Raw genomic sequence first — 72,089 nt, forward strand, 5'->3', positions numbered from 1 at the left:
ACAAGACCACAATATGCTTAAAAATTAATGAAAGAAAATAGAAAGAGATGTTGTTCTTATCTTTTTTTTTCCTTTAGCTATCTCTTAATTCTGAGTGTATACTTACCGGCTGTAATGAGTGACACAAATGAAGATACAAAAAATATATGCCAGATAGCTCTCCATTTCACTATACTCTCAGACAGTTCAGACAACAGCACAAGTTTCTCCTCTGCTCCCTCAAACACACTGAAGAAACTGGCTCCTGTCAGCCCCTAAGAGAGAGAGAGACTCACGCTGCCAATGGACACTCACTGTTACCTTATTAGACACAACAGAGGAAATCATCAAACACAATCAGGGACAAATCAGAAAGCTGCATTTTTTATTTTCTCCATATATATCAATAAAGTGTGAGCGCTGATGAGCGGGACTCCTCCTCCAGCGTGAGAGACACTTCACTGAGGACAGACTCGTGTCAGTCAGAAGTCAGTGTGGAGATAAAGTCACACTAAACTTAAAGCAGATTGATACAGAAACACTGCAGCTTATATTCAGCATCAAAACCTGAACCTGAACACAGCAGACACAAGCACTGATGACTGAATACTTCTTCAAACACTTACACAAACTTACTAGAACCAATTTCTCATGGCTAATTTTAATGAATGTACCATTTTAATCATACATTTTAATACATTTTAAAAGTTTCTGGATAAATTATGCGTAATATTTTGTAAGTGGTTTTTACAAATTTTGTTATTTTATTATAAAATATGATTACACCCATAGTGTAAACTATATTTTGCTGAATATATTCTGAGGTGTTTGTAATAAATGAAATAACTACTTTCATTAAGTAGGCTATAACTTGGAGAATAATAAAATAAAAGCAGTAATCATGTGTGTTTAATGCTGCAATTATGTTTTTTTCCAGAAGATGGCAGCAAACGTTTTTTATTGTGAAGAGGCGCAGACAAGATTTTTGTCAGTCAACTTCACTAGTTAACACTAGGTTAAAGTACTGTACAAGCAGCCTGTCTTATATGTATTGCCATTTTATAATTAAATTAAAAATGATAATAAAAAAATATATCATGCAAAGAAAAAGAAAGAATTAAAATATTCCTTATATAAATGTATTTTCCTACATTATTATTCTTTTTCATTTATTTATTTCCAGATTTAAATTATATGTATTTATGTAAAATGTAAATTTTTTTTTGAAATGTATAAATGTTGACATATATATTATATATATTATATTATATATATAATTATATATATATATATATATATATATACTATATATATATATATACTATATATATATATATTATATAATATATAAAAGTGGAAATTAATGTATAAATAAATGTAAAAAAAAATATTTGGGGGAAAAGTTGAATTATTCATACAAGGAATATAGAAATTTATATTTTGCTGTTTTAAATTATGCTGTAGATTTTTTTTCTAAGTATTTTTTTTTTCTTTTTCTTTATAGATTATGCATTTGATCAGTTTTCAGATCACGAGAGAACAGGAGGAAAACGAGGAAACATCATTATTGAAAAGCACCTTTATATGATGCAGTTATCTGATAACAACAATTTGTTCAGTCACTCAGATTTTGTTTTGGAATATCAGTTTATAGTATTCAGGGAAGAATGTTAAATAGTTTTTTTAAGTCCAATCTCTTTGAAAACAATAATAGCTCACTGTCTCCAGTGATTTCAGTTTGTTCCTCTTCTCTGAATACACTGGTTGGTTCTATTTGTTTCTCAATGCAAAAGTGTAATTAACAAGATTCTATTTTTGGACATTGGTTATATCTATTCCTTTTTTCAATTTGTTATTAGAATAATATTCAATCTGATATTAATTTGGCCACATGTGCGGTCACTCCCTCAAAAAAATTTTCCTAAATGAATAAAGTTAAAGAAATATTCTTACAAAATTATTCAACAGATTTAACCGCTTAAGCATTGCTTACAAAAAATGTTAAAATATACCATTGACACATCATGCTGTTTTTGTGAATATTTGACAGAAACTAGAAGTCATTTGTTAAGGGGATTGTCCCATGATGTCCCTAGAGTTCAACTCCAACCCTAATCAAACACAGCTGAACCTGTGTTTCTGTGTTTCTAATCTAATATATTTTATAGAAAAAGATGATATAATAACTGAACAGCACAGTCATCATCTCACACTGTGAACATCACAATGAACCTCTACTAAGCAGAGAAACTACTGCTACCTAGCAACTTCACTTTTCCTGTACAAGTAAATAGTGTTTTCATCAAGTCAATATATTTATAGGTAAATTAGGCTCTCCTCATCTTGAAAATAAAATTTCATGAAAACAGTCATTGTTACATGTCGGAATAGGTTATAATGTGTGTATTGTATTTTCTAACTGAGCAACATCTGTGTAAGATTCTTCAAGACTGAGCTACAGTTTCCATAGAGTCCACTAACGTGTTAGTGTAAGTAATTATTAACCAACATTTAAATCATTAACTGATTCAAAATGCATACTGTTAACAAAATCATTATTGAAAAATTGGCTGTTAACCTACTGTAATAATGAAAACAACTATATAAGCATAAGTAGTAATGCCATTTTTTATAAGCAGGGGAAATTCGCAACATTATACAAACATTTACAGGCTTAAGATGTTTGCATTGTAAGAATGTACAGTGAGACTTCAAATATAAAAATGCTGACTATAGTTAGGTGACATTTTCTAATTAAATTTACACGATTTCCTAATTACTTAGTATATAATATGTGGGAATTCTAGCAAAGCAATATGGCAGAGTTGTGAAGTGTCACTTTTATGAAGTGTCAAAAAAAAATTCTGTCAAAAATTTCAATTGTGTATTTCAACACAAAATGTAACGAAACACTGTTGGTGTAACAAAACAACTGAAACTTATAAGACCACTAAAACCTGAAAAGCTTTGAGGATTTGAGGCAGTGTGTGTGGTTTGAGTTATTCAGTTTCTTCTTGTTTTCCTGGTTCCTCCTCCACATCATCATAGTCTATTATTGGAAAACAAGAGCAAATTTATGTACCAATACATTCATTAAAATGCATTACATAAATATTAATATCAAGCAATGAATTTAAATGAGATTTTTATGATAACAGAAACTGATCATATAAAGTGATTATAAAGGCTAAACAAAGACGTTAATAACATACCACACATGTCGCTATAGAAAGTAGACTAACCTAACCACAATCAAACACACCTGAATCATTTGATCAAGGTCTTCAGCGTTAGAAACTTCCAGATAGGTGTTTTGGGACAAAATGGAGCTAAACACTGCTGGGCACGGGCCCGCAGGAGCAGGTTTGGTCATCACTGGACTACGTACTTTATATGGCATGAAAATGTGAAGAGAAATAAGGGGGAAAAAAAATTTAAATCCCACACCTGGTTTATCACTGGACGACTGTCATACAATGACAACATCACAGTTTTCTGGTAAATCATCTACAACAAAAACAATAAGAAATTAACTGCATACATCAATTAAAATACATAAATATTAAAATATGCATTATACCTGTCACAGTTTTACGCTGCCTGAAGGAATACGGAGTCAAGGATAAACAGAATAAGGCTTTTAATATATCCAACACAGGGGATATCCAACATGGAGCACAGAGGTAGACACACGTAAGTAGCAAGTGGGTCACAAGTGAGAAGACCCGACAAAACAGAACTGAAGGGACACGGCTTATGAACAACAGATAATTGGGGAAACACAGGTGGATGGAATCATTAAATTAACAGGGACATGGAACACATGAGGAAGATAATGGACACACCTGGGAACTAATCAAACACGGAAAGACAGAAACTGGGTCACGGGCAAAAACACATTAAATGAGTCCAGGTGTGTGACAGTACTCCCCCCTCCCGGTAGGTGCGTCCTCGCACCGTAGAAACAACAGGGGGAGGCGTAGGTGGGAACTTGGGAGGAGGTTCCGGTGGAGGGCGGACTCCCAGGAGGGGGCCAGCAGACAGGGACCACAGAAGGAGGAGCCAGGGAGGAGACGACGGAGGAAGGAGCCAGGGAGGAGACAGGAGCAGGAGGAGCCAGATGGTCCACCAGAGACCAGCCAGGACGGAGATCCAAGGTGGAGTCGACGGCGGGAGGAGCCATGGTGAAGGAAGGGTCGACGACACCAGGGGGCCGACAGGCGGAGACTGCACCGGTGGGTGAGGAGCCCAAGATGGAGCAGCACAGCCGCAGAGCCAGGGTGACGTCGAGGATCCGGAGGGCCTAGGTGGAGCTGAAGGCTCAGGCGACCAAGGCAGAGGCGGGGTCCTGGCAGACCGCTGTGGAGCCGGAGTGACCGAGGATGGAGGTGGAACTGGAGGGAAGGAGGAGCCTGACAGAGCCGGAGGGATGGAGTGACGAGGTGGAACCAGAGGAGTGGAGTCCCGAGGCGGCGGATGGTCGACGACTGACCAAGGTGGAGCCGGAGGGACGAGGGAGCCCGGTGGAGCAGGTGGGATGACAGGCCACGGTGGAGACGAGGGAGCTAAGAGCCAAGGCGGAGCCGCTGGGTCGAAGGACCGAGGAGGAGTCCAGGGCTCGGAGGCTGGAGGCGGAGACAGGGCCTTAACACGCCAAGGCGGAGCTGGAGACTGGCAGTCCAGCGGCGAACCACCGCGCCCCGATGGCGCGGACTGAGGGTGAGCTGCGGGACTGACTGGCACCAGCAGGGATGGCGAGGAACTGGCTGGTCTAGGAGGAGGAGAGAGGAGAAGGATGGGAGGAAGGACAGGAGGATCAGGACTGGACGGAACCAGCGAAAGAGGAGTAGAGGGACCAGCAGGTTTGGGAGGAGGCGGGAGAGGGAGGCTGGGAGGGAATACAGGAGACACAGAAGATTCAGGGCTGGGCGGAACCAGCGGTGAAACAGAAAAATCATGGCTGGGCGGAACCAGCGGAGACACAGAAGATTCAGAGCTGGGCGGAACCAGCGGAGACACAGAAGATTCAGAGCTGGGCGGAACCAGCGGAGACACAGAAGATTCAGAGCTGGGCGGAACCAGCGGAGACACAGAAGATTCAGAGCTGGGCGGAACCAGCGGAGACACAGAAGATTCAGAGCTGGGCGGAACCAGCGGAGAAACAGAAAACTCAGGGCTGGGCGGAACCAGCGGAGAAACAGAAGATTCAGAGCTGGGCGGAGCCAGCGGAGATACAGGAAACTCAGGGCTGGGCGGAACCAGCGAAGAAACAGAAAACTCAGGGCTGGGCGTAACCAGCGGAGAAACAGAAAACTCAGGGCTGGGCGTAACCAGCGGAGAAACAGAAAACTCAGGGCTGGGCGGAACCAGCAGAAATGGAGTAGAGGAAATGACTGGAGGAGGTAGGAGTGGGAGACTGAGAGGGTATACAGGGGAATCAGGGCTGGACGGAACCAGCAGGGAAACAGGAAAATTAGGGATTACCTCCGTAGACCAGTCCATCAGATCCAGAACTTGCTCCATATGATCTTCAGAGACTGCATACAGCTCACCCTCAGTCGCAGGAGTGTGGGCAGGGCTTTCCTCCACGCCCTCGATCTCCACGAGGACTCCCACGATGCACGGTGTTGCCGGCTCACACACCTGGTCAGTCGCGCTCTCGAGTTCCTGTTCCCTGTCAATGGATTGCTCGGGCTCTGCGGCTGCGGTGGGCTCTGGCTCCGTGTGGCGTGATGGTGGCTGGCTGGTCTCTGGGTCGGGAGTGGGGCTGGCGAGGTCCTCTATGGGGCAGATGGTGAGAGATGACCCATTTCTCGCCAGAGTCCACTCCACAAATGCGGCGAAATCCTCTCGAGGACCATCTTCGGACGACAACGCTCTGCATTTGGAGTTCAGGCTGGTGTTGTAGAAGGTGCAGAGCGCGCCGTCCGGGTAGCTGGTGGCATTAGCTAATAGGAAAAACTGTCTGGTATGGTCCTCGAGAGAACGTCCTTCCTGCTTCAGCAGGAGGATGAGGAATTCGGGACGATAGAGGGGATCCATAGACACTAAGAAAAGAAAAGACTGTGAAAAAACAAAAGCAAAACGGAGGGAAGAACACGCAGTTTTCTATTTTCTCTTTTGAGGTCGGGTCTTCTGTCACGGTTTTACGCTGCCTGAAGGAATACGGAGTCGAGGATAAACAGAATAAGGCTTTTAATATATCCAACACAGGGGATATCCAACATGGAGCACAGAGGTAGACACACGTAAGTAGCAAGTGGGTCACAAGTGAGACCAAGTGAGAAGACCCGACAAAACAGAACTGAAGGGACACGGCTTATGAACAACAGATAATTGGGGAAACACAGGTGGATGGAATCATTAAATTAACAGGGACATGGAACACATGAGGAAGATAATGGACACACCTGGGAACTAATCAAACACGGAAAGACAGAAACTGGGTCACGGGCAAAAACACATTAAATGAGTCCAGGTGTGTGACAATACCTTAAAAAGGTCTATAAACAAACAGTTTTACTGTTCAGATGCCCGAAATCTTAAAGAAAGACAACCACTCCACAGCTGCCATGTTGTCCATGCAAACGAGAACATGCTTGTGATGGACCTAAGTGTAGAAACACTTAAGAGACAGGTGAACTGCTCCGATCACCAGGCAGATCCAGGCAGGTCATCAGTTATTCTCTGTGTCTATCCAGCCACTGAATGCTGCATGAGCAATGCACAAGGCTGCTGTTGTTGTAAAAGGCTGTGCCCCTCCAGCACAGGCATTTGCGAGTCACCAAGATTTTGAGCTCAGGTGTGGATCCTGTGCAGGAACGTATACTTTTAATCATAGTTGAAGTGAAGTGAAGTGACATTCAGCCAAGTATGGTGACCCATACTCAGAATGTGTGCTCTGCATTTAACCCATCCGAAGTGCCCACACACAGAACAGTGAAAACACACACACACTGTGAGCACACACCCGGAGCAGTGGGCAGCCATTTTTGCTGCGGTGCCCGGGGAGCATTTGGGGCTTCAATGCCTTGCTCAAGGGCACCTCAGTCGTGGTATTGAGGGTGGAGAGAGCACTGTACATGCACTCCCCCCACCTATAATTCCTGCCGATTTAAAACCTTTCGATTGCCAGTCCGACTCTCTAACCATTAGGCCACGACTTCCCAAGTAGTTACATGTGAAGCAGTCCCAGCCTGCCAGATTATGATACAGTCTGTAAACACTGGGGCATTTTGAAGCCTGCACAGACTGTTTTATTGCTCAAAAGTATGTGGAAAGATGCCATGTGCAATGAAACAGACCCTGTGAAAGACAGACGCAGGCCTATAGAATGGACCTTTCCACCACATAAATTCATAGACAAACCTTTCTCTGAATTAACATATATTTCTATCTACTATTCACTTGAGAAATATGAAATCATGCATCCTTGCCTATATATTTAAAATTGAATGAATGTTTAATTATAACTTAACCATGATCGCACAAATGCCATGCTTATCTATGAGCTCCAAATTAAGTTACCTATATGATAATTCACATTATACTTGGCTAACTCTGTCACATTACCAGAATCTTCTCTTGATCACCCAATCCAGTTTCAAATGCAAAATACAATGCTAGAGACAAAGGATCGTAAAATTTTCCTCCAAAGGTACCATTCCTCATCTCCTCACACTATAAGATCATGATCACCAGATCAGGCCAGTTATTTTAGATACTGAGAAGATAAGGAAGCTGAGAAGTCTTCTAAGGACCCCTAAGTTTGTGCCAGGCTGTGGCCTTGTCTTTCCATTCAGCAAAGATCCTCAGATTTCAGCTGGTTCTCTCTCATCAAGACAACATCAAGATCAACTGGAGCCTCAACAAACTGCATCAGGACAGTTTTAATCAAATGGGCAAAACATGCAAGAATCAAACTTAGTCTCATTGTTTGATCCATTAAAAATCCCCACCCCTTATAAAGAAGGGAGTGTTACAACTAAGAAACTGATGGTTTGCTTAAGGCTGTTGATCTGCTGAATCTCAAACAATACTATAACTTATTGCATTCCTGTACTCTGCAGCTCCCTTTCCATTGCTTACATTTAGTTTGAGTCTGATTTCTTTATTTTTGTTCCACAGTCTGTACTCTTATCCTTTTAAGCATCTCTGAAAAGCTTGTTGTCTAGAGTAATCAAAAAATAATCTCACTTGTCACTGATGATAAAAATCCAGCATTAATAAAAAGCAATGCCACTGTGCCCTGCAGGTATCGCAGCATTACCAAGCAGTTTTTCTGTAAGGCATATGGTGTGGTGGTCATCTGTGACATCACAATGGAGGACAGTTTCAGATGAGTCTGCCCCTGGCTGATCAGCATACAGGAGGGCGTAGGCGACCCTATACCTCTCATGATCCTTGGCAACAAATCGGACATGAAGAATGAGAGAGAAGTGCAGACAAAGGAGGCTGAACAGAGGTGTGGACGTCTCTTATGATGTCCATCACACAGTATATCATAGTAAAATATTAATAATACCTATATGCTCTGTCTTTATCTAACATCGCCTTGTTCAATACAGTAAGCACAGATTAATAGTATTTGCTATATTTGACAGGAAGCAAACTTAAATTTTTTATGAGTGCAGTGCTTATAATGGAGCTAATGTGATACTTCTGGCCAGGTAAGAACTCAAAAACACACAACTGCAACATGTTGTTAAAGACTGACATATTTTGTTAAGCTGTGATGTTTGTAACACTTCAGCCAAGGCTGCAACCCACAAAAAAATTATATAACTGAGACAGCTACAGTAACCGACATAATCTCCAAAGTGCAATCAAAAATGTGACTTTGCTGATTGTGTGAACCTTATGTAGTTTATTTACTTTGAAAGGCCCAGTAAATGTGCCTGCTGGCAGCCAAGTTGAGATCACATGACCAGCCCAATGCTACTAAGTTTATCTCAGTATCTCCACTATAATCAGACACTTTCAGCTGTTGAATAAATTAGATATGAGATTACTGCACAATCAAAACATATTTCGTTTTATATATATATCTATATCTATATATATATCTATATCTATATCTATATATATATATATATATATATATATATATATATATATATATATATATATATATATATGTATGTATTAAGTATTTATTATTATTATTATTATTATTATTATTATCATCATCATTATCTTAAAAGTGTTTTAATGAACATTGATATGTAAATACAACTTGTTTATTTTTTTATTTTATTGTTGTTGTTTTATTTATTTTAATTCATGCTTTAAGGGTCCTGAGGGAGCAGGAAGACAGAGTATGGGTAAATACCAACGATATTAATTTGACTTCATATCAAATACATTTGTATATGTGTCCAGCAGATGGCAGCAAAGCTCTTATTATAAAGAGCAGCCGACAAGAGTCTTGTCCTTGTGTCGCCACAAGAGAAAAAATGTTCATTTATTTAATTCACACATTTTGGCTACAAATTTAATTTAAATCAGTGGGTTACACAAGTTTGTATAATCAATGTTGTAAACTTATTGCGTGCAAGAAAGAAAAGTAATAGGCCTATGAGCATTGAGGGACATGTGCCCTATTAGAGCTTTATATCTAGCAGCACCTCATATGTAATTGTTACTGTTACCCCCTTAAGGCTCAGATGAGGTTTCTGTCCTCCATGCAGTGCCTCTCTCAGGTTTGGGACGGATATCAAAATCAGAGAAAAATAGGTGTGGGTTGGCGGATGGATAATTTATTTCATGCAGCGACTTTCATATGATGTTTGAGCATCTCTACTCACAACTCTTCACAGTCATTTAGGACTCTTCTAACTCATTTAAAACTATGTTTATGAGGTCACTCATCAAAATGTTCATAAAGGAAACTGATTGGGACAGGAAACTTTCCAGTTCATTTACAAAAACAAAGCTCAGCAATTGCAGATATAGAAATACTAGTGCAGATAACAAATTACTTCATGCTTTGAGTTCATGTTAGTTAGCCTATTAAATCAACTGTAGGCTACATTTTTAAAGACTCAAAAGTATTGTTATTAAAAAGTATATTTTAGCAATGCTTGTCAAGAACACATTAGTTTACATATATTAATGCATATAGTATATTAGTAGGGTATTAAAAAAGACAAAATATATAAAAAGTTCATCATACAGAAAAAGTTTGCAGCTGCACTTGTATGTGTTTATACTGCAATACCGATCTATTCCTTTGGTGACAGTAAAGGACTGAGATGGTAAACTTGATGACCACTTAATTGTTAAATGAATAATAGAACTGAATCAATGGAGTTCACTTAGCAAAACTGTAACAAGATATTAACACCCCTTTCTAGGCACCTCCTTTTTTGGCATGGAGACAGAAATGACATACCCAAAATAAAAAGGTTTCTGCTCATGATTCTTTCTGACTAGATACATATTCAACATATGTTCACAAAGCTGACACTTTAAAGTTTACTGTTCAGGAATCAGAATCACTCAGACTGTTATGATAATAGAGATATATAAGCTCAAACATAAAAACAAAAATAAAAATATTAAAAACATATTTTTTAAATGTATTTAAAATGTGTTGATGTAAGATATGAGTTTAGAAATAGAGTGTAGCTAAAGCCACAAGTCTTTCAAAACTTCATTAGAAATTTCATAATCTAATCTGTAAAACTGCGAATTTTATGAAATATTTTCTAAGGCCATGTCATGTGTGTTTTTTAGAGAAGGCTAATCAGATTGATTTATGGCCCTTGTCATCTCTGTGAGATCTCACATGTAAACTCTCCAGTGTGTTTTGTGTGTGTTTGGCTGTGAAAACTGCCCGATTAATCCCTATCTGTTATTCCATTGTTCTCACCAAACGAGTCTTTCACACCTCCGCCAGGTATGACACATTATCCGCATTATTCTTTTATCATTATTCTTTTGTTTTTATTCCACCTTTATTAGCCTTGATTGTGGTTTTTCAGGCTTTACAAAGACACAAAGCAGCGATCTCACTTCAGTCTCTCTTTGCATTTAGCCCTTATTTATCAAAAGTCTTACTATAAAAATACAACAAAACATTTTCCTACGACCTTACGTGAATTATTGTGACAAAAATGCATTATGAAGAAGAAAAGCACCTGCTATTAGTAGCATCGGAGCTAACGTTAGCATCAAGCTACATCAGACAATTTATAAAATTATTAGTACACTTTTACTCAAAACTCACTTTAAACGCCGATCGAGTGTTTATAATAACTTCCTTTAGCGATCAGGGGTGGAATTTGGTCGTTTACTGTTGTAAAAATATGTTATCTGTAGCCTTTTTCATCGCTGCACAAGTTAGCATTTCCGATGTACATTTTCGATTTTTTTTATAAAAACGCCCCAGATCTCAATAAATTCTCATACCAAGCTTTACTATCGTAATCGCGGGTTTATTATTCGGATATTTCGTGTGTACAGAGGTGTTTCAGTGTTGTTTTGGCCAGATAACTACCAGGAAGTGTGCAGGAAGCATGTGACACGATGTGGCGGTGTCCATATATGACACTCTAAGATTGACACTTGCAAGGCCCAATCAGAGTCTGAGTCACACACCGCACGAGCTGTGACTACTGCACGCACACACAGATCGCTGGGAGAGGCTGTTTATCATCAGATCGCAAATCCATGGAAAATGAATATAAATGACGATTCTGTCTGAAGAAATATGAATTAAACATCTGTAAATATATCCATATATCTCCGCAGATATGCATCTTTTGTCTATAAATCCTTATTGACGCTGTTCAGTGAGTCTATGTGAACACAAATAAACCGCTACAGACGTGACTGAATATGAGTGAGTGGTGAATTTCTATTCAAAATAGGGCATAATACGGATTTATTATTTTGCACTTCTGACATAAATCACTAAATATCTGTCACTGCAACAATGTTTTATCAAAATATTGGTCAAATATCGAAGCTAGAGTCTTTAAACTTTCAATTGATGCACAGTTTGTCCAGATCAAGTAAGAGAGTGATGTTTAATGTGCTGTGAAAGTGAAACAATAATAAACTGGGGCCGTCGGCGATGTTTGCACGTAAAGGGGTTTTAACATCTAAATAAAATAAGTTTATCAAACCAGTTACAAGGCTTCAGTCCGTCTGAATTACTGGGTTCACTGCCAGATCTTCCACAGTTCAGCTCTTGACAGATCAGACTCGCTGTGTCTCTTTTCATCTTGTTCCAGCACACATTACCCCAGGATCCATTGTAGAAAACCTCCAGATTCCCTTCACAGCCCTCAGTTAACCTGATCTCTTTAAACTCTAGATGGAAAGGGGTGTGCATTAAAATATATGCAATTCAAGTAGTGCTTTATTTATCATTAAAAAAACTGGTTAATTCGAGGCTAAAGTTACCGTAATGCTATGTTACTGACATAATATGTTATCAGCATTTGCATTATACTTTTTTTGGACGAAAAACATTTATGGAGCATTTCCTTTAGTGTACTGTTTACCTGAGCACACGACTCCTACATCCTCCTTGTGTTCACAGTCATGTTTTCCCCAGCTTGGAGAAGAGCAGCTCCACAGGGACGTCTCATTCCCCTCACACTCCACCTCATCCAGCCATATGTGTCCAGAACCAGGACCAAACCAGGCTGGTACCTGCTGGTTCCTGAGGGCCACTCCACACTGCAGCTGTCTGCACACCACATGAGCATCTTTAATATCCCAGGAGTCATCACACACTGTCCCCCATGAGCCGTTGTGAAAAACCTCCAGCCTCCCTGCACAGTCTCCCCCAGAACCCACCAGCCTGATGGACCCCCGACCTGATATTCAGAGACAGAAAAACACATTATTGATCACAAACAACTGAAGAATCTGTCCAGATGTTGTTCTTCTCACCAAGGCAGGTGATTGACAGCTGTTGTGTGGAGCTGCAGCTGAGAGTTCGTGGAGATCTGCAGTTCCCCAGATGAGCTTCACTCCCAGAGCACTGGAAGCCCGTCACACACTCATGACTGTGTTCCGGACTGGATGAAGAGGAGCTGTAGAAGTTCAGCACAGAGCCACAGCCCAGCTGTCTGCAGACCACAGAGGATTCAGAGAGACTCCAGGAGTCCAGCAGAACTCTCCTCCAGACCTGATGGATGAAAACTTCCACCTCCCCCTCACACTGTCTCTCTCCAGACAACCGCACCAGACCATCATGAAGAGCCAGAGAGGAATCTGAGTGAAAGATCTGACATTTCACTAAAATACTGCAAATGTGTTAAAGACCACAGAGGAACACTTATATAATAAATTTGTTTTATATCAATATCACATTTATATAAGTAAATTCAAAACTTAAATGATACAAGCATGAATTTTCAATCTGAAATTTATAGGAAAGATATACAGCATTTCGTATAAGATTAAGTCTTCCAGTAGCATAATATCAGTAAATGCTACAGTAATATAGACTCACTAGAGCAGATGACTCCAACATCTCGACTATGAGAACATTCAGCTCGACTCCATGAAGAGATGGAACATTCTGAGAGTTTTGTTTCATTCCCGTCACAATCAAACACATCAGCCCAGATTTCACCACTTCCCTCTCCAAACCAGTCTGATCCCACAACAGACACAGCAATCCCACAATTCAGCTGTCTACAGAGAACGCTGGCATCTCTCATATCCCAGCATGCATCGCACACTGTGCCCCACTCATTGAGGAACTGAAGCTCCACTCTTCCAGAACAGATGCCAGGACCGTTTACCAGTCTGAGATCAGTGTAACCTGGAGAAAGAACACAGAGTTTACTGAGATTTTAAGTAAGAGAACAGAGATAATCTGAGTAATTCTCATGTTCTTAATTCTGTTTAATACAGTCACTCAGAGCTTATAATGATGTACTGATCAAACAATTACATTTGAGTAAATTGAACAATTGGATTTGTTAAATAAATAGGTTAAACAATTTACCAGAACATATCAGTCCGACATCATTTTCATGGGTGCAGTTTGTTTTATAGAGTTGGGGTACTCGAACTTGGACTCGGACTCGAGTCCGGACTCGAGTGCAATTTTGAATGAACTCGGACTTGTCACGCACTCGGGTGAATTTGTACTCGGACTTGACATGGACTTGAACATTTTGGACTCGGAAAATATTCCGAGTACAGTCGAGTCCACGTCATGTGTAACAATAAAACCAGCATAAAATTGAAATGATAAATTAATGAATGTCTCCCCTTCTGTCATTTTACTGCACCACACCGGCAGGCAGAAGTCTCATGCTTGCAGACGAAACACACGCACCACTCACTGGATATCAATGTGGATTAGTGATGGGAAGCTCGATTCTTTTCCGCGAACCGGTTCTTTCGGACGGTTTGATTCAATAAACCGGTTGAAAAAAAAAAAAACAGTTCACCGGATACATAATCCATTGCGATGTATTTGTTATTAAATGAACTTACGTTTCGTCAGATTGCCCTTCATTCAAGCCCTCGGTTTACCCGCACTCATTACATTAGCACAAAATCAGTTCAGAATCAATCACCAAAAGAATCAGTTCAGTTCAGACGCGCTGTGAGTCAGTCGGCTTCATGCTGAATCACGAATGCGCAGTATCATCAGCTCCTCGGTTCTCGAATCGGACGCGTCCGAAAGTAACGGTTTTCGGTTCAGTGTACTGATGATCTGAAAACTGATACAACCGGTTCTTGACTCGAGAACGAGAATCGCTCAAAACCCGGGTAGGACAATCTGACAGGGTAGGATAAAATGTCAGGACACCGGCACATGCGGCAGTTCAGTATCATCAGCTGCTCTACTCGTGTTCATGTTCTGTTTACTACAAACTCAGTTTGTGAATCTGTCATCATTAACTATAAATACAGTACAGATATTTCATAAATCATCTCTTATTCATATTAAACATGGAGTCTTTCTTAATCATTGTCCAACTTCCCTGAAAACCCCTTTGGCCCCATACATAATCTACAATATGCAGATTAGAAACATGTAGCCCCTATCTTAACAAAAAACGTATATATATATATATATATATATATATATATATATATATATATATATATATATATATTATATAGTTTTATCACACTTTCCGATGTTTAACAAAATATTTGAAAAATTCATCAGTTCATCAGTTCATCAGTTCATCAGTTCATCAGTATCATCAGTTCATCGGTTCTCAAATCGGACGCCTCCGAAAGAAACAGTTTTTGGTTCAGTGTACTGGTGATCCGAAAACCAATGCAACCGACTACCAAAGACAGCAGCAGCAACCAACAGATGCTGCACAGCTCAGCATTGCAGGATTTGCAAGACTAGATTTGACCAAACAAGCAGTGCTACTTTATGATGCAAGTTCTCCCAAGACAACAGGAAATTCATAATGTCATCATTAAGGATCTCCTCATTGGCTGCACTTTACCTCTGTCAAATGTGGGGGAGAGGCATTAAATAACTGAAATGTCATCTTTAACTGGAGGACAATATAGTGTGATACAATAATAAAACAGGTTCATTTGTATTTTCATGCACTTGTAATACAATAAAACCTTTGAAACCTTTTTTGATAGGAAACTAGTTCTGTTGACATAAAATAAAAATGTTCAATGGCAATGACTAGATGTAACAGTGGTATTTTTTTTATTACATTTTTATATTGCCATTGGTTTAATGTGTTGAAAGGTTAAAATATTAATAGAATGTAAAAATGTACAATACCAATTTATAATCTTTTTTAATTTAATTACTTTCTGGACTCGGGCGGACTCGACTCGGACTCGGCCTTTAAGAACTCGGACTTGAGTCCAACTCGGCCCCTTTTGGACTCGGACTCGGACTCGATGTTTGTGGACTTGGTCTTGACTCGTACTCGACAAAGGTGGACTCGGACCCAACTCTATTGTTTTATGTGAGTTTGATGATGGACATCCTCGAATGTGTGATTCATTTCCTCTGCACTGAATCTCTTGTGTCCACAGCTGAGCGTCTCCTTTGCCAAAAGCAGCTGCTCCCAGCACCTGTACAGGAGCCCCACAGTCCAGCTCTCTACACACAACCTTTGCATCCTGCTGGTCAAAGGCAGCGTCACACAATGAACCCCATCGTCCTCCAAAATACATCTCCAGTCTCCCAGAGCACAGATGAGACCCAGCTACAAGTCCTGGCCTTCCATAGTTTAAAGTTTCTAATTTATTTACACAACAGAGAAGATCATATGCCACTATGATTATGATACAGACATAAAACAAGATTTTTTTTAAAGGATGAAAATTAATAGTTTAGACCATAAAATATGCTCTGAAAACAAATTACACACAAAAGTCTGATCATTGATGCATTAACAGGCTGATGTATGGAGCAGCTCACCTGAGCATCTGACTCCAGCATCTTCATAATGACTACAGCCACCACTAACACCCCATCCTCTTGATCTACAGTCCTTCAGTGTTGATTCTGATCCACTACAGGCCACATCATCCATCCAGATTGGTCCTGATCCTGGTCCAAAAGGAGCATTACTCAGAGCCTCTACAGCTTTTCCACATCCCAGCTCTCTACACACCACTTCAGCATCAGCCAAATCCCAGTCATCATCACACACTGTTCCCCACTGACCATCATGATGAACCTCCACTCGACCAGCACAGGGACTGTTACCACCAACCAACCTAACAGTCTCCAAATCTGTACATGAAAGAAAGAGATTTAACCACATTAGTAGTAAAAAACAAAACAAAAAAACAAAAAAAAAAACAATCACCAGCAGTATATTGCAAAGCTGCAAAAAATGTAATATGAAGTTAGTTAATTCAAACTGGACAATTAAAGCTGGAGAAGAAAACATTACAAATAATCTTATCATTAAATTGATTGACTGTAAAAGCTCAAATTATTCATAAAATGCATTTATAATTAAATTGTCTAGTGTCACTAAATCTTGTTTTCTAAATATAACACAGGCATATATTCACTTTCTAATTTTATGAGCCATCACATCATAGATACACTCATATAATGTATAATTTCACCTCTTACTGTCTATTTTGTACTCACCAGCTGTGGCTAGAGTGATTATAGTGAAGAGTAAAACGAGTGTCAGACATCGCTCCATCATTTTCTGCTCGTCACACGTCTGTTTGACTGTCAGCACAAGTTTCTCCTCTGCTCCCTCAAACACACTGAAGAAACTGGCTCCTGTCAGCCCCCTAAAGAGAGAGAGAGACTCACAGCTGCCAATGACACTCACTGTTACCTTATTAGACACAACAGAGGAAATCATCAAACACAACCAGTGACAAATCAGAAAGCAGCATTTTTATTTTCTCCATATATATCAATAAAGTGTGAGCGCTGATGAGTGGGACTCCTCCTCCAGCGTGAAGAGACACTTCACTGAGGACAGACTCGTGTCAGTCAGAAGTCAGTGTGGAGATAAAGTCACACTAAACTTAAAGCAGATTGATACAGAAACACTGCAGCTTATATTCAGCATCAAAACCTGAACCTGAACACAGCAGACACAAGCACTGATGACTGACTGCTCACTTACTGAAACTTTATTTTAAAATGATTTTTATATAAATGTATAAATTAGAATAAACTGCACATTTTAATGTTTTTTAAGAAATAAATGTGCATAATATTAGGTGGATTTTACTTCACCATTATGATGTTCTAATCAAGAGCACAATAAACAGTATGTTAATATATTATCAAATGAACTGGACTGATTGTGTTTAACAGCAGAAGACTATTCTGACAAGATCTGTAAAGATGTTAATTGGACATTTTAAGTGCTTATCCTTGTAATGTGTAATTCTTCCAGCAGATGGCAGCAAAACACTTCTTATTGTAAAGTGCAGCAGACAAGAGTCTTGTCCTTGTGTCACCACATGAGGGAGCTTCTCACTTTTTCCAGACAGACTTTTTTTTTTTTTTTTGGAACAAGATCAAATTACATGTATATGACAAACACTATACATGATATAATCATTATACATGAAATAAAATATTTCACAGAGGGGCTGTATACAAATACAAATGTATATAAAAATATTAAAGCGTTTTCAAACTTTCAAGCTTTTTTTAACAGAAAATCGTATACCATCAATAAAGTTTGTTTTTCTTTTGCATGAGAACTTACATTTGTGAATATGAAATTTTGCCTTTAAAAAAATAAAGTTTATTATGTCAATGTGACTGTGTTTTTCTTTGCTGTTATCTAGTATACCAACAATACATAATTTCATAACCAAACAAAATGATTATCAATATTTTGCACAATAAAATCACATACATTTAGCCAAAATAGTTTTACAAAAGGGCAATGCCAAAACAAATGTATCACAGTCTCAGGGCAACTGGCACAAAAGGAGCAACTAAAATCAATATCAGATTTAAATAAAATAGTAAATCCTGATTTTGAATGATACTCCCTTAACCTTGTTTGTAATTTAATACTGATTAGGTATTAAACAAACCTTTTTCCAAACAATATTGTCTGTTAGTTTATTCCAATATGAATAAAGATAAGGCAAAGACACAATATCTCATTAAAATAAAGCTCTTATGGAACTGTTGTGTGATTTAAGAGAAAAACAGATGTTATATAATAACTTATTATATTAGGCAGAGACCACTGTTGGATGTTAATTCTTGTCTGATGTCTAAATAAAATACAAACTTTAGGAGAATTGGCAACAAAAACTTTGGCAAAGTCCCCTGATGTAACATGATTTTTCTAATGTGCCAAAAAATCCCATTACAGGGAAGGGGGGTCCCACAGGGGGCCCCAAACAGTTGCATGGTTTGTGTACCGCTGCTGTTGGTCATCAGAGCAGTCATGTAACTTTGTAAATATTTTGACCAACAGAGAGAGCTGCGAGCACCACTAAATATGTCAAATCAGTTCCTTTAACGCACACTAAACCTAAACACGATTCTGCTCCTAAGCAGTATTCAAGTGTATCCCATCATGCATCATGTTCAGGAACTTGTGCACCGAAATCGAGGAAAACATTCCACTGTAAGTTAAAATAATTAGATATTATAATCTTGTTGTAAAACAAAGCTTTTTTTTTTACGTTTTATTGAAACATAGATGCTCTGTATTATGTACATCATTTACAACTGTTTTTATTGCTTATAAAAACCAGAGTTTTAACATATCAATATCAATATCACTCAGACTTTGTTCAGATTTGTTGAACCGAGGCAGTGGATGATCACGGAGTCGAATGCCCCACTTCTTTGTTTGACTCCTCCTCCACATCATCATAATCTGTTATTAAATACTAAATATTAAATCATGTCAAATGTTGTCATTGGATGAATATTTTAAGTGTTAACATGAAAACTTTGACTAAATTAAAATAAAGATGTTATGTTAATATAATGAGAACAAAAGGGTTATAATAACTTACCCAACGTGTTTCTTACATCTTCACTGACACTCATCACATCATCATACTCCTCCTGAACTCTCTCTGATCAAGAATGACAGAAAAACATGTCATATCAGTTTATAAAACAATTCTCATTTGAGGGATCATTCTTACCTCCAGTGGCTTAATTACACAGAACACACATCTGAGGCCTAGTCCACAATACACTGGTATTTTTATAAACAGGAGTTTTCCTCAATTTAAAAAACAAAAAAAACTTGTTCATGTGAAAATTTAACTGGAGGAGAAGCTGATGATGTTGTGGCAGGAGTAGTGGATACTGACACATCTGACAAGTCTGTCAAAACACATTAATAATCATGTAAATGACATATTAATTACTCAACTAGCACTAAAATTATCAAACAATCTTGTTGTGACCTGGACAGTTGAGTCTAACAAGCTTCTTGTGGGAGCAGTCAGTGTGGTTATTCAGGGAGAGAGGACAGTCCCACAGATGAATCTCATTCCCTCTGCATTCGACTTTGTTCATCCACACAACACCTTCACCTGCACCAAAGGTTGAATTCCCATCAGCCCTCAGTGCTGCTCCACAACCCAGCTGCCTGCAGACCACCAGAGCATCGCTGATGTCCCACTGATCATCACAGACTGAGCCCCACACAGCGTTAAGATACACCTCCAGCCTCCCAGAGCACCGGCCGTCTCCTCCACTCAGTCTGAGAGGAACATGATCTAAAACACACACATCAACCAGAACAGCTTCAGCTATATTTGGAAAATAATATTTTAATATAAAAGGCTTACGTTAACTAACATAAAAATATATAATAATAATAATAATAATAATAATAATAATTCATTACATTTCTTTGGTGCTTTTCTGCTTTTCTAGGCACTTAAAGAGCTCTACATTGTGAGGGGTATCTCTTCGTCCCCCACCAGTGTGCAGCATCCACCTGAATGATGCGACGTCAGCCATAGTGCGAACACCCAACACACACCAGCTTATTGGTGAAGAGGAGACAGAGTGATGAAGATAATCAGTAGATATGGGGATTGTTAGGAGGCCATGATGGTCAGAAACCAATGGACGAACTTGGCCAGGATGTCGAGGTCACACCTCTACTCTTTTTAAAAGACATCATGGGATTTTTTTAATGACCACAGAGAGTCAGGACATTAGTTTAACGTCTCATCTGAACGATGGTGCTTTTTGAAAGCATTGTGTCCCCCTCACCATACTGGGGTTTTAGAACCACTGATGTATATATGACTGCATCGCTCATCGCGTTCTAAACTGCCAACAGGAATTGAAGCCACCGGAAGTGTTTGATCCATCATTTTACTAATCCCTACCAGCAGAGAGCACCATTGAGATACATTCAAACCGCACTGACGGCACAGGTAACTGATCCTACACAAAATATAGCCTATTTCTTTATGTACGTAATTATTCAGGAATTGTTAAACATGAACCTATTAGTATCAGAAATTGATTTGAATATACAATGAATAATACAGTAGCTTCTGTTATTATATTGCTGTATACTGAAATGTAAAGCTTAATTTACCATCTTGAAATAAAGTTTCATGTCCGTACTGTATTAGTTACTCAGTTATTTCTCTGAATAAATTATGATATGTATATTTTTAATGTCCTGATTGAGCATCATCTATTTCAGACTCTTCAAGATTGGGCAAATATGTTTACTAGCACTACCGTTTAGGCCTACATGTTGCATGATTAATTAATAATATATTTAACCACCATTTAAATCATTACCTGCTTCAAAATGAATGCTGTTAACGAGATTATTGTTTAAACATTTGAAGTTAGCGCCTATTGTACGAATAAAAACACTACAAAAAAATTATATAAACAATGAATAACTGAACAAGGATTTCAGAATGAGCACTTGTCATTTGTTATATATATGTTGAGGTCGTGTTTCTGTCTGATGTTTATCATGTTCATGATGTTCGCTACTGTAATCAACATTGCTTTTTAATAAGTAGGGAAAACTCCCGACATTAAAGAAAATAACCGTTGATATGCCTAGGGTGTTTGCATTGTAAGAATGAACATAGATACTTAAGATTTAAAAGCACTGACTTGTCAGGTTATATTTTCTCATTAAATTCATACGATTTGATATTACGTCAACATCACCTTGTTCAACACAGTAAGCACTGATTAATAGTATTTGCTATATTTGATAGGAAGCAAACTTGATGTTCTATGAGTGCAGAGCTGCATGGAGCTAATGTACTGGAGGCCATGATGCATCTGGCCAGGTAAGAACACAAAAAACACACAAATGCAACATCCAACACTGACATATTTTGTTAAGCTGTGATGTTTGTAAAACCTCAGCCACGGCTGCAACCCACAAAAAAATATAAAACTGAGACAGCTACTATTATACATATATATATCCAGCAACTTTAATATGTATTAATTATTATATATTATTATTATTATTATCATCATCTTATAAGTATTTTAATGAACACTAATGTGTAAATACAACTTGTTTATTTTTTTATATTATTGTTGTTGTTTTATTTATTTTAATTAATGATTTAAGGGTCCCGAAGGACCAGGAAAACAGAGTATGGGTAAATACTAAAGATATTAATTTGCCATCATATCAAAGACATTTTTACATGTGTCCAGCAGATGGCAGCAAAGCTCTTATTATAAAGAGCAGCAGGCGGGAGTCTTGTCCTTGTGTCGCCACATGAGCGAGCTTCTCACTTTTTTTCCAGACAAAAAAAATGTTCATTAATTTAATTCACAGCTACATTCCGGCTACAAATCAAATTTATTAAATGTAGAGCTTATTTTATAGCACATTTATTTGACTTTTTGCTGCTATAATATATTTTAACACTCAGAATGAAGTAAATACACTGTGGCAGTAATCTCATATTTTCATTCGTTTTTAAAATTATAATCTAAAAAGCAGGGGCGGATTTAACCAATAAGCTTAGGGCCGAATCAGATTTAAAAAGATAATCAGGAACACATCAGTTAGAAATACAGGATTCAGCAATTATGGCACACATTGGAACCAGCTTCCAGAAGAGATCAGATGTGCTCCACTAGTTTAGCCACATTCAGATCCGGACTCAAAACACTTCTGTGCTCGTAGTCCATTTGCTGAATGAGCACCGTGTTATATATGACTGATTCCACTGCAACTATCCTCTTTTTTATTCTAAACCTAAGTAGTCTATTAGTAGTACATTTTTGAATAATTTTTATTGTAATTATTTAGATTTTTTTCCCCGTTCATAAAACACTTTGAAATGCAATTATTTATTAAATGTGTTATATCAATATCCTTGCCAAGCCTATACTTAATTTGCTAACTCTTTATTATTAGCAGGACATTAACCATGTTTTCATGTATGACTGAAGCATTTAAATTACTGTGACGTCAGACAACAGTCAACTGTACTTGTTTTATATTGATGGAGAAAACATGATCTGCACTGGGTCCTAATGTTCTGTTGAGCATAATATAAGTCATAATATGTTGTACAAGTTATTATGAAGTGAATAATATGGATTATAGTGAAGATGTATTTTAAACATCTTACAGGTTGTTGAACTGCACATAACGCAACACTTATACAGATGGATGATGCATATAAAAGTAAAATGCCCAGCAGACAAGCAATATGCATATTTATTTACTGGTTAAAAACACACTTTATAACATATTAACAATTTAAATAACAATAACTATTAATTTAATAATTATTTTTTAATTAGACGATTTTTTTGTTCAGCATTTATCTACTTTCAAATCTCTAGGTGCTTGCTGCAGTGATGCTGAAGACTGTTAAATCACTCACGCTCATTTGGTCATATGTTTAAGATGTCTTCAACTATCACTGTGGTTGTTGTGCTTTATAAGGTAGGATCTCAAGTTTGAGATTTCAGGTTTTGTGTAATGTCTTATTATAATACTCATTAGAAGTCTAAAAAGTTTTCTTTTTTTTTTATATCAACAAGGCCCAAAAAATACAAAACTCTCAAAGGCTTAAAAGTTTTAATACAAAAAGGGATGGGTGGGGGAGGGGGGTATAAAAACCAGAGTTTTAATATATCAATATCAATATCACTCAAACTTTGTTCAGATTTGTTGAACCGATGCAGTGGATGATCACTAAACTGAATGCCCGACAACTTTGTTTGACTCCTCCTCCACATCATCATAATCTGTTATTAAATACAAAATATTAAATCAGGTCAAATGTTTTTATTGGATGAATATTTTAAAAGTCTTAACATGAAAACATTGACTAAATTAAAATAAAGATGTTAATATAATGAGAACAAAAGGGTTATAATAACTTACCCATCAGGTTTCTCACATCTTCACTGACACTCATCACATCATCATACTCCTCCTGAACTCTCTCTGATCAAGAATGACAGAAAAACATGTCACATCAGTTTATAAAACACTTCTCATTTCCCTCGAGTGACTTTTTACACAGAACACACGTCTGAGGCCTAGTCCACAATACACTGGTATTTTTATAAACAGAAGTTTTTCCTCCTTTGTTTAAAAAAAAATAAAAAAATAAAAAAAACTTGTTGAAAATGTTGCCAAACCATCAGGTGGTGATATAACCATGATAATAAAGCCTTGTTGACTAATTAGAAGCCACGACAACACTGCAATCAGAGTTTCTGAAAATCTTCACCCTGGCAGGAGTTTTTAAAAAGGTTCGTGTTCAGTGACCTGATACTGTGTTTGTGTGTGTACAAACGACCAAACCACACAGAAACAGCTGCAGTTTTGAAAATACCCATGTTCCTGTGGACAGGGCCTGATACTTGTTACATGTTTCCTGTGTGTTTTCTGTCCTTGTCTGTTGTGTGCCTTGTTTGTCTTTATTGTTAACCTCATTAGTTGCCATAGCCACTCATTTAACCACACCCATCTGCTTGTTAGTTCCCATAGTAACTCATTGGTCTCTTTTGTTCTCCAGTGTATCCACCACTGATTTTTCCTGTGTGCATGTTTGTAAATTTTATGTGTCTGTCTTCTGGTCTCATCCGCTTCTAGCTATTTTTAGCTGTACAAAACAGCTTGTTTTTCTGCTTGATATTGCAAACTGGAGTGTCTTACCTTATTATTTTAATGTATAATCTTAATTATGAACATACTGGTTTGCAGTGCATAAAATGATACTGTTTACTGCATGTTGTTATTCCTCTCGTTATTTCCTTACAGCAGCTAATGAACCAGAAGTCTCACACATTAACAGAAAACGGCTTGAATGTATTGCTGCTTGATTTGCCTGTGTTTCTCTTCCGTGTGTTACTTCTAAGTTCTATTAAACTGCAGTTAGATCTGATCTCAGCCAGCTTTGTCCAGCACATCACAATACTCATGTAAATATGTGAAGGGTGATTAAAAATGTAGTTCTGTGCATCTCACCTGTTAAACCTCGAGAGCTCGGTCTTTTAATGATGACATCATCATAATTCTCTGGGGTGTTCACTACACATGCAAATATGAGTCAATTTAAGTGTAAACCAAAAACCCATTAAAGCTGTGGTAGGGAACTTTTGACGCTCTAGCGGTTAATAAACAGAACTGCTTGCGTCTTGCGGAAGAACATCGTAGCCGGAACTACTTCTCTCTGTTTATGTCTATGAAGAATCACAAAGGTACTGGGTTACTCCGCCGCGGTACCCCCGAAGCAATCTAAAATAGTCCGAATATAAACACTTATTATAGGAGCACCCTAGTGATTCAGGACAAGCCAAAAACACGGTTTGGAAAATGGATTCAGGGTGTACTCGCTTATTATATACATTTTTCTACATTTTGAACACAAACAAAGTTACGGACCGCAGCTCTGATTGGTTGATTTCTTACCGGGAGCGGTCTGTAACTGCAAATGTCAATAGGACCACTGGGAGGAGCCAGAGGAGCTTGATTTTTTTCACAGATTATCTGTCTCATATTCTACTGTCAGGACATAATGACAGGTTTAATAAATATGTAAAAAATATTTTTTTACAAAAGTTCCTTACTGCACCTTTAAGGCAGGATTTTTTAAATATTATCTGTAATGATCTTGATTGTAGAGTGATATTATTTAAAAAAAATGTATAAAGTAAAACACCTTTTTTGATATCAGAGTTGTGTTCGCTCGTCATGACATCATCATAGCTCTCAGGTGTGTCTTCTACAAATTCACACAGGTATTACATTCAGAACAAATTTGAAATATCTATCTTAAATATAATGTAATATTTAGATTTAAAAGTATATTATTTGCTGTTGTAGAATAAGGGAGTGACACCTGTCTCACGAGCTGGTTTCAGTCCGTCAGTGATGACATCATCATAGTATCCCGGTGTGATTTCCTTCATCATCTCTTCTGCATCAACACACAATATATTTGGATACAAAAGCCTAAATATGTTGTTGCTGCAGATCAAACCGAAAATGTGTTATATGTCATCTGATAATGAATCATGTGATAAATTTAAAAGGTCACTGACCATTGGTGACATCATCATAATATGCAGCATTAAACTCTTTTGCTAAAAAAGGAGAGCAGACTGTTAATATACAAGTAAACATCAGCATTTGAATAGTGTTGAGTCATTTATCAAATATAATATGGAATTACTAGTTAAAGTTAATTATTATAAAAGTTTTTTTTTTTGATGTGGATTGATTATGTGCTTCAGCTCTCTAACCTGAGAGAAGCTCATCAGCATCTTCATACCCAGAATGCAGTTCTTCAGAGATGAGACTCCCTGTTAAAGGAGAGCACAACAGTCAGAACCATTTTCATTACAAACAGACTGAATAATTTTCGATTATAAAACACTGTGTTAGTGACAACACAACAAATTACTTTATTACTTAACACAATTACTTTATTATTTAAAGTATTCAAGAAATAAATCCCATGCTGTTTAGGCCTATTAGCAAACATATGAACCCATTTCTTACTGCCTTCCAGAAATATACACAGGAAGAGACAAACACACACAAACACACACAAACACTCACACCTGCATCTACTGTACATGTACAAACATATAAGTCCCTGCTTATGACCCTCTAAAAATACACACAGGAAGAGACGCTGACTGGCACACACTCCCTCTCTCTCTCTCTCTCTCTCTCTCTCTCTCTCTCTCTCTCTCTCTCACACACACACACACACACACACATAAACATGCACCTGCAGCTCTGTGGTTTTCTGTCAGGAATTCTGTGGTTTGAAGCAGGAGGTTTAACAGGACTAATAATAGATGAACATCAACTGTCTGACATACTCTTATTAATGGTATTAAATGAGATTAGTGGCTCATGTCTCACCCCTCTGAGTGAAGTGATTATGTCTGTGCTGAATCTCCTCATAAACGGTCTCAGACATCATCCTGTGTCTCCTCTTAGAGAGAGCTGTGAGTGTAGACACACAAACCTGCATCAGTTCACAACACATGACTGATCACACACTGAATAAAACACAATATGACAGTCTCTGGATCTCTCCTACCTCTCCTCATCACTCTGTTCTGCTGAATCAGTATAAGCAGTGGCACTAAGAGCAGTAAGAGCACAACTCCCAGAACAATCACAAGCACTGGGGGAGACTCTGGTGTAGGAGTTTGTGAAGGAGAGACTGATGTTGAGCGCACTGAAGGAGAAACTGGAAGAGAAGCTGATGATGTTGTGGCAGGAGTAGTGGAGACTGACACATCTGACAAGCCTGTCAAAACATAATAAAAAACATACAAATGACTGATTAATTACTCAACTATTATTTGCACTAAAAATATCAAACAATCTTGCTGTGACCTTCACAGGTGAGTGTAACAAGCTTCTTGCGGGAGCAGTCAGTGTGTTTATTCAGGGAGAGAGGACAGTCCCACAGGTGAATCTCATTCCCTCTGCACTCAACTTTGTTCATCCACACAGCATTTTCACCAGCACCAAAGACTGAATTCCCATCAGTCCTCAGTGCTGCTCCACAACCCAGCTGCCTGCAGACCACCTGAGCATCGCTGATATCCCACTGATCATCACAGACTGAGCCCCACACAGCGTTATGATACACCTCCAGCCTCCCAGAGCACCGGCCGTCCCCTCCGATCAGTCTGAGAGGAACATGATCTAAAACACACACATCATCACTGACCAGCTTCAGCACACTGTTTACAAAATAATAATGATAATAATAAAATCATAATAACCTTACTTGAACACTGTCTCTTGTATGGATATGGTGAGGTAGAACATGTCAGAAAACTCTGAGGCGACACACGAATCTGATCCTCTGAGATTATAATGTTAAAATGTAATTTACCATTGAATAGAATAAAATAATTAAAAGACAAAAAATATATTCAGTTATATAGCATCTTACCTGAGCAGGTGATTTTGGCCACTTCTTCATTATCACAGTCATTATTTCCCCAGGGTGAAGATGGACACTGCCATAAAGTGGAGTCATGTCGTCGACATTTAAGATTATCAAGCCAGTTACGAGGCTTCAGTCCCTCTGAATAACTGGGTTCACTGCCAGATCTTCCACAGTTCAGCTCTTGACAGATCAGACTCGCTGTGTCTCTGTCCATCTGGTTGTAACACACATTACCCCAGGATCCATTGTAGAAAACCTCCAGATTCCCTTCACAGCCCTCAGTTAACCTGATCTCTTTAAACTCTAGATGGGAAAGAATGAGAAAAAACCTTGACACTCATGTAATGACAATGTTTTAATCATAAAGAATTTAAATTTTCTTATTCTGATTCAACCTAACAATAATGTTTTCTTAATGGTTCCATTAATAATTATTTTATGTATAAAAAACACAAAAAGCCCTTCACTTCTTAATATAAATAAAATACTAATATTGACTAAATGCACAATGCATATCTTTAGCTACACGTTGTCATATGAACATGCAGTCTGTAAAACTAAATTGATTTTAGTCTCAAAGTTAGCTGTAAACTGTATGTTTGATTCACTAAAAATAACCGATTGATTAAAGATTAGTTTGAGAATCCAGTTACTGGACAGGCTGTGTGTTTTGTGCTGATTCAGTAGTGTTATATTGCATTGTGGACAAGGGAGTAGTTTAGAAAACTTCAAAAGTAAAAAAAAAAAAAAGATTAATAACATTATTTTTTACCTGAGCACACAACTCCTACATCCTCCTTGTGTTGACAGTCATGTTTTCCCCAGCCTGGAGAAGAGCAGCTCCACAGAGACGTCTCATTCCCCTCACACTCCACCTCATCCAGCCATATGTGTCCAGAACCAGGACCAAACCAGGCTGGTACCTGCTGGTTACTGAGGGCCACTCCACACTGCAGCTGTCTGCACACCACATGAGCATCTTTAATATCCCAGGAGTCATCACACACTGTCCCCCATGAGCCGTTGTGAAAAACCTCCAGCCTCCCTGCACAGTCTCCCCCAGAACCCACCAGCCTGATGGACCCCCGACCTGATATTCAGAGACAGAAAAACACATTATTGATCACGAACAACTGAAGAATCTGCCCAGATGTTGTTCTTCTCACCAAAGTTTCTGATTGACAGCTGTTGTGTGGAGCTGCAGTTGAGAGCTTGTGGAGAGCTGCAGTTCCACAGATGAGCTTTACTGTCTGGAGAGAGTATTTATCTGTCATTCAATATTTATCTAAAATATCCTATATTTGTTAAAATGTGTAGTTTTATTCTGAAACCCATGACTTCAGTGTGGTGTGAATTTGCCCACCAGAGCAGATGACTCCAACATCTTGTCTATGAGAACATTCAGCTCGACTCCATGAAGAGATGGAACATTCTGAGAGTTTTGTTTCATTCCCGTCACAATCAAACACATCAGCCCGGATTTCACCACTTCCCACTCCAAACCTATCTGATCCCACAACAGACACAGCAATCCCACAATTCAGCTGTCTACAGAGGACATTGGCGGCTCTCATATCCCAGCATGCATCACACACTGTGCTTGAATCATTGAGGAACAGAAGCTCCACTCTTCCAGAACAAGAGTCTGAACCGTTTACCAGCCTGAGATCAGTGTAACCTGGACAAACAAGTGACAGCTTATTTAAACAGTGTAAAACTATAGTCAAGATTACTGAGCAATACACCAGCATTATAGTATAATGCATTAAAACTATAATTCATCAAGATAGTGACCAAATGTTTATACTCAACCAGAACAGATCACTCCCACATCATTGTCATGGGAACAGCTCTGCATCTGGGAAGTCAATCGTTGACAGATGTGTATTTGTGATTCACTTCCTCTGCACTGAATATCCCCTGACCAAACACGGCCTTTCCCTTTACCAAAAGCAGCTGCTCCCAGCACCTTTACAGGAGCCCCACAGTCCAGCTCTCTACACACAACCTCTGCATCCTTCTGGTCAAAGGCAGCGTCACACACTGAACCCCATCCTTCTGTATGGAGCATCTCCACTCTTCCGGAGCACAGGTGAGACCCGTCCACAAGTCGAAGTCCATTTTCTGAGTATTTGAATTATAAGGACAGTAAAAAAAATATATTTAGAATTAACTAATAACTATTCAAGATAAAATAATTAAACATGGTTAAAAATGTGAATTATTTGTTCATTATTTTTTATTTGTTACCATAATTTATTGTTCCAGCCAACACACCCTCAGAAGTTTCTAAATTCGCACAGTACATACTAAAATAGTTTACTTTTTAAAAAAGTCTTACAGATGTTTTTATTATTATTATTATTCATATGCAGTGATGTATGAAACAGCTTACCTGAGCAGATGACTCCAGCATCTTCACGATGTCCACAGTCGCTAATACCCCATCCTCTTGATGTACAGTTCTTCAGTGTTGACTCTGATCCACTACAGTCCACATCATCCATCAAGATTTGACCTGATCCTTGTCCAAACTGAGCTACATATGTTGCTTTAACAGCCTTCCCACAGTCCATCTCTCTACACACCACTTCAGCATCAGTCAGATCCCAGCCATCATCACATACTGTTCCCCACTGACCATCATGAAGAACCTCCACTCGACCAGCACAGCGACTGTTACCATCAACCAACCTTACATTCACATGGTCTGTTAAAGAGATCATAAATGTGGTAAATAAATTAAATTAATTAATAAAAAATCTGAATACAAAATAGAGATTTTTTTTATCTCTCTCTATCTCTTTCTTTTTCTTTTCTTTCCTTTCCTTTTTTTTTAGATGGCTCTTAATTCTGAGTGTATACTTACCGGCTGTAATGAGTGACACAAAAGATGGAACAAAAATATATGCCAGATAGCTCTCCATTTCACTATACTCTCAGACAGTTCAGAACACAGCACAAGTTTCTCCTGTGCTCCCTCAAACACACTGAAGAAACTGGCTCCTGTCAGCCCCCTAAAGAGAGAGAGAGAGAGAGACTCACAGCTGCCAATGACACTCACTGTTACCTTATTAGACACAACAGAGGAAATCATCAAACACAATCAGTGACAAATCAGAAAGCAGCATTTTTATTTTCTCCATATATATCAATAAAGTATGAGCGCTGATGAGCGGGACTCCTCCTCCAGTGTGAGAGACACTTCACTGAGGAAAGACTTGTGTCTGTAAGAAGTCAGTGTGGAGATAAAGTCACACTAAACTTAAAGCAGATTGATACAGAAACACTGCAGCTTATATTCAGCATCAAAACCTGAACTTGAACACAGCAGATAAAAGCACTGATGACTTCTGTAACACTTCAAGCACTTACACAAACTTACTAGAACCACTTTCTTATGACTAATTTTAATTAATAGAACATTTTAATCTCACTGTTTCTGGATAAATTATGCATAATATTACTGTAAGTGGATTTTACTAATTGTGTTATTTCATTCTAACCAAGGAAATAATAAAATATGATTACACCATAGTAAAAACTATATTATGATACACTTTAATACATTAAATATTGTCTACTTTCATTAGGTATAACTTGGAGAATAAGAAAATGTCATCAATAGTCATATGCGTTTAATATTGTAATAATCCATTTTCCCAGAAGATGGCAGCAAAACTTTTTTTATTGTAAAGAGGCGCAGACAAGAGCCTGATGAGGAGTGTATAATACTGTATTACAAGACAACCTCTCTGATATGGAATGCAAAATTTGCCAAAATAATAAATAAATAATTATACAAAGAAAAAGAAAGAATTCAACTAGTATTTCCTTATTTATGCATAATTGTATTTTTCAATATTTATTTATTTTTTATTTATTTAAACATTTATTTGCTATTTTTTTATTATTTTTATAAGTATTTATGTCAGATTTGAATAAATGTGAAAATGTATAAAAATGTTGAAATAAATACATTTATAAATAAAATGGAAATAAGTATATAAATAAATGGGGGGACTTTTTTTATTTAATTCTATATAGAAATACTTATCTTTTATTGTTTTACGTTTCTCTGTAGATTTATTTACGTATCTTTATAGAATTATGTATATTATGTAGAATTTATTTATTTGATCAGTTTCCAAGTCACAGACTAAAGAATGGAGGTGTGAGGTAACAAGGAAGCACCAGTTTGAGTATCGAGAAGCACCTTATCTGAAGCAGTTATTTGATAACAACAATTTATTTAATCAGTAACTCAGATTTTGTTTTGAAATATCAATTTACAGTATTCAGGGAAAAATTTAATATAGTTTTTTTTTTTTAGTTCATCTCTTTAGAAACAATTAATAGCTCACTGGCTCAATGATTTCAGTTTGTTACCCAGCTCTGAATACACTGCAGTATAAAAACTAAAGGTGCCTTAAAAATGTATTTTAAGTGTGTCAAAGCTCTTTTTCTCATAATAGTTGACACCTGTTAGTCGAAAGGCGTCAATCAAGAGAGTCGCAAAAAACAATATTTTTAAAATGGCGTTATTGCACCGCATGTCGGGGGAGTGCATCGAGTCCGAGTTGGACCTATTTACGGTCCCGCTGACGCAGACCGTTATTGAGAAAAACGGCTATCTAGAAGTAGCCCCATTATCGGCCATATCGGACTCTGCACCATTGGAGTTTTTTTATCGTCGGCAATGGGGATGATTATTTGGATCTCAATAACACGGTGCTCTATCTACGGGTGAAAATCACGGGGCCTGACGGAGCTGTTATTGCCCACCCGGCAAAGGTGGGGCCAATAAATTACCTGGCAGCTACCATGTTTTCACAGGTCGACCCCATCGATAGGGTCTGTCTAAAATCGTTCTCCATACCCACCGGCTCTCGCGTTTCCAATCAAGAAAATCTGTTTTTAGGAACGCTGCCAAAGTCTATCATTATTGGTATGGTCGATAAGGACACATTCATCTATTCCTACGCCAAAAATCCATTCGCGTTTGTAATACAGTTTATGTTCTCTTTGTGGGTGAAGGAAGGAGACCAGGGTCGGCATACTGAGGCTCGAGGAAGATTTATTCTTTCTTAAACAAACACAAAAATCATAAAACAAAAGTTTTATGCGCCCAGCCCCTGTCCGACGTGTCAGTCTGCAAAACAAAGGGGAGAGAAAAGTTAGGAGAGTGCAGGAGCGGCCCGCCATACAGGGCAGCCTTAACCCAGGTGAAGGCCTGTTGGCACTGCTCCGTCCACTGGACCGTATCTGGTACCCCCTTTTTAGTGAGGTCAGTCAGCAGGCTGGTGAGGTCCGAATAGTCAGGGATAAACCTCCTGTAATATCCCGCCAGACCCAGGAACTGCCTCACCTCCTTTTTGGTCTTGGGCCTGGGGCAGGCTGCAATCGCTGCCGTCTTATCAATTTGGGGACGCACCTGCCCGTGACCCAAGTGGAAGCCCAGATACCTTACCTCCACCCGCCCAACTGTGCACTTCTTCGGGTTGGCCATTAGCCCCGCCCATCTCAGCGCCCCAAGGACGGCCCTCACATGCTCCATGTGCCGCTGCCAGTCTCCACTATAGATGATGATATCATCCAGATAGGCCGCGGCATATGTAGCATGGGGTCTTAGCACCCTATCCATGAGACAGTGGAACGTAGCCGTGGCCCCAAACAAACCGAATGGAAGCGTCACGAATTGGTGCAATCCAAACGGCGTGGTGAAGGCTGTTTTTTCTTTGGACATTGGAGATAAGGGGATCTGCCAATATCCCTTTGTCAAGTCCAATGTCGAGTAAAAGTGAGCCGTGCCTAACCGATCGAGCAACTCGTCAATCCGCGGCATTGTATAAGCATCCAACTTTGATACTGCGTTCACCCTGCGGTAGTCCACACAAAAGCGCACCGAGCCGTCTGCTTTAGGCAACAAAGCTATCGGGCTCGCCCAATCACTGTGGGACTCCTCGATTACCCCCATCCCTAGCATAGCTTCTAATTCAGCCTGAACTACCTTTCTTTGTGTTCAGGTAACCTATACGGCCAGCTGCGAACAACCACGCCCGGCTCGGTCTCAATATGTTGCTGAATCATATTAAGTACGACCCAACAGAGGCGAAAACACGTCAGCAAATTCGGACTGCAACCGCCCGATGTCAGTGAGCTGCGAGGGCGAGAGGTGATCCCCCCCGGGGCCAGGGTGAGGGATTTTCCTTTGATAATTGCTTCTGGCCCGAGATCATCCTCTCCGTTCACTGCCGTCGCTAACAGCACTGACACCTCCGCACTCCATTTTTTGAGGAGGTTGAGGTGGTAAATTTGCCGAGCGTGGCTCTATCCGTTCATGCTTCTTCATAATTGAGATCTCCTATCCGCTGTGTGACCTCAAAGGGTCCTTGCCACTTCGCTAATAATTTGGAGCAAGAGGTGGGTAGTAACACGAGCACTTTATCTCCTGGTGCAAAATCTCGTAGCTTAGTTCCCCTGTTATACGACTGGCTCTGTCTGTCCTGGGCCTGAAGCAAATTCTCCATAGAGAGCCGCCCCAGTGTATGGAGTCTTGTCCTCAGGTCCATGACATATTGAATTTCGTTTTTATTCTCAGAGCGTCCGTCCTCCCAAGTTTCTTTCAGGACATCCAACACCCCTCGGGGCTGGCTTCTGTAAAGAAGCTCGAAGGGGGAAAACCCCGTGGAGGCTTAGGGAATGTCGCGCACAGCGAATAATAGGGGTTCCAGCCATCTGTCCCAATTTTTCGCGTCCTCTTGTACGAATTTACGAATCATCGTTTTCAAGGTACAATTAAAGCGTTCGACCAGACCGTCCGTTTGTGGGTGATAGACGCTGGTACGTACCGCTTTAATGCCCAATAATTCATACAATTCATGTAACGTGCGTGACATAAACACGGTGCCCTGGTCCGTGAGAATCTCTTTTGGGATTCCCATGCGGGAGATTAAACGAAAAAGGGCGTCCGCCACACTCTTTGCCGAGATGTTGCGGAGCGCCACTGCTTCGGGATATCGGGTTGCGTAATCGACTATGACTAGCGAAAACTGATGTCCGCGTGCCGATAAGGATCTAAGCTAAGGATTCACTCTTCTGCTGCAACGTTCCAGCTGCTGCGTCCTTCCCTGAGTCCACAGCTCTCTCACTCTCTGCCGATCCGCGGGCTGCTTAAAGAGCGTTTCCCCATGCCAATCACTATAACGAGAACCAGGTGTTACTTGTTTCTCACTTGAACCACTTACCACCGCTCGTCTCTTCGCTCTCTCTCCCGTCGCAGACCTCGCTGAACCACGCCTCCACCGCCACAGCGTTCAAGCTGGCGATGACCACCGAGAGACACCTTAAAAATCAACCGCTCTGTATCGGCAGGAATGATTTCCTGAACGGATACACGCTCTACGCATTTAACCTGACACCGGAAGAGTACTGCGGTTATCACATTTCCCTCATCAAGTCCGGGAACATCAGAGTCGAAGCTCGTTTCAGACAAGCACTGCCGAATATCGTTAATTTGATAATTTACGCCGTATTCGACAGCCTCATTGAAGTGTCTAACCGCAGACAGGTACTGATTGATCACCACTGAGAGATGAACATGCTACAACTCACAGCTATCATGGATAAAATAGCATGCAGGACTCATTTTCTCTGGGTTCTACCGAGCGATCAACTACCCAAAAAAACGTTGAGGATCTCGGACAGCACGGACAGTACTGTGTGTTTTTTCTACATCATTTGTGATGATGATTCGTGATGAAACTATACACCAATGATTATATTAAAAATGATAAAATGGTGTCCCTCTTTGTGAAGAGATTGAGACCACATGTTTGTAATGATAAAATGTTATCATGCATTCATAGCGTGCAGACATGTTTGACATATAAATAAAAAAAGCTTGAAACATTATATTTCTCATCGTCTTTTATTTATTTAATCATAAGATACATATTAATGCTCACACAAAATCTAAGGAGTCGTTACATTTCCAGCCATTGCCCTCGGACGATAGCCGGCGATTTAAACGGCGAGTCTTCAAAATCTGGAACCAAGCGAGGTGAATATCTCCTCCCCTTTTTTTTAATAAGGTCTAACAGGCGGTGATGGGGGTTCTACAGGTTTACTCTTTAGAGCTCAGTCTCCGAATTGCGGACCCAAGCGAGGTGAATATCTCTGGGTCTTTTATTTTTATTTTTTATAAGGTCTATCAGGAGGTGATGGGGGGTCTACTGGTTTACTCTTTAGAGAGTTAATCGTGCGTCTGACCTGTTGATTCTGCACCGTTAAAAAAGGGATGTTTAATTCGGTAAAGGCACGTAGAAACTCTGACCATCCTGGAGGTCTCCGGTCATCCCTAATGTTTTGCTGGGCCATAACAATTTTTAACAAATCGACCATGTGGTTGAAGACTGGTTGAAGACTCGTTATCACGTTTTTCTTTTTTTTGGGATATAAACCACCTGACGGTCTGAAAGCAATCCTGTTCTGAGACGGTACTGCTCCGGAGTTTTTGCTTTATAGTCTATCATTAGATAGCCGAAAGGTCGGTCGACTGCGTCGTGATAACACTCCATAAAGTATTTTGTGTTTCTGGAGTACATTTGACGACCTAGCATCGCCACTTGATGGAAGTCCCGAGGATTTTTAAACAGGATCATATAATTGGCGTTTAAGTTGATGGTTCGGCTCGACTTTCCCTGTGCAAATAAATTTTGCACTATGTAAATAGAACTGAGATTATGATGGTGGCAGTATTGAGTGAACATGCGCTGCAGTTCAACGTTAGCGCTAGCTTGCTCCATGAGATCGTCGACCACGAGAAGATTAGCAGTGGTAACAGGCAGTAAATCATCATCATTCAGACTCTGGGGTATACCTTGTATAAATTTAATGTCATACAATTGAAGTAAATAATCGTACAAAGTTTGCCAGCAATCATACAACCAAACAATGTTTTCAATTTTATTTGAAATGATATTCAAACCTTTTTCCAACAAAGGTTTTACAAAATAAGACTTTCCAGAATTGGACGGTCCAGATACAATGCAGCTGAAAGGGTGTTGAAGTCTGAAATTAAAATCGGACACATCCTGAGACCCTCTGTGCATCGTCACCTGATCAGTAGCCGTAAGGAAGTGTGGTATAATCGCTTAAAAGCCGACGTTTATCGTAGACGACCTCAAACCTTTTAACGACTGATTTGTTTTGTAATGTGAGAGTCTTTTTATCTCTCACAATGTTTTCCGTCTGAGCCAGGATGTATTTGGATCTATCATGAGACGTCACATAGCTGTCAACCAGACCAATCAGGGATTCGAGACAGATATCTTGGGAATTTTTAGCATTCAGAGTTATGCCCTTAGCTTTCATGGAAAGCTTAGCTTTACCTTTGACCGTCTCGAATGCATACGATTTGGGACCGCTGGCACAGACTGGTCGTTATATGGTCATCGGGGTCTAATTCGCTCGTCAGTTCCCCTAAATGATCACCCAGAGGAGACTCCCAGTTGCCGTCCCTAGACACGAATACGACGCTGTCTGTGTCAGGTTATAGCAGTCGGTCACCTAGTCTGTCCATCAATTCGTACAATTCCAGTCGGGCGTATGCTGTAGTGAAAGCGCCTACAAAAACATTCACGTCGCACGCCTTGCAAACATCGTCTTTGTCGGGTTTATGCTGGACTAGAGCCACGTCGTCTGAGACGAATGAGAAATAGGTCAACGTGTCGGTATTGCCAAAAACGATTCTGGTGAAATCTTTGGGCTCGCGCACCAGAATCGTTTGAGGTAAGTTTGGTCGTAAAGAGAAGCCTCCCCACAAACTATTCAAAATTAATTTAGTGATCGCCCTTTGGGTGGCATTGTACTTGATTTTTTCCGGGTCGAGTTGAATACCCTCTTTTTCAAAATAGTCATGAATGTAAGCCTCTTTCTCCGCATCCGTGGCGACGATCGAAGGGTAGCCCGACGCTTGTTGTTTCAAACACAAGAAGGTTTTTACGTATTCGGCAAACAACGTGTCTGACCGTTGTGGAAAATGCCAAACCTCGTCTATCTTGGCTACCACATAGCCCTTCTCGATGGCTTTTAAAAGCTTGATACTGACCCAACAGCCCGAGAGCGATCTTTCCTGGTCCGTGTGGGTACAGCTCGAGGTCTGGTTTTGGTCTTGAGCGCAGATTCTACATAGCGGAAACATGAGTTTTCCTTGGGATCTGAAAGGGAGGACGGGGTGCAGTAAGTTGCGGGGAGGGTACATGGTGGCTTTGATAAGTCCGTAATAATTTTAAATCGGTTCGAAATCTGCAAAAATCTTGGGGTGTTCGATCGGGTAGCTTTTCCTAGCCTTACCGAAAGGGTACAGACTGGTGAAATCCAGATATCTTATTTTCTCATCGCCGCTCACTTTGTGGTATAGTTTATACACGGATTCAATCTCTCTGGGCGGAATAATCGGCCATAAATTCTATCACAGAGGAGTCAGTCTTTTTCATCCGATTCCATTCGCATTCCCACAGAACCTTGATTTGCAAACCGTATGCGTTCTGGAGAACTCTGGAGAATCTGGAAAAGTCTTCAAAGTGCAATCAAAAATGCGACTTTGCCGATTGTGTGGACCTTATGTAGCTTATTTACTTTGAAAGGCCCACTAAATGTGCCTGCTGGCAGCCAAGTTGAGATCACATGATCAGCCCAATGCTACTAAGTTTATCTCAGTATCTCCACTATAATCAGACACTTTCAGCTGTTGAATAAATTAGATATGGGAAAGTATTGTACAAGCAAAACATATTTAGTTTATATATATTGTGAGCCGTGTCCTGGGCACCTATCAGCGTCGCCCTGGCAACGAGGGAGATTCACCTGCACGCAATCACAGCGGGCTGATCGGTCCCAGCTGAAGCGGATGAAAAGAGGACTATAAATGCTGTGGCTGAAGGTGACACAGGGGAGAGAGGCTCTTCAGATGACTGAAACTAACGTTGTGTCTCTTGTCCCTCTAGACAGCTGCGGATCGACCAGCCCGCCACCCGAGCACCGGACACCAAGTTCCCTTGCACTCAGCCGGCCGGCAAACAGGATCACGTGGCACCGAGGACGAGCACCGGACACTACAGGATTCAGCACTACACCGAGCACCATTTAATAAATACACCCTCCGGGGCTTCACTTTACACTAAACCCTGTCGTGTGATTCTTCAGCCCGTGACAATATATTAAATATATATATATATATATATATATATATATATATATATATATATATATGCAACTTTAATATTTATTAATTATTATTAATTATTATTAATATTATCATCATCATCTTATAAGTATTTAAATGAACACTAATATGTAAATGCAACTTGTTTATTTTTGTATATTATTGTTGTTGTTTTATTTATTTTAATGAATGCTTTAAGGATCCTGCTACAAATCTAATTTATTAAATGTAGAGCTTATTTCACAGCACATTCATTTGACTTTTTGCTGCTATAATACATTCTAACACTCAGAATGAAGTAAATACACTGTGGCAGTAATAGTGATATTTCTCATATTTTCATTCTTTTTATTAAATTATAATCTAAAAAAGCAGGGGTGGACTTAACCAATAAATTTAGGGCCGAATCAGATATAAACAGATCATCAGGGACATGTCAGTTAGAAATACAGGGTTCAATCAAAACAAGGGGAGTTTGTTTTTAGCAATTATGGCACACACAGTTGGAACCAGCTTCCAGAAGAGATCAGATGTGCTCCTACACTTTAGCCACATTTAAATCCAGACTCAAAACACATCTGTGCATTCAGTGCATTTGCTGAATGAGCACTGTGCTATATACGACTGATTCCACTGCATCCTCTTTTTTTTTTTTGTTCTGAACAGTAGGCTATTAATACATTTTTGAATAATTTTTATTGCAATTATTTAATTTTTTTTCCACCATTCATGGGCCAACTCTTTGAAATGCAATTATTTATTAAATGTGTTATATCAATATCCTTGCCAAGCCTATACTTAATTTGCTAACTCTTTTTGACACAGCATAAACAGTTGAAAGTAACTATGGCTGATGTTTGGTAATTGTTGAGAATGTTCATGTGTAGTATGATGAAGACACAAATTAATAAGTTGTATAATAAAGTGTTAAAGTATACATTTATTTTGCCTAGTGCTTGCAGTGTTGAAACTGTGGGTTACACAAGTTTGTATAGTTCAGTGTGTAGTAAACTGAAAGAAAGAAAAGTTATATGAGCAATGGGGTGCAGGCTTCTCGCTTTGAGTTCATGTTAGTTATTAAATCAAATGTATTTTAAAGATTCAAAAGTATTATTCAAAAGTATATTTTAGCAATGTTTGTCAAGAACACATTAGTTTACATATATTTATGCATATAGTATATTAGTAGGGCATTAAAAAAGACAAAATATATAAACAGTTCATCATACAGCAAAAGCTTGTATGGAATTACATTTGTTTCAATAATAATGAACAAAACTTTTTAAAACTGAACGTAGCTTTTTCAGAAACTATCAAAAATATGCCATTACAAAAGAAGAAAAACACTATGAAAATGAAAAAATAAATGAACTCAGTCGCACAAAATTAACAGGCACTTCAAATATGCTTCATTCTTTGTTCATGTTTTTCAAAGATTCGTTTTCGCTAATCGTGGATTCTAAATTCAATGGGTCTCATTCATGAAACACGAGCAGAACAAATTTTTGTGTAAATCGCGTGTAAAGTGGTTCTGGCATAAATTTTCGGATTCATTAAAACGTTCGTATTTTCCAAATGTTAGTTGGTACGAAATAAATCTACACCTGCTCCCAGCCACGCGTAAATAGTGCGTTTAACGTCTGAACATTTTGCTCATTAATACGGCTGCATTTTAATTCATAATCGGGTACATATTTACACAGCATTTTGAAAAAAATATTTTATATAGTAATTACATACGGTTTTTCTTTTCACTTCTGGGACTGTTCGATTAACAGATGAAACTCTATTAACAGCATCTGTAATATTGCTAAGCTTCCTTTTTTAGGACCTGATACGCCACTATATACCCTTGAAATAAAACGTGGCGTTTTGAATGAACTTCTGATAATAAAACTTCAATTTATGAAGCTGAGAAATTTTAATTTGTCATTCGCTTTTGAGAAGACATGTTGAAATCCTTCGTTTTGTGTCATAATATGATGCTTATATATAGTTGTCAGTAGGATTTAATGGGCGGGATTTATGGTAATTGAGAATGAGCGTGCACGCGCGTCCCATTTACGACTGATTGGAATTCATTAACACACACACAGATTTCACTATCACATCTGACGTTTATGAAGTATTTGTGAATCAGGAGAAGAGTTTTCGGGAAGTTCTCTTTACGCGCAAATCATGCACATATTCTTAGATTCTTAAACTCGTATATTTACGAATGTTTCATGAATGAGACCCATTGCCAGAGGTGGGCACAAATACTGTCACGGTTCATGAATTCACTGGCTTCTTCGTGTCCCGTGTATTTGTTGTTCTGTATGTTAGTGGAAGTGACCGCTCGTTATTACTGATCAGCACTCCAGCAGATCTCATTCACCGCACCAGCTGCTGCCAATTCACTCACCTACAAAAACTCATCGCACTCTCCTCTCTTTGTCAGATCGTTGTTTTGGTGTTCACAGTGTTCGTCGTGTGCTGTACCAGTCCTGTTCCGGTTCCTAGTTCCTGTTCGCTGTTCCTGTGATTCTCTTCATCTCGTCTGGATGTTCACCGTCACCTGTCTTCACCAGCACGCTGACCAGCTAGTACCTGCACCACCAGCCCACCCGAACTCCAGTATCGCTCATTGACTTTTTCTACTCCTCAATAAAAGAGGTCACTTGCAATTTGCTTCCGCCTCTTGTATCATGACAGAACGATCTGACCAAACGATGGAAGCAGCAAGCGGATCTTCTTCTCCTCTGGAGGAATTTATCAGAGCCAGCATTTCACGGATGGATACCCAGGAGAGGAACATGACGGAGTTGGGTCGGGCCATTCAAGCTCTTGTGGTGCAGGTGTCCGAGCTCACCCAGCAATTGCAACATCTACAGGCTTCCACTGCGCCACCCACACCTGCCGCCCCTCCCGAACCATCACAGAGCACTTCCCAGTCAGAGCCCCGCCTACTGGTCCCCGAGTTATACAATGGTGAGCCTAACTATTGCAGAACATTCCAAACACGCTGTTCGATGCATTTCTCGTAGCAGCCCAGGACCTTTGCCACTGAACGAAGCAAAGTGGCATTCGTACTTACACTACTGACTGGAAGGGCAGCGCTATGGGGGACGGCGGTGTGGGAGAACCAAGATCCATGCTGTGCCTCGTTCCAGACACTCGTCGCCGAAATGAAGAGGTTGTTTGACCGCGCGGTTGCGGGAAGAGAAGCGGCACGAATCCTTGCAGACCTCAAACAGGGCGGAAGATCAGTATCGGATTACGCAATCGAGTTCCGGACTCTGGTGGCTTAGTGTCAGTGGAACGAGGAGGCGCAGTGGGACATGTTCCTGCATGGGTTGGCTGACCGCGTCCTGAGAGAAATCTACGCTCTGGACTTACCTACCACACTTAATGGGTTGACTCGTAGATGGGGAACCTACATATTTGGTCAATCGTATTCTGGACTCAAGGCGGAGGTGACGCGGATTCCAGTACTTGGGAAGGTTACGGTCCAGAGGAGAGAAGTTGGGTTCCTGCTAGAGACATACTGGATCACTCCCTTATTGATGATTACAATCGACAGGTAAGGAACGCCAAGAGGTACTGTCACGGTTCATGAATTCACTGGCTTCTTCATGTCCCGTGTATTTGTTGTTCTGTGTGTTAGTGGGCGTGACCGCTCGTTATTACTGATCAGCACTCCAGCAGATCTCATTCACCGCACCAGCTGCTGCCAATTCACTCACCTACAAAAACTCATCGCACTCTCCTCTCTTTGTCAGATAGTTGTTTTGGTGTTCACAGTGTTCGTCGTGTGCTGTACCAGTCCTGTTCCGGTTCCTAGTTCCTGTTCGCTGTTCCTGTGATTCTCGTCTTCTCGTCTGGATGTTCACCGTCACCTGTCTTCACCAGCACGCTAACCAGCTAGTACCTGCACCACCAGCCCACCCGAACTCCAGATCGCTCATTGACTTTTTCTACTCCTCAATAAAAGAGTTCACTTGCAGTTTGCTTCTGCCTCTTGTATCATGACAAATACATCAAAAACTATTTTGTTACAAACTACAAATACTGGCTCATGAAATGTAACAAAGTAAAATACAAAATACTGATATGAAAAAGGTATTTAAATAAAATACAAGTAATTAGTATTTTGAAAAAACAAAAATACTCTCACAATAATCTTAATTTGTCTTTTTTATTACTGAAAGGTCAATGACACAAATAGTAGCAATAATACAAATATGAGAAATGTGTAAATTCAAAATAAAAATAAAAAAGCATGGGCATTTCTCTAAATCTCAACAGGGCCTGAAATAGCTCCCTCTGACGTAAATGGCATGTATAGCTGAGTTCACATCAATGGTGTTGTAGGCTGCCCTTAAAGGCAGGGTAGGTAAAAAATGTATAAACAACTTTCTTCCAAATCGAGTGACTCTAGATCTGTATTAAACACAGCTCATTATTTCCATTCAGCACGAAACATAGGATTGGCTTAGGCAACTGTCACTCTCTCGCAACCATGGCAACCACACTTTTGCCACACATGACCTGCCCACTTGCGCGCGCACGTTTGATTTGAGGAATTCAAGAGGCACGGATCCTAGGAATACCAAAACATTGGCAGAGAAACAGCAAGCAAAATTCACAAGTACCGGCCTATGCAGTTAGTGAAGGCAAACCAGGCAAATAAAAAGGAAGACAGTAACAGTACAAGAAAAGGCAACGAACAAAAAGTCTTTGGATAAACAAAAAAATAAAACGTGAGTTAATATCGGCGTGGCTTTCAGCGATGCGAGAACTGAGGGAACTCAAGGGGCTGAAAAGTGACTCCTTGATGGCTTTATTTCTGCTGGACAGGTAAATCTTTATTTTTGTATTTTGATCATATATATATTTTTTTGTTCATTAGCACACGTAGCTGCATAATATAGCTAACATAACATTACTTAGCGAGCCGTAGTAGAGACGATAAATAATCTATAGGCCTAGCTCAAGATGATAGCTATAGCCTGGCTTTCCAGCGAGCCCAGAAGGGAGGGGGTGGAGTGAATGGAAATAATGAGCTGTCTTTAAAACAGTCGTGAGAGGTCTACAGACACTCGATTTTTATACTTTCTTTTTCAGAGTACTTACATTTTAATTATGTATTGATATATAAATAAAGTTTAAAACAAATTTGGAAAAAAAGTTTTTTATATATTTTTTTACCTACCCTGCCTTTAATAGCAAAACTTTATTGAAAGGTCAATAACAGAAATAGTAGCAGTTGCAATTTACACAGCCATAATTCAGGTTACTACACACCAAAGAGTAAGCTCTATTAATAAAACATTTAGCCAGAATGAAATCTATTCACTTTAAATCAATTACTTCTTCATAATTACTACAGGAAAATGCACACCATATTGCTTTAACCGAATGTACATTAAATTAATGCTTTTAAGCCTACTACAGTAGGCCTATAGCCTGACCTTTAAAATTGGTTTTGAGAGTGGTAGTATATTATTCTCCCGAGACCCCTACCTCACTAGGTAATCAGCTCATTAGCTCAGATCAGTGGAGAACTAATGTATTACTGCAGAAAATGTTGGGGATAAGCTAGTACTCCGGGGGGAAAAATAACTGACCGAGCATTTTCATCACAAAATCAAAGTTCCATTTTAATCATATATGATTAATCATATTAATCATAATATGTGTGGGTTTTACACACGAGACTCTAACTGCCCTGACCACGTATGCCTCTTCCATAGTAGATTCACGAGTTCACATCTACGTATATTAATTCAGTAAGTTTATGCGTATTTGGCGTGCTGTCTGGGTGGAGGGCTCCGAGCTCGGGATGTGGCCGGAACCCAGAGTACTCCCCCCGGTTGTGGTAAGAGTAGATGGATCTATGAGTTGATTACTGATTGGTCTCCACTTGTGTTAATCAAGTTAATGAACTGTGACTGCTCCTCCCGAACTTTGTTATAAAACATCATATTGCGAATTAGAATTGCGCTGCGTGCGCAATTATTGAAAAGCAATAGGATTGATGAATATTTTATATAAAATCCGACGGAATATCAATATATATCATATGTATTACATTTAAAAAAGTGTAAAAACTGCAGATGGATGTTATATTGTGAACGCTTGCTTAGCATGGATTGTTCAGTGGAGTTATGGCAGTCGCACTGGCGCTGTTTCATAATAGGTATGATGTCCTTTTATTAATGACAACACAGTGCATTGATCTCATAAGGCACAATTATTTTCTCTATAATGCCGTTCAGTGTGCAATATGTGTGTGTAGACTGTATAATTTTTCACATCACAAAACACTTTACCGTAATGCCATTTTTAAGAGGAGCAGCGCCACTTCTTCTCCTGTGTTCAAAACTCATTTTCTTCTTGGAGGGAGCAGGGGCGGGTCTACGTGGTGGCCAGGGGGGGCACCGGCCCCCCCTGAAATTCGATTGGCCACCCCAGGTGCCCCCCCTATAAGATGTCTTGTGATTGGTGAAGTTCGCGATTCAAAGAAGTGCAGCGTCTTCAGAGAAACAACGCTCGTCGCGATCTTGGACTTAATTAATTAATTCTTGACCTGGGTCTTCAGTCTGTGATTAACTCACCTCGTGTCTGACAAGTCTTCGGGTTCAAATCATTCCTTAATCACGTGACAGACCCATGCGCTATTTCTGTCACTGTGTTTTTGTTACTGTTTCTTGAGGATCTGTGGTGTTATTATTTATAAATAAAACCTTTTTATAAATAAAATATTGATTAATTTGTCTTTTTGACTGTCTATCAGTAAATAAACACTAGGCTATATAATAATATAATAATCCAAGTATTTATAGCCTAGTTTAATTTTTAATCCGTTTTTAATAATATATGTATAAGATGCTTGCTCAAAAAGGACATAATGACATAAATTAAAAGCAAACAACATGTTGAATCCTAAACAAGTAACACTACAGTTCTATAGTCTAATCTGAAGGGTGAACTCAAAAGACATAAATCATACAACACGGTCATTTTTGAAGATTAGAATCCACTGTAAAAAAAAAACAAACAAAAAACAATCAAAGTGATGTCGCCGTCATAGAGACGACTCGTTCTTCCCTAGTCACATTAAAGATTCGTCGTTCAAGAACGACACATCACAAGACACCAAACAAAGCAAAAGAGCTGGTAGGTAACCTTTATGTATGGTTTAAAATGTTTGTATGGTTTTCTCAGATCAATGTTTTTACCCAGTCAGGCTCTGCTCGCGTTGGTCGTGGTTGATTTCAATCGAACAGTTCAGTCAACGTTTAATAAAACACAATAAAAGTAAAATACGCTGGGGGCTATCAAACAATAAACAGTCATGTTGATTTGCATATTTTGTATCAGTTTATTTTGTGACAGTGACCAAATATAGCAAGATTGCACCAAATGACAATATGCACAGAATGTTCCATAATAATAATTGTCTGGTGACACGTTACTTGTTAATGCATGAGAGTAAGTCAGTTAGAGAGTCAGTTAAATTGTCAGGCCTAACTTAACCATTTACACATGAAATGTTGTGGATGCATTCTGTGCATTTCATTTACAATTTGATTTTTTTTTTTTTTTTTTTTTTTGAGATTGAGAAAAACAGACACACATAAGTGTTTCTTTTGAAGGCAGGGAAGAGAGCAGTGGCAAGCCATGAAAAGAAGTAAAGATATAGGGAGTTTCTTTCAATGAAAAAAATAAATAAATAAATATATGGGATGACAAAAACTAAATTAATCAAAAATGTGCTTTATTACTGCATTTGTTTACAAGTAACTTATTCAAGTTAATAATAATAATAAAATCAATAGGATATACGTAATACACTGTAGAATTTCGCTTTTTTTTTTTGGCCACTGGCGGCCACCCCATTAGGAGGCAGTGCCCCAGCATGGCCCCCCCACTGAAAATGCTCTAGACACGCCCCTGGGAGGGAGCCCGGTCTACAGGGTGTCACTTGATTTTCGTGCATCTAAAATGGACATTGCCATTGCCAAAATCGGAACGAAAATATGGCAAAATCATTTACTATGGTGATAAGCATATGGTGATTTTTCTTAGGTATTTAAGTATTTGAAATACTCTAAATACACTCCCTCAAAATATTTTGTTACAAACTACATTTTATTTTTTCCACACCTGCAAAATACAAATTACAAAATACACTAAAGTAATTAAATACGTATTTAAAATACATTTAATTGAAATACTGCCCATAGTTACAGTCGGCATCTAGTCATAGCTGGGGGCGTGGCCGGCGTGGGGGAAAACACTGCGAGCATCATGTGTATCTGAATGGCAAAATGCACATATTGAGCACTCATTCCCAGAGACACGTAGCACAATTGTAGTCTCTTTTAACTTTAATATTCATATACACTAGTCCATATCGATATTTGATTCATTTTACAGCCCTAATATAGATCTATTCATTCAAAAAAAGCCAAATCCTGTGACGTTCTGCTTTATAGAGCTCGGGCGTAGACATCATGGAATGGTGCATTGTGGGTAACGGCGGCCATTTTAGAGGCATCGCAAAGCAGGTTTGTAATGAGATAATAGCCAGTCTCCAGAAAAAGTTATAGAACGTGACAAAAAAAGTTGCCTATACCTATACGGACAAACTTAATAATGAAGCCAAACAACGCTACTTAAAAAAAAAAAGAGGTTGTAGGCGGAATCGATCCCTATGAACACATGAAAGTTTACCAAGCCTCCGTTTCCCTGATAATTTCTCCTACCGGGTCTGTGGAGTGAGCGCATACACCTCCGATCAATTTAAAAATGTCACTTTCACTTTTTAAAAAGTCACTGGAGGCTCACCTGCAGATCATAAATGGATCTGCAAATTAAACGTGGAGAAAACAATCTTTTCACTAAGGAAATGTTAACATTAACCAAGCATCAGTGGTGACACACACACACACTTATCAGATTCTGCGAGCTATGAAGCTTGTCTATGCGGGTTTGTTACACTTCAGTAGTAATTACTCACCTATCATACTTGCAAAAATCCACTGTTTTCCTCCGGTAGTTCTGTAATCCGGTATAATATTGACGAACATTCACCTCAGACACAACCCACCATTCACCAAAACAAGACGCTTAACTTCCTATTTTGAAGTTCGTTCCAGTTTTTTTTTTTTTTTTTTAAACAAGTTGTTCAAATTTGTTAAATACAGTCAGCACAAAAATATCAAAAAGCAAATTAAGTTCAGGATTGGGTCAAAAGAAAATGTTTAAACAAAAAATACAGACACTAAACTGACTCCCTTACTGACCAAAAACTAGAGAAAACGTAATGTGTTTGTGTCTGAGTTTTGTGAGAGAGAGAGAGAGACCATACACAACATGTCTCACCATAACCATGTATTATAATATTATCGAAGGTGATGGTTTCCCTCCGTACAGCGGCGACCCAAGCCATCTGACGCCTCTTGGTGATTTCAGACACCTTGTGTTTTTTTCCAAGTACGAAAATGTTGAAAACTAATATGATTCACGAGGCGTTTGCCCTGTCGATCATGAAACCGATTACAGCAGTTCACAATACAGCAATACTGAACCATTTTCCAAAAAATAATCAAAATTAATGACCAAATGACCAACGTTACCTAATGCCTACTATACAGTACATCTACTTCTGTACCGCGATTCCCACAATGCATTGCGACGTGACGCAACGATCCCGACCTCTATACAACAAGTTCTATTTTTGACTGGATTCCGCGATTCAGTCGTTTCGCAAACACAGACGGGGTGAATTTATGAATGAAAGTGTAAAAGTTCTGACACAAAACTAAGTTGTCCACATGTTCGACACTAGGCTAACGTTACATAGTTTTGCTTAAGGTAGAATGATAAGGCTAATTATATATGCATTCCACTTTCTGAAACAACCTTACACAGTTTTGATAACGTTAATAATGAACCCGATGTTAATATAGCCTGGCTGTGATGAAATGCCGACTGCACACACACACATGCTTAGTCTTGGGATTCCACAACTTCCCTTGATCATCCTCACAACTTATTGCTTGTAGCCATTTTGTAATCCTTTCCGGCTCTGTATGTTTATTAGGAAGGTTGTAGAACTTAAATTCATAATTTGTTAGTTTATTGGAGGTACAGAAAAACGACACAGCAACTCTTAAGTGATTGTCCCATTTATTTAAATTGTCGCCAAAGGCAATGTCTGTATCTAGGTCTGTACAAGGTCTGTATCTATAGGCATTTCTCAATGTCAAGGATACTTCCTTGGTAGGACTGATCCTTCCAAGTCACTTCCTTCAGAGGCTAGGTGAGAGTCCTCTTTAGCATATGGAGAACACGTAAATGGAACAGGCTAGCAAGTGCACGTAATTGCGTCATTACGTCAGTGGAAAAGGTCAGTTTGAATAACGCTGTGAATGGTATCATTAAATTACTTTGGACAACTTAACTAGTTTATTTATAAAATAAATGCCGTTGATGCAACCAATTGTTAAATGACAGGTCCGGTTTCAGTTAACCATTTGGTATTTGTATAATTTACAATATCAATAATTTGTACTGGCATTTAAACGTCAAACTTTACTTATATTTACTACAGTTATAACAAATGTTTGGTAACGTAAATAAAAACCGTTAACGCTCCGACTACGTTAATGTTCTACATTTTTTAATTTTTGAACTAACGTTAGATAGCAAAGCTGCGCGCATAGGATTGTGGGTGATTTGAGAGCGCAAAGAGAGTTTTTCGTTTGGTGTTTTGACACAAACCTCTCGTGGGGGCGGGGTTAAAAGTGATCTACTCTGATTGGATAGTGAGCTTTTGATGGACATGTGCTCTCTGACCTGGAAGTACAGATGCCACCCAGTGGCGCGTATATTTGAAAGCTCTTGCGGTGATTAAATCTGGTCTCTACCGCAAAAAACTATTTTCAACAGACAAAGTGAAAGACATTTATTTTAAGCTCATACATAGGTTCTACCCTGTAAAGAAGTTTATACAAAGATTTAAATCTGACATTGATCTTACATGCTCTTTGCTCTGAGTTCTGAAGAAACTGTACACTTATTTTGGTCATGTCACTACACTCAGAAACTTTGGGATGATATTGGTGTGTTTGTCAACTGTAAGATATTGCCAGGCTTCTTCAGTACATATGAAAAACATTAGATTTGGGTATTATGACTCTGACCCCACAAACGAAAATAACAGTTTTTGTTATTAATTAAAAACATTTCCTAAACAAATTTCACATTCACAAATGCAAATTCTCCAACTGTAAACCTGTCTTTTCTGTTTTCCTAAAATAAATGGAAAACTATTTAAATGTAATCTCAGTGTCTAATAAGAAAGCTATAAGGACTGTTAGATTTGCTCTGCCTTTGATCTCCTTGTTTAATTTTGTTTAGATTTTGGCCCTCTTTTTATACTCCAAGGTTTTTTTTTTTTTTTGTTTTTTTTTTGTGGTGGTGGATATTATGTGATGTATGTTTATACCTTTGTATGTTTTTGTTCTCTGCATTAATAAAAATAGAAAAAAAGCTCTCGCGGTGATTTGTATGCAATTCGTCGTGCCTTGTGTTACTAAAAAAATAAATAATATCTGACCTTCGATCGTCTCAGTCTGTAAAGATGAGCTCTCAGGAGACAGAGACACCGAGCGTCAAATTTCCACAAAGAGGACTGTGAATCCTTTTTTTACTCAGATTAAGAGTAATATTAAAAGGATTGGGGAGAATGACAAAATCAGGTTAGAAGACAAAATAAACTTGCAAAAAAGTAGAAAATGCCCTGAAAAAATTAAAAATGGGAAGTCACCTGGAATTGATGGCTTGACCTCGTTATTTTTTAATTTTTTTTGGGAAGATATCAAAGAATTGTTATTGAATGTATTTATAGAATGTATACAAGAAGGATGTCTTACTCCAACAATGAAAACTGGTATAATAACTCTACTCCCCAAAACAAAAAAAGATATTACAAATTTAGACAATTGGAGACCTATTACGTTGCTCTGCAACGATTATAAGTTATTAGCGTTAATATATGCAGAGAGATTGAAAATAGTAATTGATAAAATAGTAGATGAAACTCAGTCTGCGTTTATAAAAGTTAGAAGTATACTCAATAACGTGAGATTAATATTGGACATGCTGGACAATTTTTTTGACTATTTACTATCAGTCTATTTTGGAATCAGAAAGCCTGATTTTATTTATAGACTATTTCAAAGCTTTCGATTCTATAGAACACGATTTTTATTTTCTACGTCAGAAAATTTTGGATTCGGAAAACATTTTTGGTCAGTGATCAAAATGTTCTATAATGATATCTACAGTTATGTCTCCTTAAACCCAGGACTAACACCTAGAATAAATATAACTTGCGGAATAAGACAAAAATGTCCAATAAGTCACAAGTTGTTCATTTTATGTACACAGCTACTAGCATATCTGCTATTATTAAATCATCCAAATTTTCAGGGTATAAATTTTTTTGATTACGAATTTCGACTCAGTTTGCAGACGACACTGTCTTAATCTAATAAATCTAATCTAATAAGACACTGATAAATCTATGCTTTGTATGACTCGGTACTGCAGGAAAGAACAATCTCCGATCAAACGAATATTAAAAGAATCATAAATTAGCAGGACGTAACCATGTTTTCATGTATGACTGAAGCATTTGTAGATGATATTGCTGTGACGTCACACAACAGGCATATGTACTTGTTTTATATTGATGGATAAAACATGAATTTTATGAGATTTTTAAGGGAAAGAAGTGGAATGTTATGCAATGGCCAAATCAATCACCTGACCTAAATCCGAATGAGCATGCATTTCACTTGCTGAAGACAAAACTGAAGGGAAAATGCCCCAAGAACAAGCAGGAACTGAAGACAGTTGCAGTAGAGGCCTGGCAGAGCATCACCGGGGATGAAACCCAGCGTACGCTGATGTCTAATTGATCTCCAGACTTCAGGCTGTAATTGACTGCAAAGGATTTGCAACCAAGTATTAAAAAATGAAAGTTTGATTTATGATTGTTAATCTGTCCCATTACTTTTGGTTCCTTAAAAAGTGGGATGCACATATACAAACTGTTGTAATTCCTACGCTGTTCACCTGATTTGGATGTAAATACCCTCAAATTAAAGCTGAAAGTCTGCAGTTAAAGCACATCTTGTTAGTTTCATTTCAAATCCATTGTGGTGGTGTATAGAGCCAAAAAGATTAGAATTGTTTCGATGTCCCAATATTTATGGACCTGACTGTATTAACATGAAAATAAAATAAGAAAAAAAGAGTGCTCGATGAAGAGGATACTTACCTATAATCAACTGAAACGAACCTGCAGCTCCACACTATCTCTGTCAGCAGTGAGAAGATGTAATGTTGTGTGCAGCTTTGAATGACTCGGTACTGCAGGGAAGAACAATCTCCAAACCAAACGAATATTAAAAGAATCAAAAGTAACAGGACATAACCATGTTTTCATGTATGACTGCAGCATTTGTGTAGATTAAATAACTGTGACGTCACACAAAAGGCTACTGTGCTTGTTTTATATTGATGGAGAAAACATGAGTTTTAATGTTGTGTTTATTATTAAGCATTATTAAGTCATAATATGTTGTGAAAATTATCATAAAGTGATTCAAATGTCTTAATAGTGTAGATGTACAGTATTTTAAACATCTTACAGGTTGTTGAACTACACATAACTAAACACTTGTACAGTCTGATAAATGCTGCATGTAAGAGTAATGCCCAGCAGACAAACAATATGCATATGTATTTACTGGTTAAAAACCCACTTTTGCACATATTATTAATAGTAATAATAACTTTTTTTAAATTATTTAATAAGTTAAACTATTTATTTATTCAGCATTTACTTTCAAATCTCTAGTGCTTGCTGCAGCGATGCTGAAGACTGTTAAATCACTCACGCTCATTTGGTCATATGTTTAAGATGTCTTCAACTATCACTGTGGTTGTGCTTTATAAGGTAAGATCTTAAATTTTATTTCAGGGTTTGTGTAATGTCTTATTATAATACACATTATAAGTCTAAAATGTTTTTTCTTTTATTGATATTTACAAGTCCCAAAAAAAATACAAAACTCCCAAAGGCTTAAAAGTTTTAATACGGGGGTGTATATAAAAACCTGAGTTTTGACATATCAATAACAATATCACTCAAACTTTGTTCAGATTTGTTGAACCGATGCAGTGGATGATCACTGAGCCGAATGCTCCAATTCTTTGTTTGAGTCCTCCTCCACATCATCATAATCTGTTATTAAATATTAAATTGTTGTTATTTGATGAATATTTTAAAAGTCTAAACTGGAAAATATTAACTAAATTAAAATAAGGATGTTAATATAATGAGAACAAAAGGGTTATAATAACTTACCCAACAGGTTTCTCACGTCTTCACTGACACTGATCACATCATCATACTCCTGAACTCTCTCTGATTAAGATATACATTAATACAAATCAGTTTATATATCATTTCATCTCATTTTGAAGGACCCCTTTTCCCTTGAGTGACTTTATTACACAGAACACACATCTGAGGCCTAATCCACAATACACTGGTATTTTTTATAAAAATGAGTTTTTCCTCCGTTAAAAAAAAGAAAGAAAAGAAACACTTTGCAAAATTACTCAATGAAGTGCTGCCAAGAGATTAGAAAATGTTGCCAAACCATCAGGTGGCGATATAATCCTGACAATAAAGCCTTGTTGGCCAATCAGAAGCCTGAGAAAGGTGTGCACTGCAACATCACAAGCTAAACTCTCTGTTACTGCACGACAACACTGAAATCAGAGTTTCTGAAAATCTTCACCCTGGCAGGAGTTTTTAAAATGGTCCACTTTCAGTGACCTGATACTGTGTGTGTGTGTGTGTGTGTGTGTGTAAAAACAGCCAAACCTCAGAAACAGCTGCAGTTTTGAAAATACTTGGGTTCCTGTGGACAGGGCCTGATACTTGTTACTGTTTCCTGTGTGTTTTCTGATTTAAAAAAATGTAGTTCTGTGCATCTCACCTGTTAAACCTCGAGAGCTTGGTCTATTAATGATGACATCATCATAATTCTCTGGTGTGTTCACTACAAATGCAAATATGAGTCAATTTAAGTGTAAACCAAAAACCATTTAAGCAGTAATTTTAAATATTATCTGTAATGATCTTGATTGTAGAGTGATATTAATTTTAAAAAATGTATAAAGTAAAACACCTTTTTTGATATCAGATCTGTGTTCGCTCGTCATGACATCATCATAGCTCTCAGGTGTGTCTTCTACATATTCACAAATTCATTACATTCAAAACAAATTTTTTATATCTATTTTAAATATACTGTAATATTTTGATTTAAACGTATATTATATGCTGCTGTAGAATAAGAGAGTGACACCTGTCTCACGATCTGGTTTCAGTCCATCAGTGATGACATCATCATAGTATCCTGGTGTGATTTCCTTCATCATCTCTTCTGCATCAACACAAAGGATACAAAAGTCAAAATATGTTGTTGCTGCAGATCATGAGACTGAAATGTATTATACGTCATCTGATAATGAATCATGTGATCAATTTAAAAGGTCACTGACCTTTTAGGCCACTATCATTGGTAACATCATCATAATATGTAGTATTAAACTCTTTTGCTAAAAAAGGAGAGCAGACTGTTAATATACAAGTAAACAGCAGGATTTGAATAGTATTGAGTCATTAATAAAAACATATATAATATGGAATTACTAGTTACAATAATTCATTATAAATGTGGAATGATTATGTGCTTCAGCTCTCTAACCTGAGAGAAGCTCATCAGCATCTTCATACCCAGAATGCAGTTCTTCAGAGATGAGACTCCCTGTTAAAGAAGAGCAGAACAGAAACATGTTCATCATTACAAACAGACTGAATCCTCATTTCCTTTCGATTATAAAACACTGTGTTAGTGACAACACAACAAATTACTTTATTACTTAACACAATTACTTTATTATTTAAAGCATTCAAGAAATAAATTATATGGTGTTTAGGCCTATTAGCAATCATATGAACCCATTTCTTACTGCCTTCCAGAAATATGCACAGGAAGAGACACACACACACACACACACACCTGCATCTACTGTACATGTACAAACATATCCCTGCTTATGACCCTCTAAAAATACACACAGGAAGAGACGCTGACTGGCACACACACACACACACACACTCCCTCTCTTGCGCTGTCTCTCTCTCTCACTCACACACACACACACACACACACACAAACTCCCTCTCTCGCTCTCTCTCTCTCTCTCACTCACTCACTCACACACACACACACACAAACTCCCTCTCTCGCACTCTCTCTCTCACTCACTCACACACACACACACACACACACACTCCCTCTCTCGTGCTCTCTCTCTCTCTCTCTCTCTCTCACTCACACACACACATTTGTTTTTGTGAAAAATGGGGAAATCCCATAGGCGTAATGGTTTTTATACTGTACAAACTGTATATTCTATGGCCCTACACCAACCCTCACAGCACACACTTCTCTCTCTCTCTCTCTCTCTCTCTCTCGTTTCGTGCACATGCGCAGAGTGAGTGTTGCGAGGTGCGTGTGGGTGAGAGAACGCTGTGGTGAGGGTGAACTTTTTTTCTATTTTTTCCTGCTTTTTCTCACACTGTTTGTTCACAAGTGTCTTGGTGTTCGTTGTCTTAAAGTTTTGATTTAGTTAGTAGAGGAGTATTTATTGTGTGAAGTGTAAAGGGAGAGGACGCCATAGGCCGGCGTTTGCCAGGTGACTATGGCGACGCCGGCGGCGCTCGGTCAAAGTTTTGACCAACTTTCACGCAGGCATGGCATTAAAGTTGTGCCCGCTTTTAATTGTTCGGTTGAAGATTGTGCCTTGGCTGTTGGGAAGGCTGTCGGTTATGATAGCATTGTGTCTGCGTCTCGAATGAATGGCGCTGTGGTTATTTTCTTGGACGTTATAGAGAAGGTGAATAGTGTTGTGCAAAGTGGAGTTGTGATCCAAGATACACTGGTTTCTGTTGTACCGTTAATACAACCAGCGAAAAGAATAATCCTCTCCAATGTTCCGCCTTTTATTAAGGATGAGGTGCTAGTAGCAGAGTTGTCTCGGCATGGCAAAATCATGTCGCAAATGAAAAAAATACCGCTCGGTTGTAAGTCTCCATTGCTCAAACATGTTGTTTGTTTTAGACGGCAAGTGTATATGGTTTTAAACAAAGCCGAGGATGAAATGAATATGGCATTCAAATTTCGGATTGACGGTTTTGATTATGTCATTTTTGCGTCTTCCGATACAATGAAGTGCTTTACCTGCGGAATGGAAGGTCACACCAAGCGAGCGTGCCCTGCGAGGATTGAGGGAGCGGAGGCTGCAGTGTTGGTAAATGAAAATGCCGGTAGTAGCAATGTGGAGCAGACTAGCGTTGATAATGCTTCGATGAATGTGCGAAAGCAGCGTGAAGATGGTGAAAACAGTAAGAGTGTTGATGTTAGCGGGGTTGAAGACATGGATGTTGTTGTAGGAGATATAGAAAATGAGGATGAAAGTGAAACAAATGTGACCACTGAGACTGTTATAGCTGTAGCTGAATGTATCTTGGCTGAGGAGAATAAAAATACTGAGTTTGAAAAGGATGAGGCTTTGTTTAAAACAGCCTCTAGTAAGAGAAAACGTGCTAGGAAATCCCCGAGAAAAAAAAGCGATGAAATGGTGACGGATAAACAAGCTGGAAAGAGTGATGTGACTGAAAATAGTGCAGTGGACGATTCTGATAGTGAAGCTGTTGATGATAACAATGAGAAGGTTCAGCAAAGTTATACTTTTGCAAAAGTGAGAAATTTCTTACAAAAGACAAAGAATATGAAGAATGTCCAGGTTGTAGATTATTTTCAAGACCGGAAAACATTCATTGAATCAGTTGTGATGTTGATGAGGGGGGAAGGAGAAGAACAATTCACAGTACAGGAGATATATAGATTGAAGAAATTTGTCTCTAAAGTGAAGTTGGAGTTAAAGAATGAAGATGGATTTGAAACTACATAGTTTTTTTATTCTTAAGTTACTGTGTGTTTCAATATGTTGTTTAAAACTATGTAATCTAATGAGTACAATAAAAGTGGGTACTCTTAATTTGAATGGTGCAAGAGATATTTAAAAAAGAGCACTATTATTTGAACTAATTACCCAGAAGAATATTGATGTAACTTTTATACAGGAAACACACAGTGATCGCTTGAATGAAATTGATTGGCAGAAAGAATGGGAAGGGGCAGTGTACCTCTCACATTTGAGCTCCATAAAAGGCGGAGTGGCCATTCTTTTTGCAAAGAGGTTTTTGCCAATTTCATGTGAAATAAAGAAAATGGTATCTGGTAGGTTACTAGTTTTACAAGCAAAATTTGAAAAATTTAATTTTGTTTTTCTAAATCTATATGCTCCTACAAATAGTACTGAAAGAATTGCCTTCCTTAAAGAGGTCAGTGTTTTTTTACAAAGTTGTAATCAAGATGATTATCTTTTTTTGGGAGGGGATTTTAACTGTACGGAAAATGATGCTCTTGATAGGAACCATTTGGAACCTCATACTGTTTCAAGTCATGTAATGCGTGAATTAATTGAAACCCACAGTTTGTGTGATGTGTGGAGGGAACTGAATAATAAAGATAAGCAGTATACATGGTCACACTCCAGAGATAATGGTATTTCAATGGCCAGGCTTGATAGGTTTTATTGTTTTAGATATCATTTTAATGTTGTTAAAAAGTGTTTAATTGTGCCAGTTGGTTTTACGGATCATTGTTTGGTGTTATGTGAAGTATTTATAGCAAATGTTAAAATTAAGAGTGCTTACTGGCACTTTAATACATCTTTGTTGGGTGATATGAATTTTAGGAGTGTGTTTTGTAATTTTTGGGAAATATTTAAAAGTAGGAAAATTTTTTTATTGATTTAAGACAGTGGTGGGATTGTGGGAAGGTGGAAATTAAGGCATTATGTCAACAGTACGCTTTCAATGTCTCTAGGGATATTATGCACTCAATGAGAAAACTTGAATCTGAGATTACTGACTTACAAAAGTTGGTTGAAATTACTGGAGAAAAACAATGTCTTGATGCTCTTAAATCTAAGAAGTCTTCTCTTACAGACCTCCTGGGTATAAAGACACAAGGGGCTCTGGTTAGATCACGGTATCAGATGCTCACACAAATGGATGCCCCATCAAGGTTTTTTTTTGGCCTAGAACGGAAAAATGGGCAGAGTCGATTTATTCACTCTATTCGAACAGAGAATGGGCAGGAATTGAAAGAACCCACAAGTATCAGGAAAAGGGCTGTACAATTCTATGCTGAGTTATATAGTAGTGAATATAAAGAGAATGAGGAATTATCTGCTAAGTTTTATGATGGCTTAAAAAAAATTACTCAGGATTCTGTAGGTAAACTTGAGAAGCCTCTCACGGAGCAGGAGCTTTTAAATGCTTTGAAAGATATGAAGACTGGTAAAGCACCAGGTATTGATGGCCTCTCCGTTGAGTTTTATAAGGCCTTTTGGGGAGTGATGGGCAAAGACCTCTTGGATGTTTTAAATGAAAGTTTAGCTGTGGGTTCACTCCCTCTGAGTTGTAGGAGGGCGGTGGTCACTTTACTGCCAAAGAAAGGTGATTTGCAGGAAATTAAGAATTGGTGACCTGTAAGTTTACTTTGTACAGACTTAAAGATTTTTTCTAAGATCTTGGCTAATAGATTAAAACATGTGATGGGGCAAGTGGTTCATTCTGACCAGACCTATTGTATACCCGGAAGGTCGATTATGGATAACATTAGTCTCATCAGAGATATTTTGGATGTCTCTGGCTGTCTTGATCTTGATATAGGTTTTATTTCAATTGATCAAGAAAAAGCCTTTGATCGAATAGAGCATCAATATCTTTGGAATACGCTTGATGCTTTTGGTTTTGGGTCTAATTTTAGTGGAATGATTAAGGTATTGTACAAAGACATTGAGAGCGTACTGAAGATCAATGGTGGTTTGAGTGCCCCTTTTAAAATTGGGAGAGGTATAAGGCAAGGATGTGCACTTTCTGGAATGTTATATTCCTTGGCAATAGAACCAATGTTAAACAAGTTGCGTTCTTGTATTCAAGGTTTTAAGTTAAGGAATCACAGTGCTCAATACCAAATATCTGCCTATGCAGATGATGTCATGGTCTTAATTAATGGAAATAAAGATGTTATTAATTTGGCATCAACTGTTAGTGAATTTGGTGTAATTTCTGCTGCAAGAGTAAATTGGGAGAAGAGTGATGCACTGATAAAAGGTAAATGGAAGAATGGTTTACCAATTTTACCTGGTGGGTTGAATTGGAAAAGGGGGGGCCTTAAGTATTTAGGTGTGCATCTTGGAGATGAATCAGTGCAGCAGAAAAACTGGAATGGGATTATAGAAAAAATGGAGGGCAGACTGAAGAAATGGAAATGGATTCACTCTCAACTATCTTTTAGAGGGAGAGTACTAATACTGAACAATTTAATAGCTTCAAATATGTGGCATAAGCTCTCATGTGTGGAACCTCCCACAGGATTATTATCACGTTTACAAACAATATTAGTGGACTTCTTTTGGGACAGGCTGCACTGGGTCCCTCAAAGTGTGCTTTTTTTGCCAGTGGAGGAGGGAGGACAAGGTTTGGTGTCTCTGTCAAGCAGATATGCAACATTCCGGTTCCAGTTCATTCAGAAGTTTTTAACAGGCTCTGTGGATGTGATATGGAGAGAAGTTGTGAAAAACATTCTTCACAGAGTGGATGGACTTGGACTAGATACTGCTTTGGTCCTCACTGATACCAAAAAGCTACAATTGAGTCGGCTATCTTCATTCTACCAAGGACTGTTTAAAGTGTGGGGATCTTTCATTATTAAAAGACCAGAAAATGCTACTTCTCTGTTCTGGTTGTTAGAGGAGCCGCTAATTAAGGGGGCTCGTTTGGATATTACAGATCAAGTACCAAATCTATTTCAGAGATTGTGTGACACTCAAACTGTAAAGCTTGGTCACATGATTAAAGTGGCTGGATCTGAATTGAAGGAAATTGTGGCTGTGGCATCTTTATTGGGACAAAAATCAATGAGACAAACCTCAACAATCTTGGAATTATGGAGGAATAAGCTGACAGCAGAGGAATTGACATTGCTTAAAAGTTTTGAGGCAGGAAATCTGCTTCCTGATATGAGAGATCCTTTTCCCAAGCACTGGATTACACCCGATTTTAAAAACATGTCTGGTACTTTGTTAAATTTGAATGGACTTCAGAATCTATAGTTAGAAGAAATAAGTGGAAAAGTGATTTACAAATGTTATGTTAAAATAATGCACAAGTCCACATTGTGTGAGAAAAGTGATAATGTCTGGAGAGAGAAATTTGACATTGGAAATGAAGTCAAACCATTTTGGAGGGTTTTATATAAACCACCATTGATGAAAAAATCAGGAGATCTACAGTGGAGAATCCTGAAAGGGGCTGTTGCTGTCAATGAATTTGTCTCAGTTATTAACTCTAATGTCAAAGAAGGTTGTGTTTTTTGTGGGTTAAGAGAAACAATTTTTCATTGTTTTCTCGAATGTAGTAGGCTAAAATCCCTTTTTGCACTATTAAAACAATTGTTTATAGGTTTTAAGGAAACTTTCATCCCTAAGGCTTTCATTTATGGGGCAGGATACAACCGCAATCAAAGATTTAAATGGCAGTTGATTAACTTTATGGTTGGCCAGGCAAAAATGGCCATGTATATTTCAAGAAGAAACAGGATTAATAATATACATGGCCAAGATGGAGAACTGTTGTTTAAGGCATTTATTAGGTCCAGGATCTCGGTTGAGTTTAAATATTATAAAGAGATGCAGGATTTGGAAACTTTTGTATTGCAGTGGTGTTTTAATGAGGTTTTTTGTACTGTGTTTGAGGGGGATTTAATTTTTAGTTTTTTGATGTGTTAAATGGTTGTGTGATAATGGTTTGATGTTTTTTTGGTATTGTCATAATAAAAGTATGGGTTAAAAATCAAATCTCTCTCTCTTTCTCTTTCTCTCTCTCACACACACAAACATGCACCTGCAGCTCTGTGGTTTTCTGTCAGGAATTCTGTGGTTTGAAGCAGGAGGTTTAACAGGACTAATAATAGATGAACATCTACTGTCTGACAGACTCTTATTAATGGTATTAAATGAGATTGATGGCTCATGTCTCACCCCTCTGAGTGAAGTGATTGTGTCTGTGCTGAATCTCCTCATAAACGGTCTCAGACATCGTCCTGTGTCTCCTCTTAGAGAGAGCTGTGAGTGTAGACAGACAAACCTGCATCAGTTCACAACACATGACTGATCACACACTGAATAAGACACAATATGACAGTCTCTGGATCTCTCCTACCTCTCCTCATCACTCTGTTCTGCTGAATCAGTGTAAGCAGTGGCACTAAAAGCAGTAAGAGCACAACTCCCAGAACAATCACAAGCACTGGGAGAGACTCTGGTGGAGGAGTTTGTGGAGGAGAGACTGATGTTGAGCGCACCGGAGGAGAAGCTGATGATGTTGTGGCAGGAGTAGTGGACACTGACACATCTGACAAGTCTGTCAAAACATAATAATATTCATGCAAATGATTGATTAAACACTCAACTATTATTAGCACTAAAATGTTCAAAAAAATCTTACTGTGACCTTCACAGGTGAGTGTAACAAGCTTCCTGCGTGAGCAGTCAGTGTTTTTATTCAAGGAGAGAGGACAGTCCCACAGGTGAATCTCATTCCCTCTGCACTCGACTTTGTTCATCCACACAACACCTTCACCAGCACCAAAGGTTGAATTCCCATCAGCTGCTCCACAACCCAGCTGCCTGCAGACCACCTGAGCATCGCTGATCTCCCACTGATCATCACAGACTGAGCCCCACACAGCGTTATGATACACCTCCAGCCTCCCAGAGCACCGGCCGTCCCCTCCACTCAGTCTGAGAGGAACATGACCTAAAACACACACACATCAGCTCTGACCAGCTTCAGCACATTTACAACAAAAACACACTGAATCAAGATGGTTTTAAATGTATGATGTAACTTACCTGAACACTGTTTCTGGTGAGGAGACGGTGAGATTGAACATGTCAGATGACTCCGAGGAGACTCCTGATTCTCCAGATTCTCCAGATTCTTATCCTCTGAGTTTAAAACATGAAGAGAACTGAACATTAGCACACAAGGTACAGAACATCATTCAGTAAAACATATCAGTGTGAAAACATAATTTAAGCCTCACAAATCAATGTATACTCTTTTCATCAGCTAAGTTTAGCTTTTCTTAAACATTAGTTTTTTCACAAAATATAAACATTTTGTTTAAAGAAACATGACTACTGAGACCATTTAAATCATTTAAATATCATCTCACTTGAGCAGGTGATTTTGGCCACTTCATCCTTACTATCACAGTCATTCTGTCCCCAGGGTGAAGATGGACACTGCCACAGATATGAATCATGTGGTCGACACTTCACTTTATCCAGCCAGTTAGGAGCTGATTTCACTCTTGCTGTAGAATCAGACAAAACACCAGATCTTGCACAGTTCAGCTCTTGACAGATCAGACTCACTGTGTCTCCGTCCATCTGGTTCCAGCACACATTACCCCAGGATCCATTGTAGAAAACCTCCAGATTCCCTTCACAGCCCTCAGTTAACCTGATCTCTTTAAACTCTAGATGGAAATGAAAAGAAAATATAATTTTAAAATATAAAATTTAGAAAAACCTGGACATTATGAACATGTGAATGTTTTAAAATGTTATTTCTAAAACCTTTATATTATTTTTAAGTATAATTTAATAATAATTTATAAATTATAAATTATAATTTACCTGAGCACACGACTCCTACATCCTCCTTGTGTTGACAGTCATGTTCTCCCCAGCCTGAAAAAGAGCAGCTCCACAGGGACGTCTCATTCCCCTCACACTCCACCTCATCCAGCCATATGTGTCCAGAACCAGGACCAAACCAGGCTGGTACCTGCTGGTTCCTGAGGGCCACTCCACACTGCAGCTGTCTGCACACCACATGAGCATCTTTAATATCCCAGGAGTCATCACACACTGTCCCCCATGAGCCGCTGTGAAAAACCTCCAGCCTCCCTGCACAGTCTCCCCCAGAACCCACCAACCTGATGGACCCCCGTCCTGATATTCAGAGACAGAAAAAACACTCTATTGATCACAAACAACTGAAGAATCTGTCCAGATGTTGTTCTTCTCACCGATGCAGGTGATTGACAGCTGTTGTGTGAAGCTGCAGTTGAGAGTTCGTGGAGATCTGCAGTTCCCCAGATGAGCTTCACTCCCAGAGCACTGGAAGCCCGTCACACACTCATGACTGTGTTCAGGACTGGATGAAGAGGAGCCAGAGAAGTTCAGCACAGAGCCACAGCCCAGCTGTCTGCAGACCACAGAGGATTCAGAGAGACTCCAGGAGTCCAGCAGAACTCTCCTCCAGACCTGATGGATGAAAACTTCCACCTCCCCCTCACATTGTCTCTCTCCAGACAACCGCACCAGATAGACCACAGAGGAACAATTGGAAAATAAATATGCTTTATATCAATATAACATTTATATAAGCAAATTTAAATAACACAATCATTAATCTTCAGTCGGAAATGTAAAGGGAATAAATATTGTATTTTGTATAAGATTAAGTCTTCCAGTAGCATAATGTTAGTAAATATTACAGTAATATAGACTCACTAGAGCAGATGACTCCAACATCTTGTCTATGGGAACATTCAGCTCGACTCCATGAAGAGATGGAACATTCTGAGAGTTTGGTTTCATTCCCATCACAATCAAAAACATCAGCCCAGATTTTAACAGTTCCTTCTCTAAACCAGTCTGATCCCACAACAGACACAGCAATCCCACAATTCAGCTGTTTACAGAGGACACTGGCAGCTCTCATATCCCAGCATGCATCACACACTGTGCCCCATTCATTGAGGAACTGAAGCTCCACTCTTCCAGAACAAGAGTCTGAACCGTTTACCAGCCTGAGATCTGTGTAACCTGGAGCAAAAACACATTTTTTACTGAAACTAAATATAATAAAAACTATAAAATAAATAAATAAATGAATAAACCAAAAAAACAACAACAAAAATAGAGATATTCTGAGTAATTTTCTGTTTAATATGGTCAAAGATCTCAAAGTGTGGTATTGATCAAACAAATTAATTGTAGCATTTAACAGTTGGAACTGTATAAAGTGGTTATTGTTTTTACCAGAGCATATCAGTCCTATGTCATTATTATGGGTACAATTTATATTTGAAGCTGACAACGAACAGTGTCGAATGTGTGATTCATTTCCTCTGCACTGAATCTCTTGTGTCCACATCTGAGCGTCTCCTTTGTCAAAAGCAGCTGCTCCCAGCACCTGTACAGGAGCCCCACAGTCCAGCTCTCTACACACAACCTCTGCATCCTGCTGGTCAAAGACAGCGTCACACACTGTGTACCATGTGTTCCCCTGAAGTATCTCTAATCTCCCGGAGCACAGGTGGAATCCATTGACGAGTCTGGGGTGGTGACCTGTGTTTATTTTACATAAGTAAATATCAATGTAACAAAATGTGTGATGTGCTAATTATTTCACTATTGAGATAAACATCAGTTCCTTTAAATATTTTTTTATAATAAAACATTTAAAGCAATTATACCAAATGGCTTACCTACGCATTTGACTCCAGCATCTTCACTATGATCACAGTCACTAACACCCCATCCTTCTGATCTACAGTTCTTCAGTGTTGACTCTGATCCACTACAGGCCACTTCATCCATCCAGATCGATCCTAATCCTTGTCCAAAACGAGCACTACCCAGAGCCTCTAAAGCCTCTCCACATCCCAGCTCTCTACACACCACTGCAGCATCAGTCATATCCCACTCATCATCACACACTGTTCCCCACTGACCATCATGAAGAACCTCCACTCTACCAGCACAGCGAGTGTTACCACCAACCAACCTAACAGTCTCAAAATCTGTACATGAAAGAGAGAGAAAAAGATGTAACCACCTACAAGAATATTGCAATGTTGAGAAACATAAGATATAAAAAAAAGTTAGTGAATACAAATATCTACGTACTTCAAGATGGACGAGAGAATATTACAAATAATCCTCTCATTAAATTGTTAGCCTGTAAAAGCTCAAATTTAATCGACAGTTAATGAACTATTGTCTTAAGATAAAATTTGTAGATTGTACTTAGACATCTATTCAGTTTTAAGAGATATAAGGCCAACATATAGATAAACTTCTCATTTAAACAAGTATAATTTCACCTCTTGCTGTCTATTTTGTACTCACCAGATGTGGTTAGAGTGATTATAGTGAAGAGTAAAACGAGTGTCAGACATCGCTCCATCATCTTCTGCTCGTCACACGTCTATTTGACTGTCAGCACAAGTTTCTCCTCTGCTCCCTCAAACACACTGAAGAAACTGGCTCCTGTCAGCCCCCTAAAGAGAGAGAGAGAGAGAGACTCACAGCTGCCAATGACACTCACTGTATTAGACACAACAGAGGAAATCATCAAACACAATCAGTGACAAATCAGAAAGCAGCATTTTTATTTTCTCCATATATATCAATAAAGTGTGAGCGCTGATGAGCGGGACTCCTCCTCCAGCGTGAAGAGACACTTCACTGAGGACAGACTCGTGTCAGTCAGAAGTCAGTGTGGAGATAAAGTCACACTAAACTTAAAGCAGATTGATACAGAAACACTGCAGCTTATATTCAGCATCAAAACCTGAACCTGAACACAGCAGACACAAGAACTGATGACTGACTGCTCACTTACTGAAGCTTTATTTCAAAATGATTTTTCTATAAATGTATAAATTAGAATAAACTGCACATTTTAACCCTCTGGAGTCTAAGGGTATTTTTGGGGCCTGGAGAAGTTTTGTCATGCCCTGATATTTGTGCTTTTTTCAGTTTCTTATAAATATCTAAATGGGTAAAGTCTAATATCACTGTAGTCAGCACAAACTGGGCTATAATAATATGTGAAATGCATGCATGTACATAATTGTATTTTTGAGAAAAAAAAATGTTATGCATGGTTAGTGAAAAACTAAAAATGTTAAATTGCTTGAATAAGGCCATAAAACACATACATAACATTGGTTCCCGGGATTGTTGAGGACTGGAGCTTGTAGCCTAGAATTTTTCTTTCTAAATTATGTAAAAATCATCTTGTTTACTCATTCACAGAAAACAATATATTGATTTAAATTTTCTAAGACACTTTTTGTTGGTAAAAGTCATATGCGAGTAGGCGTCAACTATCATGAATATCATTGTGATTTACACCTGAGAAGACAAAGCCCTGCATAATGAGCTGCATAATGAGCCTGTTGTTGTTGTTTTTTTTTAAGAAATAAATGTGCACAATATTAGGTGGATTTTACGTCACCATTATGATGTTCTAATCTAAAGCACAATAAACAGTGTGTTAATACATTATGAAATTAACTGAACTGATTGTGTACAACAGCAGAAGGCTATTCAGAAAAGATCTGTAAATAAAAATTGTATAATATATACCTTATATAAATTTGGCAACATATTAAGCTTAAGACATTTGTATAAGCGTGTTTAACCCTACAATGTGCAATACATCCAGCAGATGGCAGCATAACACCTCTTATTATAAAGAGCAGAGACAAGAGTCGTGTCCTTGTGTCACCACATGAGGGAGCTTCTCACTTTTTTCCAGACAGAATATGTTCATTTATTTATTCACAGCTAAATTACTATGGAGGGCCAGATTACTCAAAATTAAACAATTAAATAAATGTTGAAATATATAAATAAATTGTGGAATACATAATGAAATAATTAAATACATAAATGAATGCAGAGATGCAGAAATAAACATATAAATATTTATTTATTCATTCATAAATAATCTTAATTTATTTATGTATGTATTTATTTATAAATTTCTTCATTTATTTATGTTTAATTATGTATTTATTAATTAATTCATTTATTTCCTCCCTCCACATTTAATTTTCAAGGATATGGGTAACGGTTGTGGGCACATCACTCACCTTTCAAACTCGATTTCTTTGGTCGTTGTAATTTAGGCGCCTTTTTCTTGTTTTTATTTATTTATTTATGTATTTATTTATCATGAGCTATGGCTGAGGATGGTACAGTAAAAGATCTGTTGTTGACTCTTGCAGATGAAGTTGTCAATCAAAACGTTGACTATGACAACATTTTAATGTAGCTAACGACCATAAATAGCGCTGGGTCTGTAGAAATCTCTGTAGAATGCTGCTCTCTGTGTCCAGTGACTATAAGCTTACCAGGTTTTTACATACTTTGGGGGAGATCACCTCTTTATGTCCAAGTCTTATGTAGCTAAATGCTGAAATTGGGGTTTAATAATATGTGAAATCTTGTTTATGCCATATCTTTGCTTTTTGATTGCTTTAAGCTAAATTTAAGTTTTAACATTGAACACCACTGTCTCATTGCACAGGAAAGCAGCCACACATGACACTGAAATTTGCAGATTATATGAGGAAATGGAGCATCAAATCATTAATGAAAAAGATGGAACAAAGGTAAAACCTTTTTTTTTAACTGCTGATTGTGCATTTACACTACTGTTCTGCAGTTCAGGGTCCGTAAGATTTTGTATATATATAAAAAAAAGAATGAATACTTATATTGAGCAAGGAAGGACACATTAAATTGATCAAAATAACAGTGAAGACAATTATAATGTTACAAAGAAATCATCATATTTCAGATGAGTGCTGCTCTTCGGAACTTTGAACTTTCTATTAATCAAATAATCCTGAAAAAGAATTTATATAATTATTACAGCTTACACAAAAATATTTCAACATATTTTCAACATTGATAATAATAAGAATAATACTGAGTTTCTTCTGCAAGATCATGAAATGCTGAAGACTGGAAAACTGTCTGCTGAGAATTCAGCTTTGCCATCAAAAGAAAAAAAAAACATTCATTTTAAATATATTTAAATAGAAAATAGTTATTTTAAATTGTATAATGATATTTCACAATGTTACAGTTTCTTATCAAAAATGTGCAGCATTAGTGAGCATAAGAGACGTCTTTCAAAAACATTTAAAATAAAAAACATACCAACCCCAAACTTTTGACCACTAGTGCATGTGTGCAGTTCATACAGCTGATATATAACCTAGTCTACTTCATTTCAAACTATAGTTTCTGTTTCAGTCTGTTTCAGTCTTGTTATCACTTGTTCTCAGCTTGGAGATAATGGTGCATTGTTAATATTAAGGCTGTCCGAACTGAAATTAACTAGTATGTTAACGCTTTCTTCCAGGACTCTGAAAATCTACAGTCGTGCAGTCAAGACCGACAGCAGCGGCTCAGCTGTAAAGAACAGGAATTGGAGCAGCTTTTCCAAAAACAGAGGAGGGTTAGTGTCACGATTAAACATTCATAATCTTACAAAATGTTATACTTTTGTGCAACTCACATCCTTCTAACTCACAGCTTTCAAGTCATTCTCTTCATGTCTTTATTTTTTCAGTTGGAGGGACAATGTTGTGACCTTCATAGCGAACACAAGGTGAGTCGACTAGAGAACGTTAAACTCAACGAGGAGCTGTCTCGTGAACTTGAGCACACCTGCGAGGGGCTTGTGTTGGCTCAGGAGCAGCTGGGCATTCTGCAGGAGCAGGCCTATCGAAAGAGAGATGTCAGTCTAGACAATTATTACATACAGACAGAGATCCGACCAGTGTTTTTGAGTCTCTCATAAACTCAAATACTTTTCCCCCTCGCAGGGAGATGTATAGAATCACAGAAGGCTTGATGAAACAGCTGGATCTAGTCAGGTGAGCTTGGTACATGCTCACAGATGCTGTATATAAAGACAAACAACTAAAATCTTAAATCAAATGTTATTTTTCAGAGAAATGAATAAACATCTACGAGATGAGCGAGACATTAACTTTATGGTAAGTTTACCAATTGTAAGTTTTTTTATACTTATATTTTCCATTTTTAAAATGAAGTGGAAAATATAAATTCTAAAACACACACACACAAAAAAAATTACACACACACAAAAATATATATATATATTTTAGTTTTATTTTAAAAGTTATTTATTTTGTTTAATTAATTAATTTATGATTCAATTTAGTTTTGAAGAAGCTATAAAACATTTTTTATTGTCATAAAATAGTCCCATATTTCCAGTTGTCTTTTTTTCATTGTTTTGATGACTACTGTTACTCTAAATGGGGAAAATATTAATAATGGAAAATTAGTGGGTGTGCTGAAATTGTTTAATGTATGTGTATATCTGTATATCTAACAAGAGCATTTAAAACAAAAATCTCCTTGTATTTCACGACGGAAACGCAGTAATACAGTGAAAAAATCCTCACGCAGGCAAAGACTGAGCACAGCCTCGATGAAATACAATGAGAGGAAACCATCTGTCAGAAAGTGATAAAGCCTCACAAATATTCTCTTAGAATACCTACATGTATAATTTACTGACATGCAAACATTTATTCTCTCACCTCTCTCTGTCATTTTAGAGAAGTTGATAGAGAGGAAGTGACTCAGTGTTCTAACAGGAAGACCCTCCTCTTTAGCAGACGGTCTCTGTTCACCCTTCACCACAGGGGATGATGGGAAGCCGGAGGTGGATGGGCATTCTGAAAAAGTAGCTGGGGACTCAGAAGGTGTAAATGTTGTGGTGGATGTGGAGGATGTGCCACTGGATGGACAGCCTCTATGGAGAGTCATATCCATCGAGGAGGACCACCTCCCTCACCTGCTGCAAGGAGACCCTCAACTTCTTCTGCATCAGCTAAGTAAGGAAGAAGAAGTGCGGGGCAAAGAAGAAGGTGAGGGCCAATCTAGAGACAAGCTCCCTGTTCTCATCCAACGCTTCCCTTGCCTCTGCTGACTCTCCACCACCAGTTAGGACGAAGATGCCATTGAAGAAGAAATGGATCAACAGAAACATCCCCTCATCTGGACGGGGTCAACCTGTCGGAAAAGAGACCCTTTAGCAGGCAAGCATAACCTCATATGCAAAGAGGTTGAATATCATAACAAAATGTTTGCACGTAGAGATCTTAAAGAGATATAGTAACAACTTTTTTATTTTTTATTTATGTGTCAGAGAGAGGGCATAAAATTATTAGCTTTAGAAGCTAACAACGGTCCTTCAAGAACAGGTTTAGGCACCACTAGACTATGTGCCATTTAACGCGTAAAAGTGTTTTCTTTACTATGCACACTTTTCAACACAGCTAGCTTTAAACTTTAGTTTTAAGAGGTCACTCAGGGTATTTTCGGCTGAAGGGCCCTGAAGAGGGATCTGCTGCATCTCCTCAGCACCTCTTTAAGGTCATTCTGGTGGGAAATTCTAGTGTTGGCAAAACCACTCAGCTTCAACGCTTCTCTGATGGACAGTTTCATTCTGCCATGGAAAAGTTAAATTCATGACATTGACCAAGTACTCAGAATTGGTGCTCTGCATTTAACCCATCCAAGTGCACACACACAGCAGTGAGAAGTGAACACACACTCAGAGCAGTGGGCAGCTAGATCCAGCACCCAGGGAGCAACTGGGGGTTCAGTGCCTTGCTCAAGGGCACTTCAGTCATGGGTATTGAGGGTGGAAGAGAGCGCTGTTCATTCACTTCCTCCCACCTACAACTCCGGCCAGCACCAAGACTCGAACCAGTGGCCTTCGGGTTACAAGTTCAACTCTCTAACCATTAGGTCACAGCTGCCCCTGTGGGTGAGTTGCTCTCCTACTCCATGTGCAATTCACAATTTACTATTGTTCAGGTTAGTGTATAGACAGGATTTAAATCTTGACTTTGCAATTAGGATTTGCAGGAAATACAGTTTTGTTCTTTCAAGTTTGTTGCCCTTTTACTAGGTTTGCTTTTGTAACCAGTCCTTTGCTGAGCTGCTACCATCATCTGATTTTGTGTAAGAAGGCTCAGGACACTTTCACTTCTGTTCACCAAAGGAGATTTATTGACATCCACGCTCAGCATTAAGTCTGTGGATTAACATGAACAAAGTTTACATCTCTCTCGAGGCCATTCCAAAGACATTCCTCCCAACAGCATATACAATGACAATTGAGAAAGACAACATTAACACTGAAACATAGTATTAACATAGTACAAGAACATAGAAGAAAACAAACAATAAGAGTGAAGTAACTGTGGATTCACATGAACAAAGTTTACATCTCTCTCTCTCTCTCTCTCTTCCTCTCTCTCATGGGCATTCCAAAGACATTCCTGTATGATATAATATTTTTTAGCTAATTAATGACTCAAAACCATGCCTATATCATACGGCCCACGTGACATAACTTCATATTCTTAATCTACTTGCGCATGAAACTTATAACAGAACACTGCATACAGTCTCAGAAGTACTTATAATAGGATCTTTTTTTACACTTTGCAAACTTAATTCAGCAATAAAATGGAAAGTTCTGATAAACCTCTCACCAGCATATACAGAGAAGCGTGCACTCACGTGAAAATGGCGTCAGTAGAGCGCAGACAGAAATTTTCAAAAAATTAAACAGTGAACAACAGCATCGACAAATATTGCTTGAAGAAAATAGAAATAAATCAATAATACAATAACAAATAACCCCTAATACAATAAAATGATTTTAGTGGGGAAAAAAACAATGTGTTACATTCAAACTGTATTCACTATAACTACATTGGATCAGATGGAAGGATTACTCCTCTCTCTTTTGCTAACTGTTATGATTTATATGGCCATTGATTCACCAAAGTTTGCAACCTTTGAAATCTAAAGTCTG

At 38.5% G+C, this 72,089-nt stretch overlaps 3 protein-coding genes, 1 long non-coding RNA gene and 1 pseudogene across 4 annotated transcripts; 1 reads left to right on the forward strand and 4 right to left on the reverse strand.

The window, feature by feature from the left end:
- Window positions 1-12,760: 12,760 nt before the first annotated feature.
- Window positions 12,761-17,267, reverse strand: LOC113081289 (deleted in malignant brain tumors 1 protein-like). The gene is made up of 4 exons (XM_026253366.1): window positions 17,060-17,267; window positions 16,373-16,690; window positions 12,886-13,765; window positions 12,761-12,809 (listed from the first exon to the last, which is right to left on the reverse strand). The coding sequence occupies exons 1-3, from the start codon at window positions 17,118-17,120 to the stop codon at window positions 13,431-13,433; spliced, it is 714 nt and encodes a 237-aa protein (XP_026109151.1). The 5' UTR covers window positions 17,121-17,267; the 3' UTR covers window positions 12,761-12,809; window positions 12,886-13,430.
- A 6,354-nt stretch (window positions 17,268-23,621) lies between these two features.
- LOC113081291 (uncharacterized) lies at window positions 23,622-24,350 on the reverse strand. Its single transcript, XR_003282151.1, has 3 exons — window positions 24,241-24,350; window positions 23,784-23,846; window positions 23,622-23,644 (listed from the first exon to the last, which is right to left on the reverse strand). It is a non-coding gene; the product is annotated as an uncharacterized LOC113081291 (long non-coding RNA).
- Window positions 24,351-25,943: 1,593 nt separating this feature from the next.
- On the reverse strand, window positions 25,944-30,805 carry LOC113081292 (antigen WC1.1-like). The gene is made up of 14 exons (XM_026253367.1): window positions 30,701-30,805; window positions 30,227-30,541; window positions 29,644-29,955; window positions 29,195-29,509; window positions 28,998-29,081; window positions 28,604-28,921; window positions 27,835-28,134; window positions 27,667-27,744; window positions 27,267-27,581; window positions 26,965-27,177; window positions 26,813-26,867; window positions 26,651-26,706; window positions 26,153-26,212; window positions 25,944-25,993 (listed from the first exon to the last, which is right to left on the reverse strand). The coding sequence occupies exons 1-14, from the start codon at window positions 30,756-30,758 to the stop codon at window positions 25,944-25,946; spliced, it is 2,529 nt and encodes an 842-aa protein (XP_026109152.1). The 5' UTR covers window positions 30,759-30,805.
- A 31,442-nt stretch (window positions 30,806-62,247) lies between these two features.
- LOC113081293 (scavenger receptor cysteine-rich type 1 protein M130-like) lies at window positions 62,248-63,317 on the reverse strand (the record flags this gene model as incomplete). The annotated part of the gene is made up of 3 exons (XM_026253368.1): window positions 62,248-62,339; window positions 62,578-62,883; window positions 63,044-63,317. Coding segments are annotated over 3 exons (672 nt in total), but the record flags the coding sequence as incomplete, so codon positions are not given.
- A 4,074-nt stretch (window positions 63,318-67,391) lies between these two features.
- On the forward strand, window positions 67,392-70,732 carry LOC113081294 (uncharacterized; annotated as a pseudogene).
- Window positions 70,733-72,089: the final 1,357 nt, after the last annotated feature.

Source organism: Carassius auratus, unplaced genomic scaffold (genome assembly GCF_003368295.1).
Source record: "Carassius auratus strain Wakin unplaced genomic scaffold, ASM336829v1 scaf_tig00033656, whole genome shotgun sequence".
NCBI classification, from domain to species: domain Eukaryota; kingdom Metazoa; phylum Chordata; class Actinopteri; order Cypriniformes; family Cyprinidae; genus Carassius; species Carassius auratus.

What these genes read in the sequence shown, in the direction of transcription:
- LOC113081289 (XM_026253366.1), bottom strand. Translation starts at nt 17,120, where the DNA reads ATGATGGAGCGATGTCTGACACTCGTTTTACTCTTCACTATAATCACT. An exon ending in AATCACTCTAGCCACAGCTG is followed by an intron (nt 16,691 to 17,059) that starts GTGAGTACAAAA and finishes TTTCATGTACAG; the next exon opens with ATTTGGAGACTGTTAGGTTG. An exon ending in TGCTGGAGTCAGATGCTCAG is followed by an intron (nt 13,766 to 16,372) that starts GTGAGCTGCTCC and finishes TTCTTTCTCCAG; the next exon opens with GTTACACTGATCTCAGACTG.
- LOC113081292 (XM_026253367.1), bottom strand. Translation starts at nt 30,758, where the DNA reads ATGGAGAGCTATCTGGCATATATTTTTGTTCCATCTTTTGTGTCACTC. An exon ending in GGCCAAAATCACCTGCTCAG is followed by an intron (nt 27,745 to 27,834) that starts GTAAGATGCTAT and finishes TTATAATCTCAG; the next exon opens with AGGATCAGATTCGTGTGTCG. An exon ending in ACCGTTTATGAGGAGATTCA is followed by an intron (nt 26,707 to 26,812) that starts GCACAGACATAA and finishes ATCTATTATTAG; the next exon opens with TCCTGTTAAACCTCCTGCTT.